This window comes from Catharus ustulatus, unplaced genomic scaffold, assembly GCF_009819885.2.
Source record: "Catharus ustulatus isolate bCatUst1 unplaced genomic scaffold, bCatUst1.pri.v2 scaffold_118_arrow_ctg1, whole genome shotgun sequence".
In the NCBI taxonomy this organism is placed as follows: Eukaryota; Metazoa; Chordata; class Aves; order Passeriformes; family Turdidae; genus Catharus; species Catharus ustulatus.
The window spans coordinates 1-64,365 of record NW_024879464.1 but is presented as its reverse complement, the minus strand read 5'-3'; the positions used below and the strand labels follow the sequence as shown (position 1 = coordinate 64,365).

The 64,365-nt window shown below is 62.3% G+C and overlaps 8 protein-coding genes and 3 non-coding genes across 21 annotated transcripts in view; 3 read left to right on the top strand and 8 right to left on the bottom strand.

The window, feature by feature from the left end:
- Nucleotides 1–13,205, top strand: part of DHDH (dihydrodiol dehydrogenase) — a gene marked incomplete at its 5' end in the record, with an annotated part of 19,635 nt that extends 6,430 nt beyond the window's left edge. The window contains 5 exons of the mRNA XM_033086702.1: nt 1,836–1,999; nt 3,234–3,489; nt 7,832–7,956; nt 10,955–11,105; nt 12,901–13,205. Of these exons, the coding sequence (XP_032942593.1) occupies nt 1,836–1,999; nt 3,234–3,489; nt 7,832–7,956; nt 10,955–11,105; nt 12,901–13,022 (818 nt within the window). The remainder of the gene's footprint in view (nt 1–1,835; nt 2,000–3,233; nt 3,490–7,831; nt 7,957–10,954; nt 11,106–12,900) is intronic.
- A 3,252-nt stretch (nt 13,206–16,457) lies between these two features.
- On the bottom strand, nt 16,458–28,675 carry RPL13A (ribosomal protein L13a). Of its 4 annotated transcripts, none has more exons than XM_033086719.1 (9): nt 28,592–28,674; nt 28,294–28,366; nt 28,026–28,091; nt 25,287–25,388; nt 25,119–25,204; nt 23,370–23,429; nt 21,200–21,322; nt 20,188–20,262; nt 16,458–16,484 (listed from the first exon to the last, which is right to left on the bottom strand). In XM_033086719.1, the coding sequence occupies exons 1-9, from the start codon at nt 28,604–28,606 to the stop codon at nt 16,473–16,475; spliced, it is 612 nt and encodes a 203-aa protein (XP_032942610.1). In that variant the 5' UTR covers nt 28,607–28,674; the 3' UTR covers nt 16,458–16,472. The 4 variants fall into 4 exon arrangements, with proteins under 4 accessions (XP_032942610.1, XP_032942609.1, XP_032942608.1 ...); XM_033086718.2 differs by lacking the exon at nt 16,458–16,484 and adding an exon at nt 19,763–19,920; XM_033086717.1 differs by lacking the exon at nt 16,458–16,484 and adding an exon at nt 19,763–19,793.
- Nucleotides 24,290–24,363, bottom strand: LOC117011357. Its single transcript, XR_004420933.1, has one exon. It is a non-coding gene; the product is annotated as a small nucleolar RNA SNORD34 (small nucleolar RNA).
- LOC117011358 lies at nt 24,648–24,721 on the bottom strand. Its single transcript, XR_004420934.1, has one exon. It is a non-coding gene; the product is annotated as a small nucleolar RNA SNORD34 (small nucleolar RNA).
- On the bottom strand, nt 28,167–28,246 carry LOC117011356. Its single transcript, XR_004420932.1, has one exon. It is a non-coding gene; the product is annotated as a small nucleolar RNA Z195/SNORD33/SNORD32 family (small nucleolar RNA).
- Nucleotides 28,676–28,971: 296 nt separating the features above from the next.
- SLC17A7 (solute carrier family 17 member 7) lies at nt 28,972–45,455 on the bottom strand. Its single transcript, XM_033086701.1, has 12 exons — nt 45,423–45,455; nt 41,613–41,843; nt 39,813–39,931; nt 37,598–37,712; nt 36,757–36,844; nt 36,261–36,347; nt 35,168–35,307; nt 34,254–34,400; nt 31,495–31,627; nt 31,308–31,418; nt 31,107–31,234; nt 28,972–29,334 (listed from the first exon to the last, which is right to left on the bottom strand). Exons 1-12 carry the CDS (start codon nt 45,453–45,455, stop codon nt 29,053–29,055), a joined length of 1,614 nt encoding a protein of 537 aa, XP_032942592.1. The 3' UTR covers nt 28,972–29,052.
- Nucleotides 45,456–46,094: 639 nt separating this feature from the next.
- Nucleotides 46,095–48,816, bottom strand: PIH1D1 (PIH1 domain containing 1). Its single transcript, XM_033086713.1, has 10 exons — nt 48,725–48,816; nt 48,376–48,459; nt 47,893–47,956; nt 47,618–47,806; nt 47,463–47,524; nt 47,308–47,392; nt 47,129–47,222; nt 46,964–47,054; nt 46,466–46,654; nt 46,095–46,358 (listed from the first exon to the last, which is right to left on the bottom strand). Exons 2-10 carry the CDS (start codon nt 48,454–48,456, stop codon nt 46,326–46,328), a joined length of 888 nt encoding a protein of 295 aa, XP_032942604.1. The 5' UTR covers nt 48,457–48,459; nt 48,725–48,816; the 3' UTR covers nt 46,095–46,325.
- Nucleotides 48,817–48,917: 101 nt separating this feature from the next.
- ALDH16A1 (aldehyde dehydrogenase 16 family member A1) lies at nt 48,918–54,642 on the top strand. Its single transcript, XM_033086715.2, has 17 exons — nt 48,918–49,020; nt 49,475–49,577; nt 50,203–50,329; nt 50,492–50,673; nt 50,745–50,822; nt 50,912–51,099; nt 51,201–51,356; nt 51,588–51,779; nt 52,150–52,254; nt 52,339–52,475; nt 52,547–52,640; nt 52,850–52,911; nt 53,162–53,239; nt 53,346–53,520; nt 53,594–53,773; nt 54,025–54,147; nt 54,356–54,642. The coding sequence occupies exons 1-17, from the start codon at nt 48,925–48,927 to the stop codon at nt 54,515–54,517; spliced, it is 2,238 nt and encodes a 745-aa protein (XP_032942606.1). The 5' UTR covers nt 48,918–48,924; the 3' UTR covers nt 54,518–54,642.
- Nucleotides 54,643–54,778: 136 nt separating this feature from the next.
- On the top strand, nt 54,779–58,200 carry FLT3LG (fms related receptor tyrosine kinase 3 ligand; the record flags this gene model as incomplete). The annotated part of the gene is made up of 8 exons (XM_033086720.1): nt 54,779–55,054; nt 55,158–55,259; nt 55,536–55,589; nt 55,688–55,831; nt 56,995–57,127; nt 57,199–57,362; nt 57,875–57,947; nt 58,050–58,200. Coding segments are annotated over 7 exons (915 nt in total), but the record flags the coding sequence as incomplete, so codon positions are not given.
- A 95-nt stretch (nt 58,201–58,295) lies between these two features.
- On the bottom strand, nt 58,296–60,807 carry KASH5 (KASH domain containing 5). Of its 8 annotated transcripts, XM_033086710.1 has the most exons (10): nt 60,687–60,807; nt 60,537–60,611; nt 60,270–60,450; nt 60,143–60,192; nt 59,996–60,062; nt 59,773–59,913; nt 59,579–59,696; nt 59,449–59,499; nt 59,157–59,372; nt 58,296–59,069 (listed from the first exon to the last, which is right to left on the bottom strand). In XM_033086710.1, exons 1-10 carry the CDS (start codon nt 60,733–60,735, stop codon nt 58,566–58,568), a joined length of 1,452 nt encoding a protein of 483 aa, XP_032942601.1. In that variant the 5' UTR covers nt 60,736–60,807; the 3' UTR covers nt 58,296–58,565. The 8 variants fall into 8 exon arrangements, with proteins under 8 accessions (XP_032942601.1, XP_032942600.1, XP_032942597.1 ...); XM_033086709.1 differs by having other exon boundaries at nt 60,143–60,772; XM_033086706.1 differs by having other exon boundaries at nt 59,157–59,213; nt 59,295–59,372; nt 59,773–60,772.
- A 213-nt stretch (nt 60,808–61,020) lies between these two features.
- Nucleotides 61,021–63,022, bottom strand: CD37 (CD37 molecule). Its single transcript, XM_033086714.1, has 8 exons — nt 62,848–63,022; nt 62,561–62,633; nt 62,347–62,471; nt 62,046–62,120; nt 61,844–61,948; nt 61,584–61,763; nt 61,427–61,510; nt 61,021–61,165 (listed from the first exon to the last, which is right to left on the bottom strand). The coding sequence occupies exons 1-8, from the start codon at nt 62,911–62,913 to the stop codon at nt 61,088–61,090; spliced, it is 786 nt and encodes a 261-aa protein (XP_032942605.1). The 5' UTR covers nt 62,914–63,022; the 3' UTR covers nt 61,021–61,087.
- Between the last annotated feature and the right edge of the window lie 1,343 nt (nt 63,023–64,365).

Sequence of the window (64,365 nt, the reverse complement as noted above, 5' to 3'; positions counted from 1 at the left end):
TTTTGGGTTGGGGTTTTTGGGGTCAGGTTTTTTGGGGTCGGGGTTTTTCGGGGTCGAGTTTTTTCAGGGTGAGGTTTTTCGGGGTCGGGGTTTTTTGGACGGTTTTTTTTGGTGTCGGGTTTTTCGGGGTCGGGATTTTTTTGGGGTAGGATTTTTTGGGTTGAGGTTTTTTCGGGGCCGGGTTTTCTGAGGTCGGGTTTTTTGGGTCGGGTTTTTTGGGTTCGGGTTTTTTGGTGTCGGGTTTTTCGGGGTGAGGTTTTTTTGGGGTCGGGTTTTTTTGGTGTCGGGTTTTTTTGGGTCGGCGTTTTTTTGGACGGGTTTTTTGAGGTCGGGTTTTTTTGGGGTGGAGTTTTTTCGGGTCAGGTTTTTTGGGTCGGGTTTTTTCGGGTCGGGGTTTTTCGTGGTTGGTTTTTTTGGGGTCGGGTTTTTTGGGGTCGGGATTTTTGGGTTTTTTTGAGTTTTTCGGGGTCGGGTTTTTTCGGGTCGGGTTTTTTGATGTCGGGTTTTTCGGGAGCGGGTTTTCTGAGGTCAGGTTTTTTGGGGTCGAGTGTTTTTGGGGTCTGTTTTTTTGGGGTGGGGGTTTATGGGATTTTTGGGTTTTTTGGGTCGGGTTTTTTGGGGTCGGATTTTTTGGGGTCGGGATTTATGGGGTTTTTTTTGTTTTTCGGGTCAGGTTTTTCGGGGTCGGGGTTTTTTGATATCGGAATTTTTGGTGTCGGTTTTTTTCGGGGTGAGGTTTTTTGGGTGGGGTTTTTTTGGGGTCAGGTTTTATGGGATTTTTGGGTTTTTTGGTGTCGGATTTTTCGGGTTGAGGTGTTTTGGGGTCGGTTTTTTTGGGGTCGGGTTTTTCGGGTCGGGTTTTTCGGGGTCGGGATTTATGGGGTTTTTTGGGTTTTTCGGGGTCGGGTTTTTTGGGTTGGGGTTTTTTGGAGTGGGGTTTTTTGTGGGGTCGGGTTTTTTGGGGTCGGGGTTTTTGGGATCGGGTTTTTCGGGTTCGGGCTTTTTTGGGGTCGGGTTTTTCGTGGTTGGTTTTTTTGGGGTCGGGTTTTTCGGGGTCGGGTTTTTCGGGATCGGGTTTTTTGGGGTTTTTGGTTTTTCAGGTCGGGTTTTTTCGGGGTCGGTCTTTTGGGGTCGGGTTTTTTTGGGGTCGGGTTTTTTTGGGGTTGGTTTTTTTGGGGTCGGGTCTTTCCGGGTGAAGTTTTTTGGGGTCGGGTTTTTTGGGTTGGGGTTTTTGGGGTCGGGTTTTTTCGGGGTCGAGTTTTTCAGGGATCGGGTTTTTGGGTTGGGGTCTTTTGGGGATGGTTTTTCGGGGTCGGGTTTTCTGGGGTCGCGTTTTTTTGGGGTCGGGTTTTTCGGGATCGGGTTTTCTGGGATTTTTTTGGGTTTTTTTGGGGTCTGGTTTTTTGGGGTGGGGGTTTTATGGGGTGGGGTTTTTTGGGGTTTTCAGGTTGGGTTTTCTCGGGGTCGGGTTTTTCGGGGTCGGGTTTTTTGATGTCAGGTTTTTCGGGGTCGGATTTTTTGGGTCGGGTTTTTCGGGGTCGGGATTTATGGGTTTTTTTTGGTTTTTCGGGGTCGGGTTTTTCGGGGTTGGGTTTTTTGGGGTCGGGGCTTTTGGGGTCTGGTTTTTTCGGTGTCGGATTTTTTGGCATGAGGTTTTTTGATGTCGAGTTTTTTTGGGGTGAGGTTATTTTCGTGTCGGGTTTTTCGGGGTCAGGTTTTATGGGATTTTGGGGTTTTTTGGGGTCGGGGTTTTTTGGGATCGGGTTTTTCCTGGTGAGGTTTTTCGGGGTCGGGGTTTTTCGGGGCGCCCTGACCGCGTCCCGGGCTGTCCCCAGACGTGGTGTACGTGGGCGCGGTGAACCCCGCGCACCTGCCCGCGGGGCTGCTCTTCCTGCGCCGGGGCCGGGCCGTGCTCATGGAGAAGCCGATGGCCCTGGACGCTCGCCAGGTGGCCCAGCTGGTGGCCACGGCCCGGGAGCGCGGCGTGTTCCTGATGGAGGTGCGGCCCGGCGCTCCCAGTGCTCCCAGTGCTCCCAGTAACCCCAGTTACCCCATTCCCAGTGCTCCCAGTGCTCCCAGTAACCCCAGTTTCCCCATTCCCAGTGCTCCCAGTGCTCCCAGTGCTCCCAGTAACGCCGGTTACCCCATTCCCAGCGCTCCCAGTGCTCCCAGTGCTCCCAGTAACGCCGGTTACCCCATTCCCAGTGCTCCCAGTGCTCCCAGTAACCCCAGTTACCCCATTCCCAGCGCTCCCAGTGCTCCCAGTGCTCCCAGTAATCCCAGTTACCCCATTCCCAATGCTCCCAGCGCTCCCAGTAACCCCAGTTACCCCATTCCCAGTTCTCCCAGTGCTCCCAGCGCTCCCGGCGCTCCCAGTGCTCCCAGTTACCCCAGTTACCCCATTCCCAGTGCTCCCAGTGCTCCCAGTTTCTGCCCTCACAGAAACTGGACCCGTTTTTTCCCAGTTTCCCCATTCCCAGTGCTCCCAGTTCCCCCAGTTACTCCAGTTTCCCCATTCCCAGTGCTCCCAGTGCTCCCAGTTCCCCCAGTTCCCCCAGTAACCCCAGTTTCTCTCCCCCCAGGGTTTCTGGACCCGCTTTTTCCCAATTTCCCCAATCCCATTCCCAGTTCCCCCATTCCCAGTGCTCCCAGTAACCCCAGTTTCCCTCCCTTTAGGGTTTCTGGACCCGCTTTTTCCCAGTTTCCCCATTCCCAGCACTCCCAGTGCTCCCAGTAACCCCAGTTTCTCTCCCCCCTTTAGGGTTTCTGGACCCGTTTTTTCCCAGTAACCCCAGTTTCCCCATTCCCAGTGCTCCCAGTAACCCCAGTTTCCCTACCCAGGGTTTCTGGACCCGTTTTTTCCCAGTTCCCCCATTCCCAGTGCTCCCAGTAACCCCAGTTTCCCCCCTTTAGGGATTCTGGACCCGTTTTTTCCCAGTAACCCCAGTCCCCCCAGTCACCCCAGTTCCCCCAGTAACCCCCAGTACTCCCAGTACTCCCAGTCCCCCCAGTAACCCCAGTTTCCCCATTCCCAGTTCCCCCAGTAACCCCAGTTTCCCCCCTTTAGGGTTTCTGGACCCGCTTTTTCCCAATTTCCCCAATCCCATTCCCAGTTCCCCCATTCCCAGTGCTCCCAGTAACCCCAGTTTCCCCCCTTTAGGGTTTCTGGACCCGCTTTTTCCCATTCCCAGTACTCCCAGTGCTCCCAGTAACCCCAGTTTCTGCCCCCCCAGGGATTCTGGACCCGCTTTTTCCCCGCCTGGCGCCGCCTGCGCTCGCTCGCTGCCGGGGGGGCTCTGGGGACCCCCCTGGTGCTGCGGGGGTCGCTCGGGTTCGCCCTGGGGGGGGTCCCGCGGCTGCGCGAGCCCGCGCTGGGCGGGGGGGCCCTGCTGGACCTGGGCGGGTACGGGCTGCAGGCGGCGGTGGCGCTGCTGGGGGGCGGAGACCCCCCCCAAAACCTGAGAGCCCTCGGAGTGCTGCACCCAACTGGTACGGACTGGGACGGACTGGAACTGGGGGGACTGGGACTGGGGATACTGGGGATACTGGGATGGACTGGGAGCACTGGGGGGGTACGGGCTGCAGGCGGCGGTGGCGCTGCTGGGGGGCGGAGACCCCCCCCAAAACCTGAGAGCCCTCGGGGTGCTGCACCCCACTGGTACGGACTGGGGATACTGGGGGGGAATGGGACTGGGGTACTGGGGGGACTGGGACTGGGGGGGTACGGGCTGCAGGCGGCGGTGGCGCTGCTGGGGGGCGGAGACCCCCCCCAAAACCTGAGAGCGCTCGGGGTGCTGCATCCAACTGGTACGGACTGGGATGGACTGGGGAAACTGGGGAAACTGGGATTGGGGGAACTGGGATGGACTGGGGGGACTGGGACGGACTGGGAGCACTGGGGGGGTACGGGCTGCAGGCGGCGGTGGCGCTGCTGGGGGGCGGAGACCCCCCCCAAAACCTGAGAGCGCTCGGGGTGCTGCACCCAACTGGTACGGACTGGGGAAACTGGGAGGGACTGGGGAAACTGGGGGGAATGGGACTGGGGGGACTGGGATGGACTGGGATGGACTGGGATGGACTGGGGGGGTACGGGCTGCAGGCGGCGGTGGCGCTGCTGGGGGGCGGAGACCCCCCCCAAAACCTGAGAGCGCTGGGAGTGCTGCACCCCACTGGTACGGACTGGGCAAACTGGGGGAACTGGGGAAACTGGGACTGGGGGGACTGGGATGGACTGGGGGCACTGGGGGGGTACGAGCTGCAGGCGGCGGTGGCGCTGCTGGGGGGCGGAGACCCCCCCCAAAACCTGAGAGCGCTGGGAGTGCTGCACCCCACTGGTACGGACTGGGAGGGACTGGGGAAACTGGGACTGGGGGGACTGGGATGGACTGGGGGGACTGGGATGGACTGGGATGGACTGGGGGGACTGGGGGGACTGGGACTGCGGGGACTGGGATGGACTGGGAGGGACTGGGATGGACTGGGAGGGACTGGGGGGACTGGGGGGACTGGAACTGGGGAAACTGGGGGCACTGGGGGGACTGGGAGGGACTGGGGGGACTGGGATGGGACTGGGAGGGACTGGGAGGGACTGGGAGGGACTGGAACTGGGGGAACTGGGGGGACTGGGAGGGACTGGGGGGACTGGGGGGACTGGAACTGGGGAAACTGGGGGCACTGGGGGGACTGGGAGGGACTGGGGGGACTGGGATGGCACTGGGGGGACTGGGAGGGACTGGGAGGGACTGGAACTGGGGAAACTGGGGGCACTGGGGGGACTGGGAGGGACTGGGGGGACTGGGATGGGACTGGGATGGGACTGGGATGGACTGGGATGGGACTGGGAGCACTGGGGGGGTACGGGCTGCAGGCGGCGGTGGCGCTGCTGGGGGGCGGAGACCCCCCCCAAAACCTGAGAGCCCTCGGGGTGCTGCACCCAACTGGTACGGACTGGGGAAACTGGGGGGGAATGGGGAAACTGGGACTGGGGGGACTGGGGGGACTGGGATGGACTGGGGGGGTACGGGCTGCAGGCGGCGGTGGCGCTGCTGGGGGGCGGAGACCCCCCCCAAAACCTGCGGGCCCTCGGGGTGCTGCACCCAACTGGTACGGACTGGGGATACTGGGAGGGAATGGGGAAACTGGGGAAACTGGGACTGGGATGGACTGGGAGGTGCTGGGATGGGACTGGGGGGGTACGGGCTGCAGGCGGCGGTGGCGCTGCTGGGGGGCGGAGACCCCCCCCAAAACCTGCGGGCGCTGGGAGTGCTGCACCCGACTGGTACGGACTGGGAGGGACTGGAACTGGGGAAACTGGGAGGGAATGGGACTGGGGTACTGGGGGGACTGGGGAAACTGGGACTGGGGGGACTGGGGGGACTGGGGGGGTACGGGCTGCAGGCGGCGGTGGCGCTGCTGGGGGGCGGAGACCCCCCCCAAAACCTGAGAGCGCTGGGAGTGCTGCACCCGACTGGTACGGACTGGGGGAACTGGGGGGGAATGGGACTGGGAACTGGGGAAACTGGGGGGACTGGGATGGACTGGGATGGGACTGGGGGGACTGGGACTGGGGGGACTGGGACTGCTGGGGGGCGGAGACCCCCCCCAAAACCTGAGAGCCCTCGGGGTGCTGCACCCCACTGGTACGGACTGGGAGGGACTGGGGAAACTGGGACTGGGGGGACTGGGAGGGACTGGGGCGACTGGGGGGGTACGGGCTGCAGGCGGCGGTGGCGCTGCTGGGGGGCGGAGACCCCCCCCAAAACCTGCGGGCCCTCGGAGTGCTGCACCCCACTGGTACGGACTGGGGGAACTGGGGGGGAATGGGGAAACTGGGACTGGGGGAACTGGGGAGACTGGGATGGACTGGGGGGACTGGGATGGACTGGGAAGGACTGGGAGCACTGGGGGCGTACGGGCTGCAGGCGGCGGTGGCGCTGCTGGGGGGCGGAGACCCCCCCCAAAACCTGCGGGCACTGGGAGTGCTGCACCCCACTGGTACGGACTGGGAGGGACTGGGGATACTGGGGATACTGGGGAAACTGGGACTGGGGGGACTGGGGGGACTGGGATGGACTGGGAGGGACTGGGAGCACTGGGGGGGTACGGGCTGCAGGCGGCGGTGGCGCTGCTGGGGGGCGGAGACCCCCCCCCAAAACCTGAGAGCCCTCGGGGTGCTGCACCCAACTGGTACGGACTGGGATGGACTGGAACTGGGGGGACTGGGACTGGGGAAACTGGGGAAACTGGGGAAACTGGGGGGGACTGGGAGCACTGGGGGGGTACGGGCTGCAGGCGGCGGTGGCGCTGCTGGGGGTCGGAGACCCCCCCCAAAACCTGAGAGCGCTGGGAGTGCTGCACCCCACTGGTACGGACTGGGAGGGACTGGAACTGGGGATACTGGGGGGACTGGGACTGGGGGGCACTGGGAGGGACTGGGAGCACTGGGGGGGTACGGGCTGCAGGCGGCGGTGGCGCTGCTGGGGGGCGGAGACCCCCCCCAAAACCTGAGAGCGCTCGGGGTGCTGCACCCAACTGGTACGGACTGGGGAAACTGGGGAAACTGGGACTGGGGGGACTGGGGGGACTGGGAGGGACTGGAGGGACTGGGATGGACTGGAACTGGGGGGACTGGAACTGGGGAAACTGGGGGGACTGGGATGGGAGGCACTGGGGAAACTGGAACTAGGGGGACTGGTGGGACTGGGGGACACTGGGAGGGACTGGGGGGGGATTGGGGGAACTGGGAGGGACTGGGATGGGACTGGGAGGGACTCAGAGGGACTCAGAGGGAATTGGGGGGCACTGGGAGGGACTGGGGTCACTCTTCTCCATTTTCTCTTGTCCCATTTCCCCCCCTTTTACCCCATTTTATTTCCCATTTTATTTCCCAATTTCCCCCATTTTATTTCCCAATTTCCCCCATTTTATTTCCCAATTTCCCCCATTTTATTTCCCAATTTCCCCCATTTTATTTCCCCATTTCCCCCATTTTATTTCCCAATTTTCCCCCATTTTCCCCATATTATTTTCCCCGTTTTCCCCCCATTTTTTCCGGTTGTATTTTCCCCGTTTTTTTCCCATTTTGCCCATGTTTTTTTTCCCGTTTTTTTCCCATTTTTTCCCCGTTTTTCCCCATTTTTCCCTGTTGTATTTTTCCCTGTTTTTTCCCATTTTTCCCTGTTGTATTTTTCCCCGTTTTTTCCCATTTTCCCCATGTTATTTTTCCCGTTTTCCCCCCATTTTCCCTGTTGTTTTTCCCCTTTTCCCCCCCATTTTTTCCTGTTATTTTTCCCGTTTTCCCCCATTTTTCCCTGTTGTATTTTCCCCGGTTTTTCCCATTTTCCCCATGTTTTTTTTTCCCGTTTTTTCCCATTTTTTCCCCGTTTCCCCCAATTTCTCCATGTTTTTTCCCGTTTTCCCCCATTTTTCCCATGTCATTTTCCCCTTTTTCCCCCATTTTTTCCTGTTGTTTTTTTCCCGTTTCCCCTTTTTTTCCGGTTGTATTTTCCCCGTTTTTTCCCATTTTCCCCATGTTATTTTTCCCGTTTCCCCCCCATTTTTTCCGGTTATTTTTCCCCGTTTTCCCCCATTTTCCCTGTTGTTTTCCCCCGTTTCCCCCTTTTTTTTTCCGGTTATTTTTCCCCGTTTTCCCCTATTTTCCCCATTTTTTTTTCCCGTTTTTTCCCATTTTTTCCCCGTTTTCCCCCATTTTCTCCATGTTATTTTCCCCGTTTTCCCCCCTATTTTTCCCGGTTGTTTTTTCCCATTTTTCCCGGTTGTTTTTTCCCATTTTTCCCGGTTGTTTTTTCCCGTTTTTCCCGTTTTTTTCCAGGTGTGGACGAGTCGGTCTCGGTGTCGCTCGCGTTCCCCGGGGGGAATTTCGCCTCCCTCACCTTCTCCATGGCCGCGGAGCTGCCGGGGGGGGCGGCGCTGGGGGGGCCGCGGGGCTGGGCCGAGGTGACCCCAAAAACCCCGGGGGGGGACCCCAAAAAATCCCCAAAATATCCCCAAAAACCCCGGGGGGGGCGGCGCTGGGGGGGCCGCGGGGCTGGGCCGAGGTGACCCCAAAACCGGGGGGGGGGACCCCAAAAAAAACCCAAAACCGGGGGGGGGGGACCCCAAAAAAACCCAAAACCGGGGGGGACCCCAAAAACCGGGGGGGGGATCCCAAAAAATCCCTAAACCCGGGGGGGGGCCAAAAATCCCCAAAAAATCCCTAAAACCGGGGGGACCCCAAAAACCCCGGGGGGAGACCCCAAAACATCCCCAAAACCGGGGGGGGGGACCCCAAAAAAAACCCAAAAAACAGAGCGGGGGGACCCTAAAACCCGGGAGGGACCCCAAAACCGGGGGGGGATCCCAGAAAATCCCCAAAAACCAGAGGGGGGGGGACCCCAAAAAATCCCCAAAACCCGGGGGGGGGACCCCAAAAAAAACCCAAAAACCAGAGGGGGGGGATCCCAAAACCCGGGGGGACCCCAAAAACCGGGGGGGGCGGCGCTGGGGGGGCCGCGGGGCTGGGCCGAGGTGACCCCAAAACCGGGGGGGAGACCCCAAAAACCGGGGGGGACCCCAAAAAAACCCAAAACCCGGGGGGGGACCCCAAAATATCCCCAAAAAATCCCCAAAACCGGGGGGACCCCAAAACCGGGGGGGGGGACCCCAAAAAAAACCCAAAAATCCCCAAAACCGGGGGGACCCCAAAACCGGGGGGGGGGACCCCAAAAAATCCCCAAAACATCCCCAAAACCGGGGGGGGACCCCAAAAAAAACCCAAAACTCGGGGGGAAGGACCCCAAAACCAGAGGATGGGACCCCAAAACATCCCCAAAACCGGGGGGGGGGGACCCCAAAAACATCCCCAAAAACCAGAGGGGGGGAACCCCAAAAATCCCCAAAACCGGGGGGGGGACCCCAAAAAATCCCCAAAATATCCCCAAAACCGGGGGGGAACCCAAAACCTGGGGGGGGATCCCAAAAACATCCCCAAAAAACAGAGGCGGGGAGACCCCAAAACCGGGGGGGGGATCCCAAAATATCCCCAAAAACCAGAGCGGGGGGACCCCAAAAAATCCTCAAAACCGGGGGGGGGAGACCCCAAAATATCCCCAAAACCGGGGGGGGACCCCAAAAACCGGGGGGGACCCCAAAAAATCCCTAAACCGGGGGGGGGACCCCAAAACCGGGGGGGGTCCCAAAAACCCCGGGGGGGGACCCTAAAACATCCCCAAAAACCAGAGGGGGGGATCCCAAAACCGGGGGGACCCCAAAACCGGGGGGGGGACCCCAAAAAAAACCCAAAAACCAGAGGGGGGGGGACCCCAAAACCGGGGGGGGGATCCCAAAACCGGGGGGGGGTCCCAAAAACCCCGGGGGGACACCCCAAAAAAATCCCCAAAACCGGGGGGGGGGGACCCAAAACCCGGGGGGGAACCAAAGGGAGCCCCAGGGTTGGAAAAATCAAATTTTGGGGAGGTTTTTTTGGCGGGAGGGGGGTTAAAAGTTTTTTTTGGGGGGAGCTGAAAAGGAATTTTTTGTTTGTTTGTATTTATAGATTTTTGACTTTGGGTTTTTACTTGGAGGGGTTAAAGTTTTTTATTTTTTTCTGTTTTTTTCTGACTTTGGGGTTTGTATTTTGACTTTGAAGTTTGCTGTTTTAGACTTTGAGGTTTGTTATTTATTGACTTTGGGGTTTGTTATTTATTGACTTTGAGATTTGCTGGTTTTGACTTCGAGGTTTGATTTTGGGGGAGTTTAAAGGAATTTTTTGTTTGTTTGCACTTATAGATTTTTGACTTTGGGTTTTTTGATTTTGGGGAGGTTTAAAGGTTCTTTTTCTGGGTGTGTAATTGTTATTTATTGACTTTGGGGTTTGTTTTTTGACTTTGAGGTTTGTTATTTGTTGACTTTGGAGTTTGTATTTTGGGGGAGTTTAAAGCAATTTTTTGTTTATTTCTACTTATAGATTTTTGACTTTGGGTTTTTTATTTGGGGGTTGAAGTTTGTTTTTTTTTTCTGGTTGGTCATTGTTATTTATTGACTTTGAGGTTTGTTATTTATTGACTTTGGGGTTTGATTTTGGGGGAGTTTAAAGGAATTTTTTTGTTTTTGTTTTTGTAGTTTTATGACTTTGGGGTTTTTGATTTTGGAGGGGTTTAAAGTTTTTTTTTCTGATTGGTAATTGTTATTTATTGACTTTGTGGTTTGTTATTTATTGACTTTGGGGTTTGATTTTGGGGAAGTTTAAAGGAATTTTTTTTGTTTGTTTGTACTCGTAGTTTTTAGAATTTGGGTTTTTTATTTGGGGGGGTTAAAGGTTTTGGTTTTTTTTCTGGTTGGTAATTGTTATTTATTGACTTTGGGGTTTGTTATTTATTGACTTTTGGGATTGTATTTTGACTTTGGGGTTTGGTTTTTGGGGGAGTTTAAAGCAATTTTTTTGGTTTTGTTCTTGTAGTTTTTTGACTTTGGGGTTTTTTATTTTGGAGGGGTTTAAAGTTTTATTTTTTCTGGTTGGTAGTTGTTATTTATTGACTTTGGGGTTTGTATTTTGACTTTGGGGTTTGTTATTTATTGACTTTGAGGTTTGTAATTTATTGATTTTTGGGGTTTGTTATTTGGGGGGAGTTTAAAGGAATTTTTTGTTTTTGTTTTTGTAGTTTTATGACTTTGGGGTATTTTATTTTGGGGTTTATTTAAAGTTTTTTTTTTTCCTGGTGTGTAATTATTATTTATTGACTTTGAGGTTTGTTATTTATTGACTTTGGGGTTTGTATTTTGGGGGGGTTTAAAGGAATTTTTTGGTTTTGTTTTTGTAGTTTTATCACTTTGGGGTATTTTATTTTGGGGTTTATTTAAAGTTTTTTTTCCCCTGGTGTGTAATTATTATTTTTCAATTCGTGGTTTGTTTTTTGGGGGTTCCGGTGCCCCTGACCCCCCTGTCCCCCCTTTCCAGCTCCCCTCGCACATGAACTGCCCGACCGAGCTGATCTGGGGGGGACACCGCGAGCATTTCCCGCTGCCGCCGCCCTCGGAGCCGCTGAAATTCCCGCACAGCACCGGGCTGCGCTACGAGGCGGCGCACGTGCGGGACTGCCTGCTGCGGGGTGGGTTTGGGGCGAAAAACGGGGATTTTGGGGTTTTTGGGGATTTGGGGGTTTGGGAGTGCGGGACTGCCTGCTGCGGGGTGAATTTGGGGCGAAAAATGGGGATTTTGGGGTTTTTGGGGTGTTTGGGAGTGCGGGAGTGCCTGCTGCGGGGTGAATTTGGGGTGAAAAACCGGGATTTTGGGTGAAAAATGGGGATTTTGGGGTTTGGGAGTGCGGGAGTGCCTGCTGCGGGGTGGGATTTGGGGTGAAATCCCGGGATTTTGGGGCGAAAAAACGGGGATTTTGGGGCGAAAAACGGGGATTTTGGGGTTTGGGTGTGCGGGAGTGCCTGCTGCGGGGTGGGATTTGGGGTGAAATCCCGGGATTTTGGGGCGAAAAACGGGGATTTTGGGTGAAAAACGGGGATTTTGGGTGAAAAACGGGGATTTTGGGGTGAAAAATGGGGTTTTTGGGGTGAAATCCCGAGATTTTGGGGTGAAAAACGGGGATTTTGGGGTTTTTGGGGATTGGCAGTGCCTGCTGCGGGGTGGGTTTGGGGCGAAAAACGGGGATTTTGGGTGAAAAACGGGGATTTTGGGGTGAAAAACGGGGAATTTGGGGTTTGGGAGTGCGGGAGTGCCTGCTGCGGGGTGGGATTTTGGGGTGAAATCAGGGGATTTTGGGGTGAAAAATTGGGATTTTGGGGTTTGGGAGTGCGGGAGTGCCTGCTGCGGGGTGGGATTTGGGGGGAAAAACCGGGATTTTGGGGTGAAAAATGGGGATTTTGGGGTTTGGGAGTGCGGGAGTGCCTGCTGCGGGGTGAGATTTTGGGGTGAAAAACGGGGATTTTGGGGTGAAATCCCGAGATTTTGGGGTGAAAAACGGGGATTTTGGGGTTTGGGGGGTGAAAAACGGAGATTTTGGGTGAAAAACGGGGATTTTGGGGTGAAAAATGGGGATTTGGGGTTTGGGAGTGCGGGAGTGCCTGCTGCGGGGTGGGATTTGGGGTGAAATATCGAGATTTTGGGGCGAAAAACGGGGATTTTGGGGTTTTTGGGGTTTGGGAGTGCGGGAGTGCCTGCTGCGGGGTGAATTTGGGGCGAAAAATGGGGATTTTGGGTGAAAAATGGGAATTTAGGGGTTTGGGAGTGCCTGCTGCGGGGTGAATTTGGGGCGAAAAACCGGGATTTTGGGGTTTTTGGGGTGTTTGGGAGTGCGGGAGTGCCTGCTGCGGGGTGGGGATTTGGGGCGAAAAACGGGGATTTTGGGTGAAAAACGGGGATTTGGGGTGAAAAACGGGGATTTTGGGGTTTTTGGGGTTTGGGAGTGCGGGAGTGCCTGCTGCGGGGTGGGGATTTTGGGTGAAAAACGGGGATTTTGGGGTTTGGGAGTGCGGGAGTGCCTGCTGCGGGGTGGGATTTGGGGGGAAAAACCGGGATTTTGGGTGAAAAATGGGGATTTTGGGGTTTGGGAGTGCGGGAGTGCCTGCTGCGGGGTGAGATTTGGGGCGAAAAATCGAGATTTTGGGGTTTGGGAGTGCGGGAGTGCCTGCTGCGGGGTGGGATTTGGGGCGAAAAACGGGGATTTTGGGTGAAAAACGGGGATTTTGGGTGAAATCAGGGGATTTTGGGGTGAAAAACGAGGATTGTGGGGTGAAAAATGGGGATTTTGGGGTGAAATCCCGGGATTTTGGGGTGAAATCCCGAGATTTTGGGGTGAAACCCGGGGATTTTGGGGTGAAACCCGGGGATTTTGGGGTTTGGGGGGCTGTCCTGGGGGTGTCCAGGGGCGCTGACCACCCCCGTGCCCCCAGGACTGACCGAGAGCCCCGAGATGCCGCTGGCCGAGAGCGAGGTCATCGCGCGGCTGCTGGACGAGGCGCGGGCCCAGGTGGGGGTGGGGCCCTGCGGAGTGACCACTGACCAGCCTGAGTGACCACTGACCGGCCTGAGTGACCACTGACCCTCTGGTGTGACTGCTGATCCACTGGAGTGACCACTGAGCCCTCTGGAGTGACCATTGACCCTCTGGAGTGACCACTGTGCCCTCTGGAGTGACCATTGAGCCTTCTGGAGTGACCACTGACCAGCCTGAGTGACCACAGCAGCTCTGACGTTTCCCACCAACACCAATAAAATAAATTAATAATAATTATGATTATAATTACAGCTCAATAAAATCTCAGAAACGTCCCCAAAAAACCGACTTGGTCCCTTCCCAGTGTGTCCCAGTCCGTCCCAGTCCGTCCCAGCCCATCCCAGTCAGTCCCAGTCCGTCCCAGTCCATCCCAGTCCGTCCCAGTCCATCCCAGCCCGTCCCAGTCTGTCCCAGTCCATCCCAGTCCATCCCAGTCCATCCCAGCCCGTCCCAGCCCATCCCAGTCAGTCCCAGTCCATCCCAGTCAGTCCCAGTCCATCCCAGTCCATCCCAGTCCATCCCAGTCCATCCCAGTCAGTCCCAGTCCATCCCAGTCAGTCCCAGTCCGTCCCAGTCCATCCCAGTCCATCCCAGTGCGTCCCAGTCCATCCCAGTCAGTCCCAGTCCATCCCAGTCCATCCCAGTCCATCCCAGTCCATCCCAGTCAGTCCCAGTCCATCCCAGTCAGTCCCAGTCCATCCCAGTCCGTCCCAGTCCGTCCCAGCCCATCCCAGTCCATCCCAGTCTGTCCCAGTCCATCCCAGTCCGTCCCAGTCCGTCCCAGTCCGTCCCAGTCCGTCCCAGCCCATCCCAGTCCGTCCCAGTCCATCCCAGCCCATCCCAGTCCGTCCCAGTCCGTCCCAGTCCATCCCAGTCAGTCCCAGTCCATCCCAGTCCATCCCAGCCCATCCCAGTCCGTCCCAGTCCATCCCAGTAACACTCAGACACGTCCCAGTCCATCCCAGTTTGGATTTATTCACAGCAGCACCCCGTGCTGGCGCAGCACCGCCGTGAACGGCGCCGCTCCCAGTCCATCCCAGTCCATCCCAGTCCGTCCCAGTCAGTCCCAGTCCATCCCAGTCCATCCCAGTAACACTCAGACACATCCCAGTCCATCCCAGTCCGTCCCAGTCCATCCCAGTCCATCCCAGTCAGTCCCAGTAACACTCAGACACATCCCAGTCCATCCCAGTCCACCCCAGTCCATCCCAGTCCATCCCAGTCCATCCCAGTCCATCCCAGTCCGTCCCAGCCCATCCCAGTAACACTCAGACACGATCCCAGTCCATCCCAGTTTGGGTTTATTCACAGCAGGACCCCGTGCTGGCGCAGCACCGCCGTGAACGGCGCCGCTCCCAGTCCGTCCCAGTCCATCCCAGTCCATCCCAGTCCGTCCCAGTCCACCCCAGTCCATCCCAGTCCGTCCCAGTCCGTCCCAGCCCATCCCAGTCCATCCCAGTAACACTCAGACACGTCCCAGTCCATCCCAGTTTGGATTTATTCACAGCAGGACCCCGGGAACGGCGCCGCTCTGAGCTCCCAGTCCATCCCAGTCCATCCCAGTCCGTCCCAGTCCATCCCAGTCCATCCCAGTCCGTCCCAGTCCCTCCCAGCCCATCCCAGTCCGTCCCAGTCAGTCCCAGTCCATCCCAGTCCATCCCAGTCCATCCCAGTCCATCCCAGTCCATCCCAGTTTGGATTTATTCACAGCAGCACCCCGTGCTGGCGCAGCACCGCCGTGAACGGCGCCGCTCCCAGTCCATCCCAGCCCATCCCAGTCAGTCCCAGTCAGTCCCAGTCAGTCCCAGTAACACTCAGACACGTCCCAGTCCATCCCAGTTTGGATTTATTCACAGGAGGACCCCGTGCTGGCGCAGCACCGCCGTGAACGGCGCCGCTCCCAGTCCATCCCAGTGTGTCCCAGTCCGTCCCAGTCAGTCCCAGTCCATCCCAGTCCATCCCAGTCAGTCCCAGTAACACTCAGACACGCTCCCAGTCCATCCCAGTTTGGATTTATTCACAGCAGGACCCCGTGCTGGCGCAGCACCGCCGTGAACGGCGCCGCTCCCAGTCCATCCCAGCCCATCCCAGTCCGTCCCAGTCCATCCCAGTCCGTCCCAGCCCATCCCAGTAACACTCAGACACGATCCCAGTCCATCCCAGTTTGGGTTTATTCACAGCAGGACCCCGTGCTGGCGCAGCACCGCCGTGAACGGCGCCGCTCCCAGTCCATCCCAGTCAGTCCCAGTCCATCCCAGTCCATCCCAGTAACACTCAGACACGTCCCAGCCCATCCCAGTCCATCCCAGCCCATCCCAGTCCATCCCAGTCAGTCCCAGTCCGTCCCAGTCCGTCCCAGTCCATCCCAGTCCGTCCCAGTAACACTCAGACACGTCCCAGTCCATCCCAGTTTGGATTTATTCACAGCAGCACCCCGTGCTGGCGCAGCACCGCCGTGAACGGCGCCGCTCATAGTCCGTGCCAGTCCATCCCAGTCCATCCCAGTCCGTCCCAGTAACACTCAGACACGTCCCAGTCCATCCCAGTTTGGATTTATTCACAGCAGCACCCCGTGCTGGCGCAGCACCGCCGTGAACGGCGCCGCTCCCAGTCCATCCCAGTCCATCCCAGTCCATCCCAGTCAGTCCCAGTCCATCCCAGTCAGTCCCAGTCCATCCCAGTCCGTCCCAGTCCGTCCCAGCCCATCCCAGTCCATCCCAGTCTGTCCCAGTCCATCCCAGTCCGTCCCAGTCCGTCCCAGTCCGTCCCAGCCCATCCCAGTCCGTCCCAGTCCATCCCAGCCCATCCCAGTCCGTCCCAGTCCGTCCCAGTCCATCCCAGTCAGTCCCAGTCCATCCCAGTCCATCCCAGCCCATCCCAGTCCGTCCCAGTCCATCCCAGTAACACTCAGACACGTCCCAGTCCATCCCAGTTTGGATTTATTCACAGCAGCACCCCGTGCTGGCGCAGCACCGCCGTGAACGGCGCCGCTCCCAGTCCATCCCAGTCCATCCCAGTCCGTCCCAGTCAGTCCCAGTCCATCCCAGTCCATCCCAGTAACACTCAGACACATCCCAGTCCATCCCAGTCCGTCCCAGTCCATCCCAGTCCATCCCAGTCAGTCCCAGTAACACTCAGACACATCCCAGTCCATCCCAGTCCACCCCAGTCCATCCCAGTCCATCCCAGTCCATCCCAGTCCATCCCAGTCCGTCCCAGCCCATCCCAGTAACACTCAGACACGATCCCAGTCCATCCCAGTTTGGGTTTATTCACAGCAGGACCCCGTGCTGGCGCAGCACCGCCGTGAACGGCGCCGCTCCCAGTCCGTCCCAGTCCATCCCAGTCCATCCCAGTCCGTCCCAGTCCACCCCAGTCCATCCCAGTCCGTCCCAGTCCGTCCCAGCCCATCCCAGTCCATCCCAGTAACACTCAGACACGTCCCAGTCCATCCCAGTTTGGATTTATTCACAGCAGGACCCCGGGAACGGCGCCGCTCTGAGCTCCCAGTCCATCCCAGTCCATCCCAGTCCGTCCCAGTCCATCCCAGTCCATCCCAGTCCGTCCCAGTCCCTCCCAGCCCATCCCAGTCCGTCCCAGTCAGTCCCAGTCCATCCCAGTCCATCCCAGTCCATCCCAGTCCATCCCAGTCCATCCCAGTTTGGATTTATTCACAGCAGCACCCCGTGCTGGCGCAGCACCGCCGTGAACGGCGCCGCTCCCAGTCCATCCCAGCCCATCCCAGTCAGTCCCAGTCAGTCCCAGTCAGTCCCAGTAACACTCAGACACGTCCCAGTCCATCCCAGTTTGGATTTATTCACAGGAGGACCCCGTGCTGGCGCAGCACCGCCGTGAACGGCGCCGCTCCCAGTCCATCCCAGTGTGTCCCAGTCCGTCCCAGTCAGTCCCAGTCCATCCCAGTCCATCCCAGTCAGTCCCAGTAACACTCAGACACGCTCCCAGTCCATCCCAGTTTGGATTTATTCACAGCAGGACCCCGTGCTGGCGCAGCACCGCCGTGAACGGCGCCGCTCCCAGTCCATCCCAGCCCATCCCAGTCCGTCCCAGTCCATCCCAGTCCGTCCCAGCCCGTCCCAGTAACACTCAGACACGTCCCAGTCCATCCCAGTTCAGGTTTATTCACAGCAGCACCCCGTGCTGGCGCAGCACCGCCGTGAACGGCGCCGCTCCCAGTCCATCCCAGTCAGTCCCAGTCCATCCCAGTCCATCCCAGTAACACTCAGACACGTCCCAGCCCATCCCAGTCCATCCCAGCCCATCCCAGTCCATCCCAGTCAGTCCCAGTCCGTCCCAGTCCGTCCCAGTCCATCCCAGTCCGTCCCAGTAACACTCAGACACGTCCCAGTCCATCCCAGTTTGGATTTATTCACAGCAGCACCCCGTGCTGGCGCAGCACCGCCGTGAACGGCGCCGCTCATAGTCCGTGCCAGTCCATCCCAGTCCATCCCAGTCCGTCCCAGTAACACTCAGACACGTCCCAGTCCATCCCAGTTTGGATTTATTCACAGCAGCACCCCGTGCTGGCGCAGCACCGCCGTGAACGGCGCCGCTCCCAGTCCATCCCAGTCCATCCCAGCCCATCCCAGTCAGTCCCAGTCCGTCCCAGTCCGTCCCAGTCCATCCCAGTCCATCCCAGTAACACTCAGACACGTCCCAGTCCATCCCAGTCCATCCCAGTCCATCCCAGTCAGTCCCAGTCCATCCCAGTCCGTCCCAGTCCGTCCCAGTCCATCCCAGTCCATCCCAGTCCGTCCCAGTCCATCCCAGTCCGTCCCAGTCCATCCCAGTCCGTCCCAGTCCATCCCAGTCTGTCCCAGTCCGTCCCAGTCCATCCCAGCCCATCCCAGTAACACTCAGACACGCTCCCAGTCCATCCCAGTTTGGATTTATTCACAGAAGGACCCCGTGCTGGCGCAGCACCGCCGTGAACGGCGCCGCTCCCAGTCCGTCCCAGTCCATCCCAGCCCATCCCAGTCCGTCCCAGCCCATCCCAGTCCATCCCAGTCCGTCCCAGTCCATCCCAGTCCGTCCCAGTCCGTCCCAGTAACACTCAGACACGCTCCCAGTCCATCCCAGTTTGGATTTATTCACAGAAGGACCCCGTGCTGGCGCCGCTCCCAGTCCGTCCCAGTCCATCCCAGTCCATCCCAGTCCATCCCAGTCCATCCCAGTCAGTCCCAGTCCGTCCCAGTCCATCCCAGTCCGTCCCAGTCCATCCCAGTCCATCCCAGTCCATCCCAGCCCATCCCAGTCCATCCCAGTCCATCCCAGTCAGTCCCAGCCCATCCCAGTCCATCCCAGTCCGTCCCAGTCCGTCCCAGCCCATCCCAGTCCGTCCCAGTCCGTCCCAGTCCATCCCAGTTTGGATTTATTCACAGCAGCACCCCGTGCTGGCGCTGCTCCCAGTCCGTCCCAAGTCCATCCCAGTCCGTCCCAGTCCATCCCAGTGAGTCCCAGTCCATCCCAGTCCATCCCAGTCCATCCCAGTCCATCCCAGTAACACTCAGACACGTCCCAGTTAATCCCAGTTCAGGTTTATTCACAGCAGCACCCCGTGCTGGCGCAGCACCGCCGTGAACGGCGCCGCTCCCAGTCCATCCCAGTCCATCCCAGTCCGTCCCAGTCCATCCCAGTCCATCCCAGTCCGTCCCAGTCCATCCCAGTCCATCCCAGTCCGTCCCAGTCCATCCCAGTCCGTCCCAGTCCATCCCAGTCCATCCCAGTCCATCCCAGTCCATCCCAGTCAGTCCCAGTAACACTCAGACATGTCCCAGTCCATCCCAGTTTGGGTTTATTCACAGCAGCACCCCGTGCTGGCGCAGCACCGCCGTGAACGGCGCCGCTCCCAGTCCGTCCCAGTCCATCCCAGTCCATCCCAGTCCGTCCCAGTCCATCCCAGTCCATCCCAGTCCATCCCAGTCCGTCCCAGTCCGTCCCAGTCCATCCCAGTCCATCCCAGTCCATCCCAGTCCGTCCCAGTCCATCCCAGTCCATCCCAGTCCGTCCCAGTCCATCCCAGTCCATCCCAGTCCGTCCCAGTCCATCCCAGTCCGTCCCAGTTTGGATTTATTCACAGCAGCACCCCGTGCTGGCGCCGCTCTGAGCTCCCAGTCCATCCCAGTGAGTCCCAGTGAGTCCCAGTCCATCCCAGTCCGTCCCAGTCCGTCCCAGTCCATCCCAGTCCATCCCAGCCCATCCCAGTAACACTCAGACACGCTCCCAGTCCATCCCAGTTCAGGTTTATTCACAGCAGCACCCCGTGCTGGCGCCGCTCTGAGCTCCCAGTCCATCCCAGTCCATCCCAGTCAGTCCCAGTCCATCCCAGTCCGTCCCAGTCCATCCCAGTCAGTCCCAGTAACACTCAGACACGTCCCAGTCCATCCCAGTTCAGGTTTATTCACAGGAGGACCCCGTGCTGGCGCAGCACCGCCGTGAACGGCGCCGCTCCCAGTCCATCCCAGTCCATCCCAGTCCATCCCAGCCCATCCCAGTCCATCCCAGTCCATCCCAGTCAGTCCCAGTCCATCCCAGTAACACTCAGACACGTCCCAGTCCATCCCAGTCAGTCCCAGTCCATCCCAGTCCATCCCAGCCCATCCCAGTCCATCCCAGTCCATCCCAGTCCATCCCAGTAACACTCAGACACGTCCCAGTCCATCCCAGTCCGTCCCAGTCCATCCCAGTCCATCCCAGCCCATCCCAGTCCATCCCAGTAACACTCAGACACGCTCCCAGTCAATCCCAGTTTGGATTTATTCACAGCAGGACCCCGTGCTGGCGCAGCACCGCCGTGAACGGCGCCGCTCCCAGTCCGTCCCAGTCCATCCCAGTCCATCCCAGTAACACTCAGACACGCTCCCAGTTAATCCCAGTTCAGGTTTATTCACAGCAGCACCCCGTGCTGGCGCAGCACCGCCGTGAACGGCGCCGCTCCCAGTCCATCCCAGTCCATCCCAGTCCATCCCAGTCAGTCCCAGTAACACTCAGACACGTCCCAGTCCCTCCCAGTCCGTCCCAGTCCGTCCCAGTCAGTCCCAGTCCGTCCCAGTCAGTACCAGTCAGTCCCAGTGAGTCCCAGTCAGTCCCAGCCCATCCCAGTCCATCCCAGTAACACTCAGACACGTCCCAGTCCATCCCAGTTCAGGTTTATTCACAGCAGCACCCCGTGCTGGCGCAGCACCGCCGTGAACGGCGCCGTTTTCTTCTCCGCGCTGCGCTCCGCCCGGCGCCGCAGGCTCTGAAATGGGGAAAAAAACGAGGAAAACGGTAAAAACGGGGAAAAAACGTAAAAAAAATATAAAAACCAGGGATTTGGAGGCCTCAACCCCCCCTCAGTTTGGGGTTTTTACCTGATTGTAGAAATTTATTCCAAGTTTTAACTAATTTATGTTTATTTTTTAGGAATTTATTCTTTAGATTTGGATTTATTTATTTAAATTTATTCCTGGTTTTAACTAATTTATGTTTATTTTTTAGGAATTTATTCCTAAGATTTGGATTTATTTATTTAGGAATTTATTCTTTCGATTTTAATTTATTTATTTAAATTTATTCCTGGTTTTAACTAATTTATTTTTGTTTTTTAGGAATTTATTCCTAAGATTTGGATTTATTTATTTAGGAATTTATTCTTTCGATTTTAATTTATTTATTTAAATTTATTCCTGGTTTTAACTAATTTATTTTTGTTTTTTAGGAATTTATTCCTAAGATTTGGATTTATTTATTTAGGAATTTATTCTTTCGATTTTAATTTATTTATTTAAATTTATTCCTGGTTTTAAGTAATTTATTTTCGGTTTTTTAGGAATTTATTCTTTAGATTTTGATTTATTTATTTAAATTTATTCCTGGTTTTAATTAATTTATTTTTGTTTTTTAGGAATTTATTCTTTAGATTTTGATTTATTTGTTTAAATTTATTCCTGGTTTTAACTAATTTATTTTCGTTTTTTAGGAATTTATTCTTTAGATTTTGATTTATTTATTTAAATTTATTCCTGGTTTTAATTAATTTATTTTTGTTTTTTAGGAATTTATTCTTTAGATTTTGATTTATTTATTTAAATTTATTCCTGTTTTTGGAGCTTTCCCCTCCCCAACCCCGGGGTTTTCCCCTTTTGGGGTCCATCCCCATTTTGGGATTTTTTTGGGGTGTTTCCCCCCTTCCTCACCATCATCTTCCTCTTTTTGCTGTAGCGCAGCTTGGCCTTCTCCTTCCTCTTCTCCTCCAGGGCCTCGGTCACGTCCCGGTACTTCCAGCCCACCTCGTGCGCCAGGCGGCCCAGCACGGCAAACTGGGAGAACTGGGAGCTCAGGAACAACCCAAAAACCCCAAAAAACCCCAAAAAATCCAAAACCCAAAAATCCCGGCCCAGCACGGCAAACTGGGGGGACTGGGAGCTCAGAAAAACCCCAAAAAAACCAAAAAAACCCCAAAAAACCCAAAAAAATCCAAAAAACCCCCAAAAAACCCAAAACCCCAGCCCAGCACGGCGAACTGGGGGGACTGGGAGGTCAGAAACACAAAAAAAACCCAAAAAAACCAAAAAACCCCACAAAAAAACCCCAAAAAAACCCAAAAAAACCAAAAAACCCCAAAAAACCCCAAAATCCCAGCCCAGCACGGCAAACTGGGGGGACTGGGAGGTCAGAAACAGCAAAAAAAACCCAAAAAACCCAAAAAAACCCAAAAAAATACAAATCCCCAAAATCCCAGCCCAGCACGGCAAACTGGGAGAACTGGGAGGTCAGAATACCCCAAAAAAACCAAAAAAACCCAAAAAAAACCCAAATCCATCCCAGCACGGCAAACTGGGGGGACTGGGAGGTCAGAATACCCCAAAAAAACCCAAAAAACCCCAAAAAATCCAAATCCCCAAACCCCCGGCCCAGCACGGCAAACTGGGGGGACTGGGAGGTCAGAAAAACACCAAAAAAACCAAAAAAACCCAAAAAACCCAAAAAACCCCAAATCCATCCCAGCCCAGCACGGCAAACTGGGAGAACTGGGAGGTCAGAAAAAAACAAAAACAACCAAAAAACCCCAAAAAAACCCCAAAAAAATCCAAAAAAATCCAAAATCCCAGCCCAGCACGGCGAACTGGGGGGACTGGGAGCTCAGAAACAAACCAAAAACCCCAAAAAACCCCAAAAAAACCCCAAAAAAATCCAAATCCCCAAACCCCCATCCCAGCACGGCAAACTGGGAGAACTGGGAGGTCAGAAAAAACCAAAAAACCCAAAAAAATCCAAAACCCAAAAATCCCAGCCCAGTACGGCAAACTGGGGGGACTGGGAGATCAGAAACACCAAAAAACCCCAAAAAACCCCCCAAAAAAAACCCAAAAAAAACCCCCCCAAAAAACCCAAAAAAACCCTCAATAAAACCCCAAAAACCCCAAAAACCTCCCAAAAATCCCCCAAAAAAACCCCCAAAACACCGCAAAAAACCCCAAAAAAACCCCAAAAAACCCAAAAACCCCCCAAAAAAACCCTAAAAAAAACCCCAAAAAACCCCAAAAAAACCCCCCAAAAAAACCCCCAAAAAAACCCCAAAACATCCCCAAAAAAACCCCCCAAAAACCCAAAAAAAACCCCCAAAAAACCCCCCCAAAAAAACCCCAAAAAACCCACAAAAAACCCCAAAAAACCCTAAAAAAACCCCAAATAAACCCCAAAAAAACCCCAAAAAACCCCAAAAGACCCCCCAAAAAACCCAAAAAACCCCCCAAAAAAACCCCAAAAATACCCCAAAAAAACCCCAAAGAACCCCAAAAAAACCTCCCAAAAAAACCCCAATAAAAACCCCCCAAAAAAACCCCCAAAAACCCCCAAAAAAATCCAAAACCCCCCCAAAAAAACCCCAAAAATCCCCCAAAACCCCCCAAAAAAACCGAAAAGAACCCCAAAAAACTCCCAAAAAACCCCCCAAAAAAATCCCAAAAAACACTAAAAAATCCCCCAAAAAAACCTAAAAAAACCCAAAAAAACTCTAAAAAAACCCTAAAAAAACCCCAAATAAACCCCAAAATCCCCAAAAATCCCCAAAAAACCCCTAAGAAAACCCAAAAAAAACCCTAAAAAACCCCCTAAGAAAACCCAAAAAAAACCCTAAAAAACCCCCAAAAAAACCCCCAAATAACTCCAAAAAACCACCAAAAAACCCCCAAAAAAACCCTAAAAAACACCCCAAAAAAACAAAAAAAAATCCCCAAAAAAACCCAAAAAAAACTCTAAAAAAACCCCAAAAAAACAAAAAAAACCCCCCAAAAAACCCAAAAAACCCCCAAAATCCCCCAAATAAACCCCAAAAACCCCCCAAACCCCACAAACTGGGCTGACCTTGCGCGTGGGTTTGAGGCGGATGATCTTGAGGGCAGCGGGCACCACCATGCGCTTGCGCTGGAAAATCCAGAGAGACCCGAATGGGGAGGGGCTGGGGGGGTTTGGGGGGTCTTTGGGGGTCTTTGGGGGGTTTGGGGGGGATTTGGGGGGGTTTATTTGTGAGTTTTGGGGTGGATTTATGAAATTTGATTTGTGAGTTTTGAGAAGCATTTATGGGATTTGGTTTGTGAGTTTTGGGGTGGATTTGTGGGATTTGATTTGTGAGTTTTGGGGCAGGTTTGCAGGATTTGATTTGAGAGTTTTGGGGTGAATTTATGAAATTTGATTTGTGAGTTTTGTGGGATTTAATTTGTGAGTTTTGGGGCAGGTTTATGGGATTTGGTTTGTGAGTTTTGGGGCAAATTTGTGGGATTTATTTATGAGTTTTGGTGGATTTGATCTCTTTTTGGGGTAGGTTTATGGGATTTGATTTATGAGTTTTGGGGGATTTTATTTGAGAGTTTTGGGATGAATTTACAGGATTTATTTGCGACTTTTGAGGCAGGTTTGTACGATTTCATTTAAGAGTTTTGGGGCAGGTTTATGGGATTTATTTATGAGTTTTGGGTGCATTTATGGGATTTATTTTATGAGTTTTGGGGGATTTGATTTGTGAGTTTTGGGGTAGGTTTATAGTATTTGATTTGTGAGTTTTAGAATGAATTTATGGCATTTCATTTGTGAGTTTTGGGGTGGGTTTATGTGATTTATTTGTGAGTTTTGGGGCAGGTTTGTGGAATTTAATTTTTGGGTTTTGGGGTGCATTTATGGAATTTATTTGTGAGTTTTGGGGCAGGTTTATGGGATTTGATTTGTGAGTTTTGGGGCAGGTTTGTGTGATTTATTTTGTGAGTTTTGAGGTGAGTTTTTGGGATTTTTGGTGTCTCAGATCTGTTTTTTTTTTCTCAGCAGGAGTCAAACAATGTAGGTAAAAGCGACATCACAGACACCGGGGTTTGGGGTGGGATTTGGGGAATTTGGGGTGGATTTGGGTGGAATTTATGGGATTTATTTATGAGTTTTGGGGGATTTGATTCGTGAGTTTTGGGGCAGGTTTATGAAATTTGATTTGTGAGTTTTGGGGCGGGTTTGTGGAATTTATTTGTGAGTTTTGGAGTGCATTTATGGCATTTGATTTGTGAGTTTTGAACTGCATTTATGATATCTGATTTGTGAGTTTTGGTGCAGGTTTGTGGGATTTATTTTGTGAGTTTTGGGGCGCATTTTTTGGATTTTTGGTGTCTCAGGTTTGTTTTGTTTTTCTCAGCAGGAGTCAAACAATGTAGGTAAAAGCGACATCACAGACACCGGGGTTTGGGGGAATTTGGGGTGAATTTGGGGTGAATTTGGGGTGGATTTGGGTGGGATTTGGGGTGGATTTGGGGTGAATTTGGGGTGAATTTTGGGTGGATTTGGGTGGAATTTGGGGTGGATTTGGGGTGGGATTTGGGGTGGATTTGGGGTGGGATTTGGGGTGGATTTGGGGTGGGATTTGGGGGAGGATTTGGGGTGGATTTGGGGTGAATTTGGGGTGAATTTGGGGTGAATTTGGGGTGAATTTGGGGTGGATTTGGGGTGAATTTGGGGTGGATTTGGGGTGGATTTGGGTGGATTTGGGGTGAATTTGGGGGTGGGAATTTGGGGTGGATTTGGGGTGGGATTTGGGGAATTTTGGGGTGGAATTTGGGGTGGGATTTGGGGTCCCACCTTGTCGTAGGGCGGGGGGATCCCATCGAACACCTTGAGCCGCTCCAGCGCCGCCTGGCCCCGCTTGGTCTTGTGGGGCAGCATCCCTGGATTTGGGGTGAAAAACACCGGGATTGGGAAAATCCCGGGGGGTTTTGGGACCCGGGGGGGGTTTGGGGCCCGGCTCACCTCGCACCGTGCGCCAGAAAATCCTGCTGGGCGCTCGGAAGTGGAACGGGCCCCGGGAGGGGTTGGTGTTCATCCTCTTCCTCAGGAACGCCAGGAATTTCACTGGGGAGGGGCGGGAATGGGGTGAGAAACGCCGGAAAAGGGGCTCCGGGAATTTGGGTGGGGCGGGGAAAGGGTTAAACCCCACCCCAAAAAAAAAACCGGGATGGGTAAAGGGTTAAAATTCCGTAAAGGATTAGAGAGGGTGGGAAAGGTTAAATCCTCCCAAACCGCGGGGGGCGGGAGCCTCTGGAAAATCCCCAAATTTCTACGAGGGCCGGAATGGTCCCTAAAAACCGGGATTTATCCCCAAAAACCGGGATTCCCCCAAAACCGGGATTTCCCTAAAAACTGGGATTTGCCCCAAAACCCGGATTCATCCCAAAGCCGGGATTTCCCCCCAAAGCCGGGATTTCCCTCCAAAAACCAGGATTTGCCCCCAAAGCTGGGGTTTGCCCTAAAGCCAGGATTCCTCCCAAAATCCGGGATTTGCCCCTAAAGCCGGGATTTGTCCCAAAGCCGGGATTCCCCCTAAAAACCGGGATTCCTCCCAAAATCCGGGATTTCCCCCCAAAGCCGGGATATGCCCCTAAAGCCGGGATTTCCCCCAAAGCCGGGATTTGCCCTAAAAACCGGGATTTACCCCCAAAGTCGGGATTTCCCCAAAAATCCGGGATTTTCCCCAAAGCCGGGATTTGCCCCAAAACCGGGATTTTGCCCTAAAACCAGGATTTACCCTAAAAACCGGGATTTCCCCCCAAAGCCGGGATTTGCCCCCAAAGCCGGGATTTGCCCCCAAAGCCGGGATTTACCCCCAAACCCGGGATTTGCCCTAAAAACTGGGATTTTCCCCAAAGTCGGGATTTCCCCCCAAAAGTCGGATTTACCCCCAAAGCCGGGATTTTGCCCCAAAGCCGGGATTTCCCCTAAAGCCGGGATTTCTCCCCAAAGCCGGGATTTCCCCCCCAATCCGGGATTTCCTCCCAAAGTCGGGATTTCCCTCCAAAGCCGGGATTTGCCCCCAAAGCCAGGATTTGCCCCAAAGCCAGGATTCCTCCCAAAATCCGGGATTTGCCCCTAAAGCGAGGATTTGTCCCAAAGCCGGGATTTGCCCCAAAAGTCGGATTTACCCCCAAAGCCGGGATTCCACCCCAAAACCTGGATTTGCCCCGAAAACCCGGATTCACCCCAAAAGCCGGGATTTGCCCTAAAAACCGGGATTTCCCCCCAAATCCAGGATTTGCCCCAAAGCCGGGATTCCCCCTAAAAACCGGGATTTCCCCTAAAAGCCGGGATTCCCCCCAAAGCCGGGATTTGCCCTAAAAGCCGGGATTCCCTCCAAAGCCGGGATTCCTCCCAAAATCCGGGATTTCCCCCCAAAGTCGGGATTTCTCCCCAAAGCCGGGATTTCCCCCCAAAAGTCAGGATTCCCTCCAAAGCCGGGATTCCCCCCAAAGCCGGGATTTGCCCTAAAAACCGGGATTTCCCCCCAAACCCGGATTCATCCCAAAGCCGGGATTTACCCGCAAAGTCGGGATTTCGCCCCAAAGCTGGGATTTTCCTCCAAATCCGGGATTCCCCCCAAAAGCCGGGATTTCCCCCCAAAGCCGGGATTCCCCCCAAAAACCGGGATTCCCCTAAAACCGGGACTTCCCGCAAAGCCGGGATTTGCCCCAAAAGCCGGGATTTGCCCCAAAAGCCGGGATTTGCCCCCAAAGCCGGGATTTACCCCCAAAGCCGGGATTTACCCCCAAATCCGGGATTTACCCCCAAAGCCGGGATTTGCCCTAAAAGCCGGGATTTCCCTCCAAAGCCGGGATTTGCCCCTAAAACCGGGATTTCTCCCCAAAACCGGGATTTGCCCTAAAAGCCGGGATTTGCCCCAAAGCCGGGATTTACCCCAAAACCCGGATTCACCCCAAACCCCGGATTTCCCTCCAAAATCCGGGATTTGCGCTAAAAGCCGGGATTTGCCCCAAAAAACCGGGATTTGCCCTAAAGCCGGGATTTCCCCAAAAATCCGGGATTTGCCCCAAAGCCGGGATTTGCCCCCAAAGCCGGGATTCCCCCTAAAAACCGGGATTTCTCCCAAAGCTGGCATTTGCCCTAAAAACCATGATTTGCCCCCAAAGCCGGGATTTCCCCCAAAGCCGGGATTTCTCTCCAAAAACCGGGATTTCCCCAAAATTCCGGGATTTCCCCCCAAAGTCGGGATTTGCCCCAAAGCCGGGATTTGCCCTAAAAACCGGGATTTCTCCCCAAAGCCGGGATTTGCCCTAAAAACCGGGATTTGCCCCCAAAGCCGGGATTTCCCCCAAAGCCGGGATTTGCCCTAAAAACCGGGATTTGCCCTAAAAGCCGGGATTTCCCCCCAAAACCCGGGATTTACCCCCAAAGTCGGGATTTACCCCCAAATCTGGGATTTACCCCCAAAGCCGGGATTTGCCCTAAAAACCAGGATTTACCCCCAAAACCGGGATTTCTCCCAAAGCCGGGATTTGCCCCCAAAGCCGGGATTTCCCCGCAAAGCCGGGATTTGCCCCCAAAGCCGGGATTTATCCCCAAAGCCCGGATTCCCTCCAAAGCCAGGATTCCTCCCAAAATCCGGGATTTGCCCCAAAGCCGGGATTTACCCCCAAAGCCGGGATTTGCCCTAAAACCCCAGATTTCCCCCCAAAGCCGGCCCGCCCGGGGACTCACGCTTGTTGCGGTAGAAGTTCCCGGAGATGTTGATGCCCTCGCAGCGAACCACGACCACGCGGCGGCCTGCGGGGACAGCGGGGCCGGGCCGGGTCAGCGCCCAGCCGGGCCCGGGAGGCGTTTCCCGGCTCGCCGGAGCCCCCGCGCTCAGCTGGTAGTGCATGGAGGCGGCTCTCATTGTCGCTAAACTCCAGAGCCAGACCGGGCTCATCACGGCGCGGGGGCCCGGTTATCCCCGCCGATCCCGGGGAAAGGGTCCCGCACTCACCCAGCAGCACCTGCTTGGCCACGATCGCCGCCAGCCGGCCCAGGAGGTGCCCACGGCCATCGATCACCAGAACCTGCGGCGCCGGGAGCAGCGGGTGAGGCCTGGTCGCGGTTGGGCATTACCGGGGCTAGGCCGCGCCGCCGGGCCTACCACGTGGCCGCGCCCCGCGCTGCTCCCGCCGCCCGCCCGCGCTTCCCCGCACGTCCCCGATGGTTCATCCCCTTCCCAGAGCCCCTTCGGAGCCCGCCCGGGACCCCCGAGCCCCCCCAGACCGCGCCCGGCCCGGCCCGCTCCGCACCCGCGGCTCCGCCATGGCCGCTGCCCGATCGGAAAGAGGCCCCGCCCACCGCGGGGGCTCCACTTCCGGCGGCGGGCCGCGCAGGGGCGGAAGTGACGTCACGGCGCCGGGAGGAGCCGCTGAGCGCGGGAGTGGCGGAAACGCCCTCAGTGCCCTCAGTGTCCTCAGTGTCGCCAGGGTCCGCTCCAGCGCTCCCAGTACGTGTAAGACCCGCTCCCAGTTCCCCCCCTGCTCCCCCAGCACAGCACAGCACAGCACAGCACTCCACACTCTCGAGCGGCCGCTCCTTGTATTTATATATGTACAACGGAGGGGGAGGCCCGGCTTTCGGGGGTCTTGGGAGGCACGGGGGGAGGGCGGGGGCTCCCCGGTGGGTCCCTGGGGGTGTTTGGGGGGTCCCTTGGAGCGGGGGGTGTGTGTGTGTGTGACCATTTGGAGCACATCCCAGCGTGCGTCCAGCGTCACCCGTGCGGGGTCCCCGGGGCCGGGGTGGTGCCGGTGGCCCCGTAACTCGCGGGAGGCCCTCCCGGGGGTCCCCCGCCGCCGACTCCCGCTCCTTCTTCCTCCCCTTCCTCCTCCTCCTCGTCGCTGCCCAGGCCCCCGGGCGCCAGCGGCTCCGCCTCCTCCCGCGGCGGCTCCGCCCAGGGCTGCGGCTCCCCCGAGGCGAAGGCGCCATAGAAGGCCACGCCCGCGTAGTGCACGAGCGCGGCGATCAGGAACACCCACTGCCACTCCTCGCGCGTCTGAGCCAATCAGCGCCCGCCACCGCCCCGAGCCGGCCAATCAGCGCGGGGGGAGGGGGCGTGGCCAAGAGTGCACCAATGGGAAGGGAGCGCGGGAAAATGAGAGGGCGTGGCCAAGGAAAGGGCGGGAAAATATGGGGCGTGGACAATCGGGTGGAGGGGGGGCAAAGCGAGTGGGCGGGGCCAAGCAGAGAGTGAGTGACAGGGGGTGAGAGCGACCCCAAAAATTCCAAAATTGCAAAATTGCAAAATTCCGAAATTCCAAAATCCCAAAATTCCAAAATTCCAAAATTTCGAAATTCCTGTGTCCCCCCGGTTGCATTGAGTCCCCCGCCATGTCCCGCTGTCCTGCCATGTCCCACTGTCCCTCCATGTCCCGCTGTCCCTCCATGTCCCTCTGTCCCTCCATGTCCCTCTGTCCCGCCATGTCCCCCTGTCCCCCCACTGTCCCTCTGTCCCTCCATGTCCCACTGTCCCTCCATGTCCTGCTGTCCCTCCATGTCCCACTGTCCCTCCATGTCCCACTGTCCCTCCATGTCCCTCTGTCCCTCCATGTCCCGCTGTCCCCCCTGCCCCACGCTGTCCCCAACCCCCGCCATGTCCCTCCATGTCCCACTGTCCCCCCATGTCCCGCTGTCCCTCCGTGTCCCCCTGTCCCCCTGCTGTCCCTCCATGTCCCACTGTCCCTCCATGTCCCACTGTCCCCCCATGTCCCCCTGCTGTCCCTCCATGTCCCTCTGTCCCCCCATGTCCCGCTGTCCCGCCATGTCCCGCTGTCCCCCCATGTCCCTCTGTCCCCCCATGTCCCACTGTCCCCCCATGTCCCCCTGTCCCTCCATGTCCCTCTGTCCCTCCATGTCCCACTGTCCCTCCATGTCCCGCTGTCCCCTCATGTCCCTCTGTCCCTCCATGTCCCTCTGTCCCCCCATGTCCCTCCATGTCCCACTGTCCCTCCATGTCCCGCTGTCCCTCCATGTCCCGCTGTCCCCCCATGTCCTGCTGTCCCTCCATGTCCCACTGTCCCTCCATGTCCCGCTGTCCCCCCATGTCCCGCTGTCCCCCCATGTCCCCCTGTCCCTCCATGTCCCACTGTCCCTCCATGTCCCTCCATGTCCCTCTGTCCCCTCCATGTCCTGCTGTCCCTCAGTGTCCCTCTGTCCCTCCATGTCCCTCTGTCCCTCCATGTCCCGCTGTCCCTCCATGTCCCTCTGTCCCCCCATGTCCCACTGTCCCTCCATGTCCCTCTGTCCCTCCATGTCCCCCTGTCCCTCCATGTCCCTCTGTCCCTCCATGTCCCACTGTCCCTCCATGTCCCTCTGTCCCTCCATGTCCCACTGTCCCTCCATGTCCCGCTGTCCCTCCATGTCCCACTGTCCCCTCATGTCCTGCTGTCCCTCCATGTCCTGCTGTCCCCCCATGTCCCTCTGTCCCTCCATGTCCTGCTGTCCCTCCATGTCCTGCTGTCCCTCCATGTCCCTCTGTCCATCCATGTCCTGCTGTCCCCCCATGTCCCGCTGTCCCCCCATGTCCCACTGTCCCTCCATGTCCCACTGTCCCTCCATGTCCCACTGTCCCTCCATGTCCCTCTGTCCCTCCATGTCCCACTGTCCCTCCATGTCCCTCTGTCCCTCCCTGTCCCGCTGTCCCTCCATGTCCTGCTGTCCCCCCATGTCCCTCTGTCCCTCCATGTCCCTCTGTCCCTCCATGTCCCTCTGTCCCCCCTGCCCCACACTGTCCCCAACCCCCCACCACGTCCCCCCCTGTCCCCTCACCTTGTGGCGGGTCAGCGCCCCCACGATGAGTGGACACACCATGCCGGACAGCGTCCCCACGCCGTTGGACAGCCCCATCAGCACGCTGGCGTAGCGCGGCGCGATGTCCAGGTGGTTCACGTTGAACCCTGCCAGGTGTGCCACACCCGTGTCACCCACGCGCGCCCCGCTGTCCCCACCCGCCCGTCCCGCTGTCCCCACCGGAGATGGCGAAGCCGCTGAAGCCCACGGCCAGCACCAGGAAGGAGATGGCCACCGCCCGCGAGTGCGAGTAGCCCACGACCAGCAGCAGCGTGGCCTCCATGCCGAACCCTGCGGGGTGGACATCGTCACCCGCGGTGTCCCCAACGTCCCCTCTGCCCTCTCTGTCCCCCCAGGCCCCGCTGACCGCCGCAGTTCATCATCTTGCGGACGTTGGTGGTGGACATGAGGCCGCGCGAGCGCAGGAAGTCGGCGATCTGGCCGCCGATGGGCACCACGATGGTCATCACCAGGTGCGGCAGCGCCGACAGCAGCCCCACCTGCGGGACGGGGTTTGGGGGTTTGGGGATTTTTGGGGGGTTTTGGGGGGTTTTTGGGATTTTTGGGATTTTTTGGGATTTTTGGGATTTTTGGGGATTTTTTTGGGGATTTTTGGGGATTTTTTGGGGGTTTTTTTGGGATTTTTTGGGGGGTTTTTTGGGATTCTGGGGGATTTTGTGTGGGTTTTTGGGGTTTTTTTGGGATGTTTTCGGGTTTCTGAGGGGATTTTGTGTGGGTTTTTGGGATTTTTTTTGGGTTCTGGGGGGATTTTGTGTGGGTTTTTTGGGGTGTTTTGCGGGGTTCTGGGAGCATTTTCTGTGGGTTTTTTGGGGTTTTTTGGGGTTCTGGGGGGATTGTCTGTGGGTTTTTGGGTGTTTTTGGGGGATTTTGTGTGAGTTTGGTGGATTTTGGGGGTTTTTTTGCGGGGTTATGGGGGGATTTTGTGTGGGTTTTTGGGTTTTTTTGGGGTGTTTTTCGGGGTTCTGGGGGCATTTTGTGGGGGTTTTTTTGGTGTTTTTGGGGTTCTGGGGGGATTTTCTGTGTGTTTTTGGGGTTTTTGGGGTTTTTTGGGGTTCTGGAGGGATTTTGGGGGATTTTTGGGGATTTTTTGGGGTGTTTTGCGGGATTCTGGTGGGATTTTCTGTGGGTTTTTGGGGTTTTTAGGGTGTTTTGCAGGGTTCTGGGGGGGTTTCTGTGGGTTTTTGGGATTTTTTTGGGGTTCTGGGGAGATTTTCTGTGTGGTTTTGGGGATTTTTGGGGTTTTTGGGATTTTTTTTGGGTTTTTTGCAGGGTTCTGGAGGGATTTTCTGTGGGGTTTTGGGGTTTTTTGGGGTGTTTTTCGGGGTTCGGAGGGGATTTTGTGTAGGTTTTTGGGGGTTTTTTGGGATTTTTGCGGTTTTTTTGGGGTTCTGGAGGGATTTTGTGTGGGGTTTTTGGGGTTTTTGGGGTTCTGAAGGGATTTTCTGTGTGGTTTTGGGACATTTTTGGGGTTCTGGAGGGATTTTGTGTGGGGTTTTGGGGTTTGTTGGGGTTCTGGGGGGATTTTGTGTCGGTTTTTGGGATTTTTTTAGGGTGTTTTGCGGGGTTCTGGGGATTTTTGGGATTTTTTGAGGTGTTTTTCAGGGTTCTGGGGGGATTTTCTGTGTGTTTCTGGGTTTTTTTGGGGTTCTGAAGGGATTTTGTGCAGGCTTTGGGGGTTTTGGGGGGTTTTTTGGGGTTTTTTGGGGTTCTGGAGGGATTTTGTGTCGGTTTTTGGGATTTTTTTGGGTGTTTTTCGGGGTTCTGAAGGGATTTTCCGTGTGTTTTTGGGATTTTTTTGGGTGTTTTTTGGGGTCCTGAAGGTATTTTCCATGTGTTTTTGGGTTTTTTTTAGGGTATTTCCGGTGTTTTTTGGGGTTCTGAAGGTATTTTCCGTGTATTTTTGGGATTTTTTTAGGGTGTTTCCGGTGTTTTTTGGGGTTCTGAAGGTATTTTCCGTGTATTTTTGGGATTTTTCGGGTGTTTCCAGGGGTTTTTTGGGGTTCTGGAGGGATTTTCTGTGGGTTTTTGTGGTTTTTTGGGGTGTTTTTTGGGGTTTTTCGGGGTTCTGGAGGGATTTTGTGCAGGTTTTGGGGTTTTTTAGGGGTTTTTGGGTGTTTTTTGGAGTTCTGAAGGTATTTTCCGTGGGTTTTTGGGGTTTTTTGGGTGTTTTTCGGGGTTTTTGGGGGTTCTGGAGGGATTTTGTGCAGGTTTTTTGGGTTTTTAGGGTTTTTCGGGGTTCTGAAGGTATTTTCCGTGTGTTTTTAGGGTTTTTCGGGGTTCTGAAGGTATTTTCCGTGTGTTTTTGGGTTTTTTAGGGGTTCTGGAGGTATTTTCCGTGTGTTTTTGGGATTTTTAGGGTGTTTTTGGGGTTTTTTGGGGTTTTTTGGGATTTTTTGGGGTTCTGGGTGGATTTTGTGCAGATTTTTGGGATTTTTTAGGGTGTTTCTGGGGTTTTTTTGGGATTTTTTGGGGTTCTGGGCGGATTTTCTGTGGGTTTTTGGGGTTTTTAGGGTGTTTTCGGTGTTTTTTGGGGTTCTGGGCGGATTTTGTGCAGGTTTTTGGGATTTTTTGGGGGTGTTTTTGGAGTTTTTTGGGGGTTCTGGAGGGATTTTCTGTGGGTTTTTGGGATTTTTGGGATTCTGGAGGGATTTTGTGCCGTTTTTTGGGTTTTTTAGGGGTTTTTTGGTGTTCTGGGCAGATTTTGTGCAGGTTTTTGGGTTTTTAGGATGTTTCCGGGGTTTTTTTCGGGGTTCTGGGGGGATTTTCCGTGTGTTTTTGGGATTTTTTAGGGTGTTTTTTGGGGTTTTTGGGGGTTCTGGAGGGATTTTGTGCAGATTTTTGGGTTTTTTTGGGTTTTTTCAGGGTTCTGAAGGTATTTTCCGTGTGTTTTTGGGGGTTTTAGGGTGTTTTTCGGGGTTCTGGGGGGATTTTCTGTGTGTTTTTGGGGTTTTTTGGGGTGTTTTTGATGTTTTTTGGGGTTCTGGGTGGATTTTGTGCAGGTTTTTGGGTGTTTTTCGGGGTTTTTCGGTGTTTTTCGGGATTCTGAAGGTATTTTCCGTGTGTTTTTTTGGATTTTTCAGGTGTTCCCGGTATTTTCTGTCCCACCTTGCTGATCTCGAAGCCGAACACCTCCTCGAAGTAGGCGGGCTGGCTGATGAGCAGCAGGTAGAAGGTCCAGCTGCGGCAGAAGTTGGCCACGATGATGGCGTACACCGGCATCGAGGTGAAGAACTGCCGCCAGGGCGTGGCCAGCTGCGGGCACAGAGTGGCCACTGACCGCCCGGCCGGCGGGACTGACCGCTGACCGGCCGGCCAGAGGGACTGACCGCCCCACGCCACCCCAAACCTGGCTCTGGCCTTGGTGGCCCCAAGTGTGGTGGCCATGCTGACCCTTTAGTGGCCACGGTGGGCTCCCAGTGCTCCCAGTACCCCCCCAGTGCCCATCCCGGTGCCCATCCCAGTGCTCCCAGTGCTCCCAGTGCCTGTCCCAGTGCTCCCAGTGCCCCCACTCTGCCCAGCAGCGGGTTGCTGCTCCCAGTGCCTGTCCCAGCACCCCTCCCAGTGCTGCCAGCACCCCTCCCAGTTCCCCCCAGTGCTCCCAGTGCCGTTCCCAGTCTGACCAGCAGCGGGTTGGTGCCCCCAGTGCCCATCCCAGTGTTCCCAGTTCCCCCCAGTTCTCCCAGTGCCCCCAGTCTGACCAGCAGGGGGTTGCTGCCCCCAGTGCCCATCCCAGTGCTCCCAGTTCTCCCAGTGCCCCCAGTCTGACCAGCAGCGGGTTGCTGCCCCCAGTGCCCATCCCAGTTCTCCCAGTGCCTGTCCCAGTCTGACCAGCAGGGGGTTGCTGCTCCCAGTGCCTGTCCCGGTGCCCATCCCAGTTCCCCCCAGTGCTCCCAGCACCCCTCCCAGTGCTCCCAGTGCCCCCAGTCTGACCAGCAGCGGGTTGCTGCCCCCAGCACCCCTCCCAGTGCTCCCAGTGCTCCCAGTGCCCCTCCCAGTACTCCCAGTGCCCCCAGTCTGACCAGCAGCGGGTTGCTGCCCGCGCTCTCGCCGATGCTCTCCTCGATGTACTTGCGCTCCTCGGGGGCGATGGTCGGGTGCTGGGCCGGGCTCTCGTACGACACCAGCACCCAGAACAGGTACCAGCACACCCCGAAGCTGCCTGGGGGGTCACTGGGGTCACTGGGGGGTCACCACGGGGGTCACCGGGGTCACTGCGGGGTCACTGAGGGAACACGGGGTCACTGGGGTCACTGGGGGGTCTGGGGGTCACTGGGGGAGTCACCGGGGGTCACTGGGAGTCACTGGGGGGGCACTGGGGGTCACTGGGGTCACTGCGGGGTCACTGCGGGGTCACTGAGGGATCACTGGGGGTCACTAGGGGTCACTGGGAGGCACTGGGGGGGAACTGGGGGGTCAGTGCCGGTCACTGCAGGGTCACTGCGGGGTCACTGGGGGGGTCACTGGGGGTCACTGGGGGTCCCGGGGGTCACTGGGGGGCACTGGGGGTCACTGGGGGGTCACCACGGGGGTCACCGGGGTCACTGCGGGGTCACTGAGGGAGCACGGGGTCACCGGGGGTCACTGTGGGGGCACTGGGGGTCACTGCGGGGTCACTGGGGGTCACTGGGGGGACACTGGGCGGTCACTGGGGGGTCTGGGGGTCGCTGGGGGGGTCTGGAGGGACACTGGGGGTCTCTGGTGGTCACTGCAGGTCACTGGGGGGCATTGGGGGTCACTGCAGGGTCACTGGGGGGGTCTGGGGGGTCACCGGGGGTCACTGGGGGACACTGGCGGGCACTGGGGGGTCACTGGGAGACACTGGGGGTCACTGCAGGGCACTGGGGGTCCCAGGGGTCACTGAGGGGTCACTGGGGTCACTGAGGGGTCACCGGGGGGGTCCCGGGGGTCACTGGGAGTCACTGGGGGGTCACTGGGGGACACTGGGGGGCACCGGGGGGGTCACCGGGGGTCACTGGGGGGTCACTGAGGGAGCACGGGGTCACTAGGGGTCACTGGGGGTCACTGGGGGAACTGGGGGTCACTGGGGGGGGCACGGTGTCACTGGGGGGGTCACTGGGGGTCACCGGGGGTCCCTGGGGTCCGGGGTCTCACCGTAGACGTAGAACACGGAGCTCCAGCCCGTGTACTGCACCAGCACCCCGGCCAGCGGCATGGCCACCACGGCCCCCGCGTACGAGCCTGCGGGGACGGCGGGGACAGATGGGGACAGCCCTGGGGACACCCCAGGGACAGCCTGGGACAGCCCTGGGGACAGCGGGGGACAGCTGGGGACACCCCTGGGACATCGGTGACACCCTGGGGACAGCCCTGGGGACACCCCTGGGACACCCTGGGGACAGCTGGGGACAGCCCTGGGGACAGCTGGAGCCATGGTAGCCCCCCTAGCCCCCCCAGTAGCCCCCCAGCCCCCCCAGTAGCCCCCCAGCCCCCCACCCCCTCTGGTAGCCCCCCAGCCCCTTTGGTAGCCCCCCAGCCCCCCCGGTAGCCCCCCTGGTAGCCCCCCATCCCCCCCGGTAGCCCCCCAGCCCCTTTGGTAGCCCCCCACCCCCTCTGGTAGCCCCCCCAGCCCCCTTTGGTAGCCCCCTACCGCAGAAGGCCGTGGTGGCCAGCCGGCTGCGCTCCAGGGGCGGCGCCCACTTGCTCCAGATGCCGTGACAGGCGGGGTAGGTCACGCCCTGCCGGGACAGGGCGGGGTCAGCGCGGGCCACGCCCACACGGGCCATGCCCTGCTGGCCACACCCACAAAAACCCACGCCCACACGGGGCCACACCCTGCTGGCCACGCCCTGCTGGCCACACCCACAAAAAAGGCCACGCCCACACGGGCCACACCCTGCTGGCCACGCCCACAAAGGCCGTGTCCACAAAAGACCACGCCCATAAAATACCACGCCCATAAAAGGCCACGCCCCCCCCTCCACACACACCACGCCCCCACAGGCCACACCCTGCTGGCCACACCCACAAAGGCCACCCCCGCAAAAGACCACGCCCATAAAATGCCACGCCCACAAAAGGCCACACCCACCCACATACCACGCCCACACAGGCCACACCCACACAGGCCACACACTGCTGGCCACACCCACAAAGGCCACGTCCACAAAAAGGACACGCCCACAAAAGGCCACACCCACAAAAGGGTGCACCCATAAAATGCCACGCCCACAAAAGGCCACACCCACCCACACCACTCCCACACAGGCCACACACTGCTGACCACACCCACGAAGGTCACGCCCACAAAAGCCACGCCCATAAAAAGCCACGCCCACAAAAAAGGCCACACCCAAGCAGCTCCAAGGGACACGCCCAATCCCAGCCACGCCCTGGGAGCGGCCACACCCCAAGGACGCCGGGTGCATCCCAAAACCAACCCCAAAATATCCCCCAAAAAACCCCGAAACGGCCCCGAAGCGCGGCCCCACCTCGACCAGGCCCTGCATGACGCGCACGGCGATGACGCAGCCGACGTGGGCGCGCGCGGCCGCCGGGATCAGCATGTTGAGCACCGAGGTGGAGACGATGGCCAGGCCGAACACCCTGCGGGGCACGGGGTCAGGGGTCACGGGGTCAGGGGTCACGGGGTCAGGGGTCACGGGGTCACGGGGTCACGGCCGCCCTCTGACAGCCACCATCGCTCTGAGGGCCACCATCACCCACCCAGGGCCACCATCACCCTCTGAGGGCCACCATCACCCACTCGGGGCCACCATCACCCACTCAGGGCCACCATCGCCCTCTCAGGGCCACCATCACCCACTCAGGGCCACCATCACCCTCTCAGGGCCACCATCGCCCTCTCAGGGCCACCATCGCCCACTGAGGGCCACCATCATCCACTCAGGGCCACCATCACCCTCTGAGGGCCACCATCGCCCACTCAGGGCCACCATCACCCACTCAGGGCCACCATCACCCACTCGGGGCCACCATCACCCACTCAGGGCCACCATCACCCACTCAGGGCCACCATCGCCCACTCAGGGCCACCATCGCCCACTCGGGGCCACCATCACCCACTCGGGGCCACCATCACCCACCCAGGGCCACCATCACCCACTCGGGGCCACCATCACCCACTCAGGGCCACCATCGCCCACTCAGGGCCACCATCACCCTCTGAGGGCCACCATCGCCCACTCAGGGCCACCATCACCCACTCAGGGCCACCATCACCCTCTGAGGGCCACCATCACCCACTCGGGGCCACCATCACCCACCCAGGGCCACCATCACCCACTCGGGGCCACCATCACCCACCCAGGGCCACCATCACCCACTCGGGGCCACCATCACCCACTCAGGGCCACCATCGCCCACTCAGGGCCACCATCACCCTCTCAGGGCCACCATCACCCACTCTGGGCCACCATCACCCACTCAGGGCCACCATCACCCACTGAGGGCCACCATCACCCTCTGAGGGCCACCATAACCCACTCAGGGCCACCATCGCCCACTGAGGGCCACCATCACCCTCTCAGGGCCACCATCACCCACTCAGGGCCACCATCACCCACTCAGGGCCACCATCGCCCACTGAGGGCCACCATCGCCCACTCAGGGCCACCATCACCCTCTGAGGGCCACCATCACCCACTCAGGGCCACCATCACCCACTGACGGCCACCATCGCCCACTCAGGGCCACCATCACCCTCTGAGGGCCACCATCACCCTCTGAGGGCCACCATCACCCACTCGGGGCCACCATCACCCACTCAGGGCCACCATCGCCCTCTGAGGGCCACCATCACCCACTCAGGGCCACCATCGCCCTCTGAGGGCCACCATCCCCCACTCAGGGCCACCATCACCCACTCAGGGCCACCATCACCCTCTCAGGGCCACCATCACCCACTCAGGGCCACCATCGCCCACTGAGGGCCACCATCACCCACTGAGGGCCACCATCACCCACTCACGGCCACCATCGCCCACTCAGGGCCACCATCACCCACTCACGGCCACCATCGCCCACTCAGGGCCACCATCACCCTCTGAGGGCCACCATCACCCTCTGAGGGCCACCATCGCCCACTCAGGGCCACCATCACCCACTCAGGGCCACCATCGCCCTCTGAGGGCCACCATCACCCACTCACGGCCACCATCACCCACTCAGGGCCACCATCACCCTCTGAGGGCCACCATCACCCTCCGAGGGCCACCATCGCCCTCTGAGGGCCACCATCACCCACTCAGGGCCACCATCACCCTCTCAGGGCCACCATCGCCCACTTGGGGCCACCATCGCCCTCTGAGGGCCACCATCGCCCTCTCAGGGCCACCATCACCCTCTGGGGGCCACCATCACCCTCTCGGGGCCACCATCACCCACTCGGGGCCACCATCACCCTCTGGGGGCCACCATCACCCACTGAGGGCCACCATCACCCTCTAAGGGCCACCATCACCCACTCAGGGCCACCATCGCCCTCTCAGGGCCACCATCACCCACCCAGGGCCACCATCACCCACCCAGGGCCACCATCACCCACTCGGGGCCACCACCCCCAGCCCCAGGGCCACCACCCCCAGCCCCAGGGCCACCATCACCCACTCAGGGCCACCACCCCCAGCCCCAGGGCCACCATGTCCCCTCTGGGCCACCATCACCCCCCCTTGGGCCAGCACGGACCTGTTGGCGGCGAATTTCTGGGCGATGAAGCCGCCGGGGATCTGGGTGACGATGTAGCCCCAGAAGAAGGAGCCGTGGATCATCCCCACGGTCTCGGGGTCCCAGTTGAACTGGGCGTGCTGGGGAGGGCGGGGCGGGGTCAGCGGGGCGGGGACACGCCCTGGACACGCCCCGGACACGCCCCAGACACGCCCTGGACACGCCCCAGACACGCCCCGGACACGCCCTGTGCGTCCCTCAGGACTGTCCGTCTCTGTGTCCCCACAGTGACCCCTCACCTGTCCCCAAGCCACTGACCCCACAGCTGACCCCATACCTGACCCAAACCCACTGACCTCACACTTGACCCCACTGACCCCGTACCTGACCCCACTGACCCCTCACCTGTCCGTGGCTGGGGTTGACCTCACTGACCCCATAGCTGACCCCACTGACCCCACAGCTGACCCCTCACCTGTCCCCAACCCACTGACCCCACACCTGACCCCGCTGACCCCGTACCTGACCCCACTGACCCCATAGCTGACCCCTCACCTGTCCGTGGCTCAGGCTGACCATGCTCACCCCATACCTGACCCCACTGACCCCCACACCTGTCCCCAAGCCACTGACCGCACTCCTGACCCCACTGAACCTGTACCTGACCCCACACCTGTCCGTGGCTGGGGTTGACCCCACTGACCCCATAGCTGACCCTACTGACCCCACAGCTGACCGCTCACCTGTCCGTGGCTGGGGTTGACCCCACTGTCCCCATACCTGACCTCACTGACCCCTCACCTGTCTGTGCCTGGGGTTGACCATGCTGACCTCGTACCTGACCCCACTGACCCCATAGCTGACCCCTCACCTGTCCGTGGCTGGGGTTGACCCCACTGTCCCCGTACCTGATTCCACTGACCCCTCACTGACCCCATACCTGACCCCACTGACCGCTCACCTGTCCGTGGCTGGGGTTGACCTCACTGACCCCATACCTGACCCCAGTGACCCTGTACCTGATCCCACTGACCCCGTACCTGACCCCACTGACCGGTCACCTGTCCGTGGCTGGGGTTGACCATGCTGACCCCGTACCTGACCCCGCTGACCACTCACCTGTCCGTGGCTGGGGTTGACCCCACAGCTGACCGCTCACCTGTCCATGGCTGGGGTTGACCATGCTGACCCCGTACCTGACCCCACTGACCCCACTGACCCCACTGACCCCGTACCTGCCCCCACAGCTGACCCCTCACCTGTCCGTGGCTGGGGTTGACCCCATAGCTGACCCCTCACCTGTCCGTGGCTGGGGTTGACCCCACTGACCGCTCACCTGTCCGTGGCTGGGGTTGACCATGCTGACCCCATACCTGACCCCAGTGACCCTGTACCTGATCCCACTGACCCCATAGCTGACCCCACTGACCCCGTACCTGACCCCTCACCAGTCCGTGGCTGGGGTTGACCATGCTGACCCCGTACCTGACCGCACTGACCCCACTGACCCCACAGCTGACCGCTCACCTGTCCGTGGCTGGGGTTGACCTCAGTGACCCCGTACCTGACCCCACTGACCCCTCACCTGTCCGTGGCTGGGGTTGACCCCACAGCTGACCGCTCACCTGTCCGTGGCTGGGGTTGACCCCATAACTGACCGCTCACCTGTCCGTGGCTGGGGCTGACCATGCTGACCCCGTACCTGACCCCGCTGACCGCTCACCTGTCCGTGACTGGGGTTGACCATGCTGACCCCTCACCTGTCCGTGGCTGGGGTTGACCATGCTGACCCCATACCTGCCCCCACGGCTGACCGCTCACCTGTCCGTGGCTGGGGTTGACCATGCTGACCACGGCCACGCCCAGGTTGCAGCGGATGCCGAAGCTGATGCAGAAGCCGATCCCGCACAGGATGGCGATGCCGTAGCGCCGGGGCAGCCCGCAGAAGGTGCAGTCCAGCACGGGGGGGCGCGGGGCCGCGGGGGCCGAGCCCCCCGAGCTCAGCTCCAGGCTCTCGGGGTCATCCTGGCGCCGCTCCAGGAACCTGCGGGGTCAGTGAGGGGCTCTGGTCACTCCAGGGTCAGCAAGGGGCTCTGGTCACTCCAGGGGTCAGTGGGGGGCTCTGGTCACTCTAGGGGTCAGCGAGGGGCTCTGGCCACTCCAGGGGGTCAGCGGGGGGCTCTGGTCACTCCAGGGGGTCAGCGGGAGGCTCTGGTCACTCCAGGGGTCAGCGGGGGGCTCTGGTCACTCCAGGGTCAGTGGGGGGCTCTGGTCACCCCGGGGGTCAGCGAGGGGCTCTGGTCACTCCAGGGGTCAGCGGGGGGCTCTGGTCACCCCAGGGGTCAGGGGGGGCTCTGGTCACTCCAGGGGTCAGCGAGGGGCTCCAGCCACCCCGGGGGTCAGCGGGGGGCTCTGGTCACTCCAGGGGTCAGCGGGGGGCTCTGGCCACCCCAGAGGTCAGCGAGGGGCTCTGGTCACTCCAGGGGTCAGCGGGGGGCTCCAGCCACGCCGGGGGTCAGCGAGGGGCTCTGGTCACCCCAGAGGTCAAGAGGAGGCTCTGGCCACCCCAGAGGTCAGCAGGGGACCCCGATGTCCCCCTGTCCTTCCCCCGCCGTGTCCCCCTGTCCTTCCCCCGCCGTGTCCCCCTGTCCTTCCCCCGCCGTGTCCCCCTGTCCTTCCCCCCCGATGTCCCCCTGTCCTTCCCCCCCCCGATGTCCCCCTGTCCTTCCACCCCCGCCGTGTCCCCCTGTCCTTCCCCGCCGTGTCCCCCTGTCCTTCCCCCGCCGTGTCCCCCTGTCCTTTCACCCCCGATGTCCCCCTGTCCTTTCACCCCCGATGTCCCCCTGTCCTTCCCCCGCCGTGTCCCCCTGTCCTTCCCCCCGCGATGTCCCCCTGTCCTTTCAGCCCCGATGTCCCCCTGTCCTTCCCCCGCCGTGTCCCCCTGTCCTTCCCCCGCCGTGTCCCCCTGTCCTTCCCCCCCGTGTCCCCCTGTCCTTCCCCCCCGTGTCCCCCTGTCCTTCCCCCGCCGTGTCCCCCTGTCCTTCCCCCGCCGTGTCCCCCTGTCCTTCCCCCGCCGTGTCCCCCTGTCCTTCCCCCGCCGTGTCCCCCTGTCCTTCCCTCGATGTCCCCCTGTCCTTCCCCCGCCGTGTCCCCCTGTCCTTCCCCCCCGTGTCCCCCTGTCCTTCCCCCGCCGTGTCCCCCTGTCCTTCCCCCCCGTGTCCCCCTGTCCTTCCCCCCCCGTGTCCCCCTGTCCTTCCCCCGCCGTGTCCCCCTGTCCTTTCAGCCCCGATGTCCCCCTGTCCTTCCCCGCCGTGTCCCCCTGTCCTTCCCCCCCCGTGTCCCCCTGTCCTTCCCCCGCCGTGTCCCCCTGTCCTTTCAGCCCCGATGTCCCCCTGTCCTTCCCCGCCGTGTCCCCCTGTCCTTCCCCCCCCGATGTCCCCCTGTCCTTCCCCCGCCGTGTCCCCCTGTCCTTCCCCCCCGATGTCCCCCTGTCCTTCCCCCGCCGTGTCCCCCTGTCCTTCCCCCGCCGTGTCCCCCTGTCCTTCCCCCGCCGTGTCCCCCTGTCCTTTCACCCCCGATGTCCCCCTGTCCTTCCCCCGCCGTGTCCCCCTGTCCTTCCCCCCCCGATGTCCCCCTGTCCTTCCCCCGCCGTGTCCCCCTGTCCTTCCCCCCCGTGTCCCCAGGTCCCCCCGTGTCCCCCTGTCCTTCCCCCGATGTCCCCCTGTCCTTCCCCCGCCGTGTCCCCCTGTCCTTCCCCCGCCGTGTCCCCCTGTCCTTTCACCACCCCCGATGTCCCCCTGTCCTTCCCCCGCCGTGTCCCCCTGTCCTTCCCCCGCCGATGTCCCCCTGTCCTTCCCCCCCCGATGTCCCCCTGTCCTTCCCCCCGATGTCCCCCTGTCCTTCCCCCCGCGATGTCCCCCTGTCCTTCCCCCGCCGTGTCCCCCTGTCCTTCCCCCGCCGTGTCCCCCTGTCCTTTCACCCCCGATGTCCCCCTGTCCTTCCCCCGATGTCCCCCTGTCCTTCCCCCGCCGTGTCCCCCTGTCCTTCCCCCGCCGTGTCCCCCTGTCCTTCCCCCCCCGATGTCCCCCTGTCCTTCCCCCGATGTCCCCCTGTCCTTCCCCCGCCGTGTCCCTCTGTCCTTTCACCCCCGGTGTCCCCCTGTCCTTCCCCCGCCGTGTCCCCCTGTCCTTTCACCCCCGATGTCCCCCTGTCCTTTCACCCCGATGTCCCCCTGTCCTTCCCCCGCCGTGTCCCCCTGTCCTTCCCCACCCGTGTCCCCAGGTCCCCCCGTGTCCCCCTGTCCTTCCCCCCCCGGTGTCCCCCTGTCCTTCCCCCGATGTCCCCCTGTCCTTCCCCCGCCGTGTCCCCCTGTCCTTCCCCCGCCGTGTCCCCCTGTCCTTTCACCCCCGATGTCCCCCTGTCCTTCCCCCGATGTCCCCCTGTCCTTCCCCCGCCGTGTCCCCCTGTCCTTCCCCCGCCGTGTCCCCCTGTCCTTCCCCCCCCGATGTCCCCCTGTCCTTCCCCCGATGTCCCCCTGTCCTTCCCCCGCCGTGTCCCTCTGTCCTTTCACCCCCGGTGTCCCCCTGTCCTTCCCCCGCCGTGTCCCCCTGTCCTTTCACCCCCGATGTCCCCCTGTCCTTTCACCCCGATGTCCCCCTGTCCTTCCCCCCCCGGTGTCCCCCTGTCCTTCCCCCGATGTCCCCCTGTCCTTCCCCCGCCGTGTCCCCCTGTCCTTCCCCGCCGTGTCCCCCTGTCCTTCCCCCCGATGTCCCCCTGTCCTTCCCCCCCGTGTCCCCAGGTCCCCCCGTGTCCCCCTGTCCTTCCCCCCGCCGTGTCCCCCTGTCCTTCCCCCCCCGTGTCCCCAGGTCCCCCCGTGTCCCCCTGTCCTTCCCCCCGCCGTGTCCCCCTGTCCTTCCCCCCCGTGTCCCCAGGTCCCCCCGTGTCCCCCTGTCCTTCCCCCGCCGTGTCCCCCTGTCCTTCCCCCGCCGTGTCCCCAGGTCCCCCCGATGTCCCCCTGTCCTTCCCCCCCGGTGTCCCCCTGTCCTTCCCCCGCCGTGTCCCCCTGTCCTTCCCCCCCGTGTCCCCAGGTCCCCCCGTGTCCCCCTGTCCTTCCCCCGCCGTGTCCCCCTGTCCTTCCCCCGCCGTGTCCCCCTGTCCTTCCCCCGCCGTGTCCCCAGGTCCCCCCGATGTCCCCCTGTCCTTCCCCCCCGTGTCCCCAGGTCCCCCCGATGTCCCCCTGTCCTTCCCCCGCCGTGTCCCCCTGTCCTTCCCCCCCGTGTCCCCAGGTCCCCCCGTGTCCCCCCCGCCGCGCTGCCCGCAGATTAAGGGCTCTAAATCCGCCGTGGTGGCGGTGCCGGGGAGGGGACGAGGACAGGGACAGGGACACGCGTGGCACAGACACGCGTGGGCTCGGGGGGGGCACACACGTGTGCGGGACACCCCAAACCTCCCCAAACCTCCCTGTCCCCGCGGTGACCTCACCCCGAGCCCCCCCGGGCTGTCACCCGAGGGGTGACAAAGCCACAGCCGCCCCCAGCCCCAACCCACACCTCCCAGGACCCCCCCCACAGTGTCCCCGTGTCCCCAAATTTTGGGGTCTCACCTGTGCAGGCGGCCCAGCCCGGCCCCCACCTGGCGCCGGAATTCCTCCTTGTTGAACTCCATGGTGGCTCAGGGCACCATGACCCGAGGGACCACCGGGAATCGCCCCCTCCCACCCCGGGGGACACCCGGGGGACACCCAGGGGACACCCGGGGGACAGCTGGGGGTGTCCCCCCGCCCTCCCCGCAGCCCCCCGACCCCTGCGCTGCCTCCGGGGGCCGCTCGGCTCTGCCTGGGCAGCTCTGGGAGGTGCCCCCGGCGCCCCCCCGGCCCCGGCTCAGCCCTAAATCCCCCTCAATCCCCCCCTGCGTGGGCTGAGCCGTCCCGGGGGGGTCCGGGGGGGCTCGGCCAATCGCACAGCACGGCTCGGGTTTAACTTTTATTGGGGGGTTTGTACAGAAAAGGAGGTGGGGGGGGCCGAGGGGGGGCCAGGAGGGGACTGGGGGGGTCCAGGAGGGTCCTGGGGGGGGGTCCAGGAGGGTCCTGGGGGGTCCAGGAGGGTCCTGGGGAGGTCCAGGAAGGTCCTGGGGGGGTCCAGGAGGGTCCAGGAGGGTCCTGGGGGGTCCAGGAGGGTCCTGGAGGGTCCTGGGGGGGTCCTGGGGACGTCCTGGGGGGTCCAGGAGGGTCCTGGGGGGGTCCAGGAGGGTCCTGGGGGGTCCAGGAGGGTCCTGGGGAGGTCCAGGAAGGTCCTGGGGGGGTCCAGGAGGGTCCAGGAGGGTCCTGGGGGGTCCAGGAGGGTCGTGGGCAGACCCCAAAGTGGTCAGAGGGTCCTGAAGGGGGTCCCTGAGGCAGAGTCCAGGCCGGGCCCAGGCCGGGCTACTCGGGAGGGTCCGGGGCGATCCTGGGGAGGGCTCAGAGCCATCCTGGGAGCTCTCGGGGGTCCCGCGGTGCGTGGGGAGGGGTCCCCGGTGTGGGGAGGGGTCCCCGGTCCCTCAGGCCCGCAGCGGCATCGTCACGGTGAGAACCTGCAGGGGGCGCCACGCGCTCAGCGGGGGGCGTGTCCCGCGGCCGGAAGGGGGCGTGTCCCGCGGCCGGAAGGGGGCGTGTCCCGCCCCGCGGTTGCCGTGGTTACCTTGGAGCGGCGGTGGAAGCGCGCGCGGCACCGCGCGGGGTCGGCGGGAAAGGGCAGCCCCAGCTCCAGCAGCGCCCCCTGGCGGGCGGGAGGACCCGGCCCGCGCTCCGCGGCAGCGCCCCCCGGCGGCGGGCGGGACAGCAGCAGCCGCTCCTCGCTCAGGCCGAGCCACAGAGACCCCGCCCCGTCCTGGGCGGGGCCGAAAGGGGCGGGGTCAGGGTTAGGACACGCCCACAGCACCATCGACCCCCCCCCTTGGGTTTAGGGGACCCCCCCTTGTCCCCCGAACCCCCCAGGATCGTGGAAACCCCTCCGACCACAGCCCCCAGTGTCCCCCCAGAATAATGGGAGTCCCCCCATCCACCCCCTGCTGCCCCTAATTCTCCCCATCACCCCCCCAAACTTCCCCCAGAATCAGGGGAACCCCACAACCCAACCCCAGCACCTCCCAGTTCTCTCCAGTTACCCCCACAGCGCCTCCCAGTTGTCCCCACTCACCACCTGGGGCAGGTGCACGCGGGCCTGCAGCACCTGCGGGTCCTGGGCCGAGGGCTCAGCCACCACCACGAACTGGGGGGGTTCTGGGGGGCTGTGGGGGGGCACAGGTCAGGCTGGGAGAGCCTCGGGATTTTTGGGGAGGGGTCCCGGGGGGTCCCCACTCACCCTGGGAGCTCCTGGATGTGGGGCCGGGGCCGGGCCCGGATGTTTTGTGCCGAGATGGAGCCCAGGAATTTCCGATTCCGCAGGACCCGCCAGCCTGGAGGGGTTACGGGGGGGTTAGGGTGGGGGGTTAAGCACCCCCAGCCCCATCCGAGCCCTCCCAGTCGTCCCCCCAGTCTCACCAGTGAGCTCCAGTTCCACCCCGTACTTCTCCGACAGCCCCTCCATGGCCACGGTCAGGAAGAACTCGAGGTACAGAGGATCGGCCTGGGGGGGCCGGGAGGGTCAGAGCCCCCCAAACCCCCCCAGACCCCGATGTCCCCATCCCGGCCCTCACCTGGAGCGTCCTGAAGAACCCCGAGTTCACCACCACGTCGTACGCGGTGCAGCCCCGGCCCGCTGCGGGATTTGGGGAGATTCAGGGAGAGTTCGGCGGTCGTGGAGGATGCTCAGGGAAAGGGGGGACTGGGGACAATTTCGGGGGTCTCTGACCTCGGTCGAGCTCGGCGTGGGGCTCCCCGAAGCTCATGGGGATCCGGAATCCGCCGTCGGGGCCGGGGGGCTCCCGCAGGAGCCTCTGGAGCCCCGGGGGGGACACGGGCGGGGGCGGCGGCACCTCGGGCGAGTGACAAACGTTGACGAACACTTTGTCCTCCCCGGCGCGGGTCTTCACGCACAGCCCTGGGGGGGGGACGCGGGGCTGGGGGGTCAGGGGACGGCGGGGACCCCCCGGACCCTCCCCCAGACCCAGCGAATCCCCCCCTCACCCGGCTGCGGGGTGACGGCGCGGGCGGGGCCGGGCCGCGGGGCGTCCTCTCGGTCCGGGGTCACCTGCGGGAAGGAGAGGGGGGGTTCAGGACCGGAACCGGGATCAGAACCGGAACCGGGACCAGGACCGGAACCGGGATCAGAATCAGAACCGGGATCAGAATCGGAACCGGGATCAGGATCGGAACCGGGATCAGGGCCGGAACCGGGATCAGGACCGGGATCAGCATCGGAACCGGGATCAGGACCGGAACCGGGATCAGAATCGGAACCGGGATCAGCATCGGAATCGGGATCAGGATCAGAACCGGGATCAGGACCGGGATCAGAATCGGAACCGGGATCAGAATCGGAACCGGGATCAGGATCGGAACCGGGATCAGAATCGGAACCGGGATCAGCATCGGAATCGGGATCAGGATCAGAACCGGGATCAGGACCGGAACGGGGAGCGGGGACCGGGACCCCCTCCCCGGACCCACCTGCAGGAGCAGCCGCCGCAGCGCCGCCTCCTCCTCCTCGTCCGCCTCCAGCTCGGCCGAGAGCAGCGACGGGTCCGCCATGGCCTGAGGGGTGGGCATATGGGGAACAGCCCGACTGCAGGCCCGGCATGGACCGAGCCCGCCGGGACCCCCGGGAACCCCTCGGGACCCCCCTGGGACCCCCCTGGGAACCCCTCGGGACCCCCCTGGGAACCCCTCGAGACCCTCCCGGGAACCCCCCGGGACCTCAGAATCGCCCGGGAACCCCTCGGACCCCGGAACCCCTCGAGACCCCTCTGGGACCCCCTCGGACCCCAAAATCGCCCGGGACCCCCCGGACCGCGCTCACCGCGCCCGCCGCTTCTTTCCGTTACGTCACTTCCGCTCCCGGCGGGGGTACGGTCTCCATAGCAACCCCGGGGACACTCTGGCCGAGTCCTCCCCGTCTCGGTGGTCACTCAGGGCCGCTCTGTCCAACCCGCCCCGTCTCGGTGGTCATTCGGTGCCGCTCTGTCCAACCCGCCCCGTCTCGGCGGCCCCTCAGCGGCGATGGCAGCTCTGGCGGCCCTCCGGGCTCCCCCGGTCCCCAAAATCTTCGCCACGATGGAGGAGGGCCCGGTGCCCGGCGGGATCAACCCGGGAGAGGTGATGTGAGATCCGGGGGTCCCCCTGGGTGGGCCCTGGGGGTCCCGGGTGAGCTCTGGGGGTCCTGGGGGGCCCCTCAGGATCTCGGGTGGCTCTTGAGGGGCTCTGGGGAGTCTCCTGAGGAGCTGCGAGGGAGTCTGGGGGAAAATGATGGGGCTGGGAGAGGCATGTGAGGGGAATCAGGGCGGGATTTGGGGGTCCCATGAGGATGGGGGTGTCCTGGGGGGCATGGTGGGGACACTGAAGGGGCACTGAGGGGACACTGGGGGGGTCCTGAGGGGACACTGAGGGGGTCCTGGGGGGCTCCTGGGGCCGGAGGGTTCGTGGGCAGAGCCCAGGGTCCCTCGGGGTGTGCTGGGGTCAAAGTCCCCCCGTGGCCCCAAGGCCGTTTGGGGGAGCGCAGGGAGGTTTGCTGGGGCTGGGGGGTCCCAGGGGCTCCCCTCACCCCCCCCAGGCATGGCTGGAGTCCCACGGCCGCAGCCTCGGACACTTTGTGGACGGAACGTGGCTGAAGCCGCCAGGACGGACGAGCCTGGAGTGCCAGGAGGCCTCAACGGGTACGGGAGGGGACAGGGAGGGGACAGGGACTGGGGACAGGGACAGGGTTGGGGTTAAGGGTCAAGGTCACGGATTTGGAGTCACTGGTGCAGACCAGGCCCAGGGTCAGGCCCAGGGTCAGGGATCGGGGATTGGGGTCAGGGTCATGGAACTGGGGTAAGAGTTTGGGGCCAGGGTCATGGAACTGGGGTCAGGGTCATTGAATTGGGGTAAGAATTCGGGGACAGGGTTTGGGGTTAGGGTCAGGGATTGGGGTCAGGGTTTGGGATCAGGATTTGGGGTCAGGGTCATTGAATTGGGGTCAGGGATTGGGGTCAGGGTCATGGGACTGGGGTCAGGGTCATTGAATTGGGGTCAGAGTTTGGGGTCAGGGTTTGGGGTCAGGGTCGTGGAACTGGGGTCAGGAATTGGGGTCAGGGTCATGGAACTGGAGTCAGGGTCATGGAACTGGGGTAAGAGTTTGGGATCAGGGTTTGGGGTCAAGGTTTGGGATCAGGGTCACGGAACTGGGGTCAGGGTCATTGAATTGGGGTCAGGGTTTGGGATCAGGGTCATGGAACTGGGGTAAGAGTTTGGGGTCAGGACAGCAGTAGCTAGCCCATGCCATGCCCTGTGTGTCCCCAGGCCGGACGGTGGCCGTGGTGCCCGCAGGGGACAGCTCGGACGTGGCCGTGGCCGTGGCGGCGGCAGCAGCAGCAGCCGAGGCCTGGGCGGGGCTGGGGGGGCCCCAGCGGGGGCAGCGCCTGACCCGGTGAGTCACCCCCTGACCCCTGCTGCCCCCTCGGGTGACCTTTGACCTGTCCCTGTTCCATCATCTCCTGCAGCAGTGTCACCCCGAGTGACCCCCGGGTGACCCCAGACCCCTCTGAGCTCCCCCCCTGTGCCCCCCCCGTGTCCGCCCTGTGCCCCCCAGGCTGGCTGCCACTCTGGAAGGTGACAGCAGGGGGACAATGGGGGCCCTGCTGGCCCTGGCCGGGGGGCGGCCGCTCTGCCGGACGCTCGGAGCCGACCTGGACCTGGGGCTGCGGCTGCTCCAGGCGCCCGCGGGGGGGGCCCAGCTCGGCCCCCCCGGCCTGGAGGGCTGGACCCCCGTGGGTGAGTGACCCCCGGCCCCACAGTGTCCGCTGTCCCCTCCTGCTGTCCCCTGACCCCCGTGTGTCCCCCAGGGGTGGTGGCCGTGGTGCTGGGGGGTCCCTGCTCGCTGCCGGCCTTGCTCTGGAAACTGGGGCCGCTCCTGGCCATGGGTGAGTGCAGCACGGGGGACACTTGGAGCCCTTGGGGACAATCCGGGGAGCAAGGGACACAGGTGGATCCCTGTGGGGTGTCCCTGCAGGGAACACGGCTCTGGTGCTGTCCCCTCCGGCCGCGGCTCTGCCGCTGCTGCTGCTGGGGGAGCTCGGCGGGGAGGGGGCGGCGCTGCCCCCCGGGGTCCTCAACATCCTGGCGGGACCCCCGGGGCTGTGCCAGGCCCTGCGTGCCCACCCCGAGGTCACCTCTGTCACCTTCCTCGGAGCCCCCCAGGTACGGTGGTGTCACAGCGACGGGAGGTGACAACAACGGCCCCCCCCCCCCCAGTTCGGGGGTCCCTGGGTGTGTCCTCACGCGCTGTCCCCCCTTCCCAGGAGGAGCTGCAGGCCGTGGTTTGGGGGTCCCCGTGCCAGGGGCCGCGCCTGGGGGGTCCCCGGGGCGGCCGCGTCGTCGTCGTTGTCCTGGACTCGGCTGACCTGGACAGCGCGGCCGCCGCCATCGCCGCCACCGCCGCCGCCCCCCCGGCGCTGGTGGGGCTCGGGGGTCCCGGGGGGTTTGGGGGAGGCTGCTCAGGGGGGGTTTCATGGTTTTTGTTGGGGGGAGGTCTGGGGTTTCTCGGGGGGGCCTTTTGGGGAGGTTTCAGGGGTTTTTTGGGAGGTTTCAAGGGGGTTGTTTTGGGGTTTTTCAGGAGGGTTTTGGGGTGGGGTTGTGAGTTTTTCGGGCCAGTCCCCGGAGTGTCCCCGATGCCCTCGTGTCCCCAGTTCCCGGGAGGGGGCTGCGTGGTGCTGGCGCAGGACGCGGTGCTGGCAGCGCTGGAGCGGCGGCTGCGCGCCCGGCTCGGGGGGCTGCGCGTCGGCGACCCCCTGGACCCCAGAACAGAGGTGGGGCCGCTGGGCCCCGGGACCCCCCCACCCGAGGAGGTGGTGCAGGAGGCACGGGAGGAGGGGGCTCAGGTGAGGAGCCAGGTGGGGTGGCGGTGGGGACAGTGGGGTGACACAGAAGGCTTGGCAGGGTGGGGAGGGGGACGTGGCCTTCAGGGGTTTCCAGATGTTGGGGTCAAATCTGAGAGTTCCTGGACACTGGGGTTCCCTGGGGAGAGTCTGAGGTGTCTCCTGGGGAGAAATTTGGGGGTTCCTGGACACTGGGGTTCCCTGGGGAGAGTCTGAGGTGTCTCCTGGGGAGAAATTTGGGGGTTCCTGGACATCAGGGTTCCCTGGGGAGCGTTTGGGGGTTCCTTGATGTTGGCACCAACAGTTTGGGGATGCCCTGGGTGGTTCTTTGAGGGGTTCCCGCTCATTGGGACCCCCGATTTTTCCTGTCCAGGTTTTCCAGGCTCCGCTGCCACCGCTGCCGGAGGGGGGACACCGTTTCTATCCCCCCACGCTGATCTCGGGGGTGGCCCCGACCTCGCGCTGCCTGCGGGAGCCGGTGGGTGCCCCCGGGCGAGCTGGGCTGGGGGAGGTGCCCGGGAGCTCTTTTTGGGGCTCCTCTGAGTGTCCCCTGCCCCGCCAGGCCCCGGGGCCCCTGCTGGTGCTGCTGCCCGTGCGTGGCCCCACGGAGGCCGTGGCCGTGGCCTCGGCGCTGCCCCAAACCGCGGCCGCTGCCGTCTGGGCCCAGGACATCACCGTGGCTTTGGACACAGCGGACAGGTGACCACCAGCCCCCCGGACCCCTGAGCCCAGGAGTGACCGCTGGGCACTGAGCGCTGACCCCTCTGCAGGCTGCCCCAGGGGCTGGTGTGGCTCAACAGCCTGGACCTGCTGGACCCCAGCGGGGGCTGCGCCGGGGGGGCTGCAGACACTGACCTGGATGAGGTGGGGGACCCCCGGGGGGCTCTGGTGGGAGCCCTGGGTGGTTGGGGAGGGGTCCAGGGAGTCTGGGGGAGCCCTGGAGAAGCTGTGAAGGTCTCTTGGGGTGGATCCCGAGGGGTTCAGGGGGGAGTGGGGCAGGTTTTGGGGGTGCCCAGGGTGGGAGGGTCCTGTGCCGTTGTAGATGGGCGCTGCCACCCCCACACCCCCTCCAGGCGCTGCGAGAGTTCGGGTGCCCCCCCTGGGAACAGCCCCCCAAGGCGGATGAGCCGCTCAGGTACCCCCTGATGGAACAGGGACCCCTCCCCAGGATGGAGACCCTGAATTAGACCGGGACTCCACTGGGACTCCAGTTTAACGCCCCCAGGACCCCTTCTTCCCCCTCCAGGTGGTCCTGGCCCCATCTGGTCCCCACAGGGGGGTCCCGTGTCTCCCTCAGGACCCCGATTCTTCCTCTCCAAGGGGTCTCGGTGCCCCCCCGTGTCCCCCCCACAGCGGTGCCCTCTGACCCCCTGTCTCTGTCCCAGCCCCGCGGTGACCGTGGATGACCCCGGCGATCCCGAGCTGGCTCAGGCCGTGGCTGCCGCCCGCGGGGCCGCCCCGCGGTGAGTGACGGGAGTGGGGGGTGGCCCCTCCAGGGGTGTCCCCGACCATGGGACCCCTTGGAGGGCGGGGGGGGGTATTGTTCCCCAACCCCCCCGAATCCCGCAGGTGGGGGCGGCTGCCGGGGGCGTCGCGGGCCCGGGTGTTGCGGGGGGCGGCGGCGGCGCTGGCTGGGGGACACGGGACCCCCAAGGACGGCGACAGCGGCGACACCGACGGGAGCCTGCAGAGGGCGCTGCTGCGCTGGGCGGCGCGCGTGGAGCGCGCGGGCGGGGCCGTGCAGGTGGGCGGGGCCGATAGGGTGGGGCCGGGGGCGTGGCCTGACCGCGCCTGACCGCTGACCAATCCCGCCGCAGGAGGTGCCCGGGGGGCGGGCCCTGGTGACGCGGAGGCCGCTGGGGGTGCTGGGCGTGGCCTGGGGCTGGCCCCGCCCCCTGGCGCTGCAGCTCCTCCTCCTCCCGGCGCTCGCGCTCGGAAACGCTGTGGTGGTGGTGGCGCCCCCTGGCGGCGGCGGTGCCGCACAGCGGCTGCGGAAGGTGCGGAACCGCGGGACCCCCCGGGTGACACTTGTGACCCCCCCCGCGTCACCCCGCGTGTCACCCCCCCACTGCGACCCACCGGGACCCCCCATAAACCCTGTATGCCTCCCCGGGAGCCCTCATGTGTCCCCCTGGATCCCCCCTATGTGCCCCCCTGAAACCCTCCGGGACACCCCATCCACCCCGTCCCCTTCCATCACCCCGGCACCCCCCCCTCGGTGACACTCCCCTCTTCCCTGTGTCCCCAGGCTCTGGTGGCCGCGGGGCTCCCGGGGGGTGCCCTGACGGTGATTTCCGGGAATTCCCGGGGGTCCGGATCTCGCCTGGCGCGACAACATCCGGACGGGCTCTGGATCTGCGGGGGGGACGCGGTGAGTGGCGGGGCAGCGGGGAAATGGCGGGGGCGGGGGGCGTGCACAGGACGTGGGGACACGAGCAGGGTGGGCAGTGACGCTGGGAGGATCGCTGTGACCTTCTGGGGTCCCAAACCGAGGGACGGCTGCTGTTGCGGGGATTGGGGTGAGGTGGGACATCACCCCAGCACTGCCCCGCTGTCCCCTCTTGTGTCCGCCTACCCAGGACTGCGAGTGGGCCTCTGCCGTGAGCGTGCCCCGCGTTTGGGGGGTCCCGGTGGGAGTCCTGGGGGGTCCGGGACAGGACCACCCCCCCGGCGCCGAGCAGGAGCTGGAGCTGCGCTGCACTCGCCCCCACTGCCTTTGGCTGCCGGGGGGCGGTCCCTGAGACGCCCCCCCCAGAACCCCCAAACCTGCGGGGGGAGTTCAGAGCTCCCACTGTGACCCCAGCCCCGCGACCCCCACCCCAATAAATCGCTCCGAGCCGCAGCCGCGGTCGTGTCTCTGGGGGGGGCGGGGGGGTTCTCGGGCTGGAGTGGGGGGGGGGGGGATATTTTGGGGGTGCCCCGCCCCTGCACGTGCCCGGACGCGTGGGCCCCCCTCCCTCGCTCGGGGCAGCCGCACCCAGAGCTCTGCGGGGCCGGGCGGGGGTCCCCAGCGGCGGAGCCCCCGGGGGCTTCGGGAGGGAGCGCGCGGGGTGAGGAGGGGGCGGCCGGGGGTCCGCGGAGAGGGAGGGAGGGCGAGGCTCAGGACGTCCCGCTGCCCTCTCGGGTTTCCTGGGCCCCCTCCCGGCTCGGTCCCACTTTCACTTTCGGCGGCGGCTCCTCCGCGGCCCGAGGGGTCCCGGGCCGAGTCGCGGGGGTCCCCGTGCGCCACCCCCAGCTCGGCACCGCCATGGACTTGCCCCCCCCCCAGCTCTGCTCTGGTAAGAAGGGACACCCCCCCCCCCCTGCATTTCGACCTGCGCCCCTCTGGGACCCCCGTAAGAGCCCCTTGGGACGCCCAGAGCCCCCCCGGTGCCCCCCCAGGTGCCGCTCCTGCTCGTCCTGGCCGTGCCAACCCTCAGCAGCTGCTGCTCCTTCAGCTTTAACCCCGTCAGCAGCACCTTCAGCGCCCACCTGAACAAGCTGGTGAGACCCCCGCCCCCAGGACCCCCTCCTGCACACCCTGGTACACCCCCTGACCTCCGGGATCCTCACGGGACCTCCCAGATCCCCCCAGACCCAAAGGATTTCCCTGGGCCTCCCCCCTCCCCCAAACTCCCTCATTCCCCAGGGAAGGCCCCACCCGGGTTCCAAACACCCCCTGGCTGCGCCCCTTGACCCCCAAAGCATCATTGGGGACCCCCTGAGTGCCCCCTTCAGCCCTCGGGGCTGTTTTTGGGGACCCCCTGACTCCTCCCGCAGACCCCCTGGCTGCTCCTCGACTACCCCGTGGCGATGCCCAGCAACCTGGAGCCGGTGAGAACCCCCCGAATCCCACCTGTGCCTCCCAAATCCCCCCTCTTCCTTCACCCCCGACCCCTGACCTGTGTCCCCCGAAATCCCCGGCCCCCCAGGACAGCGTCTGCTCCGATCTCTGGGGGCTTCACTTCGGAGTGCTGGCTCTGCAGCGAATGCTGGGGGTGGCAGGGAAGGACTTGGCCCCCCTGCTCAGCGCCCTCCTTGCCCACATCCAGTTTGTGGCCGATTGTCACATCCAGGTGGGTGGGTGTCCCTGGGGGGGCCCCGAGGGGGCTGGGGGTCCTGGAAGGGGGAGGGGGTGTTAGGAGGCTCCGGGTGGGTGATTACGGGGTGGTCCTGGGTGAGTATGGGGGCTCTGGGGGTACCCTGAGGTGTCCAGGGTAACTCTTGGGGGTCTTGGGGGGCTTTGGGGACCCCGCAGGGGTCTGGGGGCTCCCTGAGGTGTCCAGGGTAACTCTTGGGGGTCTTGGGGGTTTTTGGGGACCCCGCAGGGGTCTGGGGGTACCCTGAGGTGCCCAGGGTTACTCTGGGACTCTTGGGGGTCTTCGTGACCCCACAGGGGTCTGGGGGTACCCTGAGGTGCCCAGGGTAACTCCTGGGGGTCTTGGGGGGCTTTTGGGGCCCCGCAGGGGTCTGGGGGTACCCTGAGGTGTCCGAGGTAACTCTTGGGGGTCTTGGGGGGCTTTGGTGACCCCGCCGGGGTCTGGGGGTACCCTGAGGTGCCCAGGGTAACTCTTGGGGGTCTTGGGGGGCTTTGGTGACCCTGCAGGGGTCTGGGGGTACCCTGAGGTGCCCAGGGTAACTCTTGGGGCTCTTGGGGGGCTTTGGGGACCCTGCAGGGGTCTGGGGGTACCCTGAGGTGTCCAGGGTTACTCTGGGACTCTTGGGGGGCTTTGGGGGCCCCGCAGGGGTCTGGGGGTACCCTGAGGTGCCCAGGGTAACTCTGGGACTCTTGGGGGGCTTTGGGGACCCCTGCAGGGGTCTGGGGGTACCCTGAGGTGCCCAGGGTAACTCTGGGACTCTTGGGGGGCTCTGGGGACCCCGCAGGGGTCTGGGGGTACCCTGAGGTGCCCAGGGTTACTCTTGGGGGTCTTGGGGGGCTTTGGGGGCCCCGCAGGGGTCTGGGGGTACCCTGAGGTGTCCAGGGTTACTCTGGGACTCTTGGGGGGCTTTGGGGACCCCGCAGGGGTCTGGGGGTACCCTGAGGTGCCCAGGGTTACTCTTGGGGGTCTTGGGGGGCTTTGGTGACCCCGCAGGGGTCTGGGGGTACCCTGAGGTGCCCAGGGTAACTCTTGGGGGTCTTGGGGGGTGCAGGATCTGTGTGGGGCATTTCTGGGGTTTCGCAGGGTGGTTCAGAAGGGGTTTGGGGTCCCCTGGGGGGGCTCCTGTGACATCCCCCCAGGACCCCCAGGGCTGTGTCCGGCTGGAGACGGTGAACGTGTCGCAGCTTCTGGAGACCCTGGCCCAGCACCTGGGGGGGCTGCAAGGGAGAGCCCTCCACTTCCCCGGCTGCGACCGCTTGCGCTGCCGCCCAGGTACCCCCGGGACCCCCAAGAGACCCCCATAACCCCCCCCAGGGCAGCTGCTGACCCCCGTGTCCCCCCAGGCGCGGCGCTGACCAGTCCAGCAGTGCGGCACGAGGGGACCTTGGCGGCCAGGCAGGGCCCCCCCAGCCCCGCTGGACACGGGCTGGTGCTGTTGGGGGGAGTTGGGGGGGCCTTGGGCCTGGCGGCAGCGGCCTGGGTGCTGTGGAGGAGACCCTGTGCCCAGGTGGGAACACTGGGAACACTGGGGATACTGGGGACACTGGAGGGGACGGCACCTGGGGTGGGGGGGGCACGGGGGGTGCTCTGTGTGTGGGGGACACTGGGAACAGTGTGGGGGCTGGCTGTCTCAGGGTCACTGGGAGCACTGGTGGCTGTCTCGGAGTCACTGGGAGCACTGGTGGCTGTCTTGGGGTCACTGGGAGCGCTGGTGGCTGTCTCGGGGTCACTGGGAGCACGGGTGGCTGTCTTGGGGTCACTGGGAGCACTGGTGGCTGTCTCGGGGTCACTGGGAGCACTGGTGGCTGTCTCGGGGTCACTGGGAGCACTGGTGGCTGTCTCGGGGTCACTGGGAGCCCTGGTGGCTGTCTCGGGGTCACTGGGAGCCCTGGTGGCTGTCTCGGGGTCACTGGGAGGACTGGTGGCTGTCTTGGGGTCACTGGGAGCCCTGGTGGCTGTCTCGGGGTCACTGGGAGCACTGGGAGCACTGGGGAGTCACTCCCCTCAGCCCCCCACCAGCCCTCACAGGGACCCCCGACGCTGGAGCACGACGGGACCTGAGTGGCTGAGCGAGACCTGGGGACAGACACAGGTACGGCGAGGGCCGCTGGACACTGGGATCGCTGGCAGTGTCCTGAGCAGGGCCGGGGGAGGCCCCTGGGTCATCAGGTGCTCACCCTCTGCCCCTGTCCAGGCTGGCCTGAGCCACTGGTGAGAGATGGGGACGCCCCAGTTCTCTGCTGGAAGCCCCTGGGGGGCTACACCGGGATCTCTGGGAGCCGCGGAGAGATGAGGGGGCCCGGCCTGGCCCCCTGCAGGGCCCATAAAGCTGATGTTGACACTGACTCTGACCCTGCCCCTGCTCTGGGAGCGACTGGGTGGACTGGGCCGAGCGTTTGGGGGAACTGGTACGGAGTGGGGTGGACGCAGCGGTGCTCAACTGGTCTTTACTGGGGGGTCTCACAGGGGCGGGGGGCTCTGGTAGCGAAGCTGGGGCTGGGGCCACTGGTGGGGCAGGAGGTAGAGCAGGGCCAGCAGCAGCAGCAGCGCCAGAGCCCACGGTGACAGCGGTGCCCACGGTGACAACAGTGCCCGCGGTGACAACGGGGCCTGTGGGGCAACCGCCTCGGCCACCTCCTCGCTGCTCCTGGCCAGGCCTCCTCCAGACAGCGCCATGTCTGCGTCCTCCTCCTCCTCCTCGTCATCCTCCTCATCCTCGTCGTCCTCGTCCTCCTCCTCCTTGTCCCCCGTGTCCTGGGCAGAACCTCGGGGTCAGTGGCTGAGGGCACCCTGCAGGGTCTCCCCTGACCCCGGCCTTACCCGGCCGGCCGCCGCCGTGGCCTGGATGGCCGGCTGGCTGCGCGGGCACCACGGGCGCCTGTGGGAGGGAGAGGAGGGTGAGGATGCTGAGCTGAGGGTGCCAGAGCGCCCTGAGGACGTGCCCCACGCACGTGTCCCTCCCGTACATGGCCCAGGCGTCCCGCAGCCGGCCCAGCTGCTGGCGCAGCCGCGTCGTCTCCAGACGCAGTTCCTGGAGGGAGAAAGGGGTTGTCACCCCCTGGCCTTGGCCCCCACATAGAGGGTGGGGCTGTGCTGTGGCCCAGGGGCTCTGTGGCCGCTGTCTGGGCTCACACAGAGGTCGGACGTGCCATACCTGCACCATCCGCTCGTATTCCTCCAGTGCTGCTGTCAGCTCCTGTGCCCGCTGCCCTGCCTGTGGGACAGGGCCTGGACTGAGGGGCTGTGGGACAGGGCTGGGGGTGACAGTGACGTGCTGGCAGCGTCACTGGGCAGCGCTCACCTGGGCCAGGGCTGTGTCCCGGGCAGAAAGCAGGGCAGTACCACGGCAGAGCTGGGCCTGGGCAGAGGGATGGGGACAGGGACACCTCGTCACCGTGTGACACAGCCCCAGCACCGCCCGCCGTGGCCATGTGCTCACCTCCAGGCTGGCCATCCGGGCTGCCTGCGCCTGGATCTGCTCCCGCAGTCCCTGGCCCTCGGCGAGGAGCCGCTGGTTCTGCCAGGGGGAACAAACGGGGCTGGGGTTCCCCACAGCACTGCCCCACCAGGGCAGCCCCCAGAGCCAGGCTCACCTCCTCCTGCAGACCCTCGGCCCGCGAGCACAGGCTGTGCTGCTCCTTCTCCTGGGGAGGGCATGGCCATGAGGGGACACCGTGTGACACCAAGCGTGACACCAGGTGGCACCTCTGCTTGGCCTCTCACCGCGTGCCGTGCCTGCCGCCGGAGCTCGGTGTTCTCCTCCTCCAGCCCCTTCACCATGGCCTTCATGTCGTCCAGCTCCTCGATGGCCACCCTGGCCTGCTCCAGCGCCTGCCGGCTGCTGCGGGGGGCAAACAGCGTTTCAGCATTCCCAGGAGGCTGACCCAGACCCCGTGCCCGGGAGCCCTCGGGAGCACCTTCGCAGCTGCGCCTGGAGCTGCGCGATCTCCTCGGCCAGGCGGGTGTTGAGCTCCTCAGCCTGCTCGGCATCCCGCTGCAGTTTGGTGTTCTGCGCTGCCAGCTGCCGGGCACGGCTCCGCAGCCCTGCGGCCTCGGCGCTGCTGGGGAGTGCCACAGATCCCAGGGTGCTCCTGGGAGCACGGCCAGGGATGGCGGGGTGTCCCCGCAGCGGGCACTTACGGGCTGGTGGCGTCCGTGTTGTCACCCGGGAGCTGGGAGGCTGCTGGGGATGCGTGTCCGTCGTCCTCTGTGGGACAGGACACAGCGGGCTGTGCTCGTGTCCCCATTGGGGCCACCCCGACTCCCTTTTTCCGTGCCAACACCCACCGGCCAGGACTGGTCCAGTGTCACCAGTTGCCGTGTCCTGCTCCTCGGCCCTGCGTGGACAGCCACAGGTCAGCCCCGCTGGCCGGTTCAGCCGGCCTGGAGCACTGTCCCACCTCTCGGCACCGACCCGTCCTGCCGGCACGCCGCGATCCAGGCGCCCATGGCCGTGCGGAACCGGGCCCAGTCCAGCGCCGTCCCCGCGGCCGCGGGGTCCAGCGCCCGCCGCAGCGCCCGCAGCCGCCCGTCGTGCCCGCTGTGCCCCGTCATCGCCGCCACGTACTCCACCACCCGCTGCGGCTGCACCATCCCTGGGCAAACCGAGAGGCCGAGCGCGGCGGTGACCATTCCGGGTGAGTTTGGCTGCGGCCACCATGGCCCCAGGGGGTTTGGCTACCTGTTTGCTCGGGGTCGCAGGCAGCGAAGGTGCAGTCCAGGGCAAACTCGTCCGAGCAGCCGCTCTCGTCAGGGGCTGCCGGGGAGGACAGGGGTTATAGAGGGGCCCGGCGCCTCATCCCCCCGCCCCGCTCCCTCACGGTCCCCGCACCTGGCAGGGGGATGACAGCGCCCGGGGCGCAGGGACCCTCTGCAGCCATCGTGCTCGGGGTTGCCCCGGTGTCGCCGCCTCCCCTGCCCGGGGCACAGCCGGGGCCGGGGGTTTCTGGGGGGTCCCGGGGCCGCCGTGGGACTGAGGGGGAACCGTTGGGGGGGGGGGGGCGGGAATCGCCTCACGGCGGAGACAGGGGGCGGGGCCTCGCGCGAGCCGTTCCCGCCCAGCGGGGAGGGGGCGTGGCCACGCGGAAAGGGGCGGGGAAGGGGGCGTGGCTGCCCCACGCGCGCCGCGCGCTCCCGGTCCCCTCCCGGTCCCGTCTCGGTTCCGCTTCTTCCGAACGGTTTTTATTGAAGGACAAAGCGCTCCGCGCTTCCCCCCGCACCACCCTGGCCCCCTCAGAGCCCCCGCAGCAGCTTCTCGTAGTGGGAGTCCAGGTTCCGGAGCAGGAACATCGACAGCATCACCAAGCAGAGCTGCGAGCAGAGAGCAGGATCAGCCTTCCCGGATCCCCCGGGATCCCTGACCCCGCTCCCGGCCACCCTGAACCCGCCCCTTACGGACCCTCCCGGCCAACCTGAACCACCACCAACCCCCTGGCTCCCCACGGACCATGCCCTGAACCCTCCCTGGCACCCTCGGCTGCTGTCCAGCCCACCCAACCCATGGTCCCACAGCCTTCCGACCACCCCCAGGACCCCCAGCTCAGCCCCCCAGCCCCAGGGCATCCCCCCTACCTCCCCCAGGCCGATGCCTATGCAAACCCCCACGATGGTGACCAGATTTCCAGCCAGCCAGGTCTGGACGCTCTCCTTGCAGCCCTGCAGTGAGAGCTGGGGGTCACTTGGAGTCCACCCCAGAGTTCCAGGACCCCCTGATTCCCCCACGCCTCACCCTGGGGAAGATGTCCTCGGGGGCAGCCATGGGGCAGAGGCCATGGGGGAGCATCCATGGGCTCTTGTGGGTGCTGTTGGGTGCCCTGAGGCAGGAGCAGGCGATGGCCCTGTCGCCGTCTGTGCTGGTGTCATCGTGCTGGTCCCAGTCCTGGGGTCTTGTCCAGCCACAGCAGCCGAGCTGTGGGGGGAGGGGGCGGCTGGGGGTCAGTGTGGTGGCCGTGGAGTAGCTCTGGGGTTCTTTTGGCGGGGGGGTCTCACCTGCTGCTGGACAGCATCCCAGCTCTCGTGGGGGTCCCCAGGCGGTCCCTGGGCTGGGTACCCCCGGATCAGCTCCTCTGCGTAGGTGGCCACCTTTGTAGCCAGCTGGGGAGGGGGATCAGCACAGCATTGCCCCACGACCCCAGGGTCCCCCCCGACCCCGGGGTCTCCCCCTCAGCCCCGGGTTCGCCCCTGCACTCACAGTGGCACGCTGCGTGTAGACGATGATGGCCACCGTGATCTGGGCAGCGAAGAGCAGCAGCAGGAGCCCAAAGTACTTTTGGGATAAAGAGGGGAGGTGGGGGTCAGCCAGACCTCGCCCCCAGCCCCTCCCCGGCCCTGGGGGCAGCTCGGAGGGGTGCCCCACTCCCGCTGCTGCTCCCCAGACACAGGATGTGGTGGCACCACGTGGCCCCGCGGTTGCCCCAGGAAGTTGCAGCACAGCTGCCCCAGCCCCCTCCCAGTTCCGTGACCCCTCCCGGCCCCCCAGCTCCCCAACTCACCAGCCCCAGCATGACCTTGACCTCCTTGAGGGCCCCCAGGCACCCCAGGAATCCCAGGAGCATCGTGATGATGCCGACCCCAGAGAAGCCATAAGACCAGACCCTCAGGCTGACCAGCGGTGACCCTGGGGGACACGGTGGGGGGGTCAGCGAGCTTCTCAGCCCGGAGTGCCACACACGTCTTGGGGTACCCCACGCCCTGGGGATCCCTTACCCAGCACGGCGGCGAAGCTCTGCCGGTCGAAGAGGACCCAAAAGCTGAAGGCGAGGAGGAGGATGCCCAGGAACTGCGGGGGCCGGGGGGAGCCTAGGTCAGGAAATGGGGGGCCCCCAGTGCCCACAGACACCGGGAGATTGTTGCACCCCCCCAGGTCCCCGTGTCCCCTCAGCCCCAGGATCCCCCATCTTCCCAAGTCCTCCCAAGTTGTATGTCCCGCGTCTCAAGTTTTACCTCTCCCCTACGCCCCCCGTCCCCCAAATCCTCCCCCCAGCCCCACTCACGAAGAAGAAGAGGTTGAGGAGGAAGAGGAAGCCCTTGGTGCAGCCGAGGCAGCTTTTGGGGCTCATTTCTGCGCGGGGCTCACACACACACGGACTCGGAGCGCACCCCGAGCCCGAACCGCCCTCCGGGCCCCCGGTTCCCCCCGCGCACCTGCGACCGCTCCTCCCGCCCCGTCCGGCGCCGCCGCCTCGGGGCCCCGCAGGAGGCGCCGGGGGCGGCGGAAGCGCCGTGGGGGCGTCGTCCCGGGACCCCGGTGGACAATGGGGGCGGTGACCCCCGGTGTGACCCCGGTGTGACCCCCGGTGTGACCCCTGGGACCGCGGGGTGACCCGGGGGGGCTGCGGGGGCGGGGCCGAGCCCGGCAGGGGGGTGTGACCGAGACATGAGTGACGGGAGAGGGGCGGGGCCGGCACAAGGGGCGTGGCGACGGGCGGTGCCTGCCCCGCCCCTGCCCGCGACCCATCACGTGATTAGGGCGCACCGCCGTGCCCTCGGTGTCACGTGACGCGGGACGGGACCACGTGGTTCGGGCGCGATGGCGGCGGCGGCGGCTTCGGCCCAGCGGGGCGGGGGCAGCGGCGGCGGCGGCAGCGATCCCGGGGCCGGGGCCGGGGCTGGGGGCGGCTCCGGCGAGCCCGCCCCGCCCCCGGGAGGCGGTGGTGAGTGGAGGGGTTAGCGGGACCCGCGGAGGGGCGCGGCCTGTGCGGGCCGGTGAGGGCGGCGGCGGCCGGCCGGCCGGTGGCCGTTTCTTCCCGGTAAGCACTCCGCTCTCCGCAGGGGCCTCCTCGGACCAGATCATGCAGACAGGGGCGATCTTGCTGCGGGCGTGAGTAGGGGGAAGGCAGGGACCGCCGGGAGAACGGGCGGGGCTGGGAAGGGACAAGGGGCGACTTGAGAGGCGCAGGGTGCGGGGACAGCGCGGGGCTGGGAGGGGACTTGGGGGGACGTGAGGGAGTGCTGGGGGAACACGGGGTGTGGGGACAGCTCGGGGCTGGGAGGGGACTTGGGGGACGTGAGAGAATGCTGGGGGAACACGGGGTGCGGGGACAGCGCGGGGCTGGGAGGGGACTTGGGGGACGTGAGGGAATGCTGAGGGAACACGGAGTGTGGGGACAGCTCGGGGCTGGGAGGGGATTTGGGGGGACGAGAGAGAATGTTGGGGGAACACAGGGTGCGGGGACAGCGCGGGGCTGGGAGGGGATTTGGGGGGCGTGAGAGAATGCTGGGGGAACACGGGGTGCGGGTCAGGACCGAGGACTTGGGGGACGTGAGAGAATGCTGGGGGAACACGGGGTGCGGGGACAGCTCGGGGCTGGGAGGGGATTTGGGGGACGTGAGGGAGTGCTGGGGGAACACGGAGTGCGGGTCAGGGACCGAGGACTTGGGGCACCTGGCAGTGTGCAGGGGACAAGGGGGACAGGCTGCGGGGTGTGGGAGGAAGGTGGGGCGACTTGGGGACACGGGGTGCAGGGGCACTTGGGACTGCGGGGGGGAACTGGGGTGCAGGAGGGGCATGG

Coding starts and splice junctions, on each gene's coding strand:
- KASH5 (XM_033086703.1), bottom strand. CDS start 60,515: ATGGTGGCCGCAGCCAAACTCACCCGGAATGGTCACCGCCGCGCTCGG. Junction 59,697..59,772: donor CTCCAGGCGCAGCTGCGAAG/GTGCTCCCGAGG, acceptor TGCCCCCCGCAG/CAGCCGGCAGGCGCTGGAGC. Junction 59,500..59,578: donor GGCGGCAGGCACGGCACGCG/GTGAGAGGCCAA, acceptor TGCCCTCCCCAG/GAGAAGGAGCAGCACAGCCT.
- RPL13A (XM_033086716.2), bottom strand. Junction 28,092..28,293: donor GGCCAAGCAGGTGCTGCTGG/GTGAGTGCGGGA, acceptor CTGTCCCCGCAG/GCCGCCGCGTGGTCGTGGTT. Junction 21,323..23,369: donor GCCTCAAACCCACGCGCAAG/GTCAGCCCAGTT, acceptor CAGTTCTCCCAG/TTTGCCGTGCTGGGCCGCCT.
- ALDH16A1 (XM_033086715.2), top strand. CDS start 48,925: ATGGCAGCTCTGGCGGCCCTCCGGGCTCCCCCGGTCCCCAAAATCTTC. Junction 51,100..51,200: donor CCTTCCTCGGAGCCCCCCAG/GTACGGTGGTGT, acceptor CCCCCTTCCCAG/GAGGAGCTGCAGGCCGTGGT. Junction 53,521..53,593: donor GCGCGGGCGGGGCCGTGCAG/GTGGGCGGGGCC, acceptor ATCCCGCCGCAG/GAGGTGCCCGGGGGGCGGGC.
- PIH1D1 (XM_033086713.1), bottom strand. CDS start 48,456: ATGGCGGACCCGTCGCTGCTCTCGGCCGAGCTGGAGGCGGACGAGGAG. Junction 47,525..47,617: donor CCACGCCGAGCTCGACCGAG/GTCAGAGACCCC, acceptor CAAATCCCGCAG/CGGGCCGGGGCTGCACCGCG. Junction 47,055..47,128: donor CACATCCAGGAGCTCCCAGG/GTGAGTGGGGAC, acceptor GCCCCCCCACAG/CCCCCCAGAACCCCCCCAGT.
- CD37 (XM_033086714.1), bottom strand. CDS start 62,913: ATGAGCCCCAAAAGCTGCCTCGGCTGCACCAAGGGCTTCCTCTTCCTC. Junction 62,634..62,847: donor TCCTCAACCTCTTCTTCTTC/GTGAGTGGGGCT, acceptor CGGCCCCCGCAG/TTCCTGGGCATCCTCCTCCT. Junction 61,764..61,843: donor GGGATGCTGTCCAGCAGCAG/GTGAGACCCCCC, acceptor CTCCCCCCACAG/CTCGGCTGCTGTGGCTGGAC.
- SLC17A7 (XM_033086701.1), bottom strand. CDS start 45,455: ATGGAGTTCAACAAGGAGGAATTCCGGCGCCAG. Junction 35,308..36,260: donor CTCCGTGTTCTACGTCTACG/GTGAGACCCCGG, acceptor GTGACCCCCCAG/GCAGCTTCGGGGTGTGCTGG. Junction 31,235..31,307: donor CAGCGGCTTCGCCATCTCCG/GTGGGGACAGCG, acceptor CACACCTGGCAG/GGTTCAACGTGAACCACCTG.